The 72,089-nt window shown below is 45.5% G+C and overlaps 1 protein-coding gene across 1 annotated transcript; it reads right to left on the reverse strand.

Moving 5' to 3' along the window:
* Positions 1-6,894: 6,894 nt before the first annotated feature.
* LOC138567766 (embryonic protein UVS.2-like) lies at positions 6,895-44,011 on the reverse strand. The gene is made up of 11 exons (XM_069646256.1): positions 43,951-44,011; positions 41,448-41,585; positions 41,208-41,325; positions 19,005-19,180; positions 18,446-18,527; positions 13,696-13,823; positions 10,296-10,411; positions 9,907-10,132; positions 8,826-8,947; positions 8,463-8,688; positions 6,895-6,905 (listed from the first exon to the last, which is right to left on the reverse strand). Exons 1-11 carry the CDS (start codon positions 44,009-44,011, stop codon positions 6,895-6,897), a joined length of 1,404 nt encoding a protein of 467 aa, XP_069502357.1.
* Positions 44,012-72,089: the final 28,078 nt, after the last annotated feature.

A 72,089-nucleotide genomic window follows, 5' to 3' on the forward strand; every position in this document is an offset into this window, starting at 1 on the left:
TCCATAAATTATACATTTCCACTCATTTATAACAAACAACCACAGACTCACCCACTGAATCAGTTGACCTTTTCCTCTCAGTTTTTCTTTTTTATTATTGTGCATATACCAACAAGTGACTTTTACACATTTTACACAGACTGCCACAACTGCCCCGACAATCTGCATGGCACTCAGCAAAAGCATTCATACAAACGCACAGGTTTGCTGGATTTAAAGCCTCCAGGCAGCACGATCAACTGTAGAATCTTTCAGAGTGTTTCAGCCACCAGCAAATGATTGAAGAAAGCGTGATCCTCTTTCAACACGAAATGTGAACATGCTTTTGCAAAGTTTTTATAGCTCGAACAGACAGCTCCTGCTGCCATGACGGCCCTAACACTCTGCACCGCACTCAGCAAACAAGCTACTTATTATCTTACCTCACTGCGGCATCTAACAACTCAGACAAACTCTTTAAAATCTGCAAGGAGCTGGCCAACCCTGCTGCAGTCTCTACCCTGACCCCCCCTTGCCTCCGAGGCTCTCTGCAATGCCCTTGCCTCTCACTTTATCTAAAAAACCCAGGACATTCTGTCCCCCTGTAAAGGATTCTAATCGGGTGTCACACCGGACCAGAACTCTTGCCCTTAGCCTAAAATGTAGCGCTCAATTAGAATACTAATAGTATGCAGCAAACAGAGTAAAAATCTGACCTTCCCTCACAAAATAGGAGGCAGAAACTCTTTGCAATTGAATAAAATGACACTCGGAATTGGTAATATTGAAATTAAAGTGCGGTTGAATAAATGAGGTAAATATGATTTATCACAGTATCAGGGATGTAATATCACTAGCAGCTACAAGGCAACGATCCACAAAGGGCATACAATTAAAAAAACAACTTGAAAGTAGGAACACAGTGCAGCCAAATCACATGTTGAAAAGGTTAATTTTACACTTTTTTCAGTTTTAAATGTGAAAACGGTTTTTAAAAATAACGGGTGAAATAGACAGAATCAGAATGTGGTTTTTAGGCTAAGTGATAGATACACATGACAGGGACAATATAGAAGTGAAAGAGTGACCCTAGCTGAATACTTGAATGAGATTTTCAATGTGGAAAGAGATTCGGTTTTGGTAAAATAAAGCAGTTAAAAGAGAAAATCGGTTCAAAAAGGAAAGGACAAGTTGTACTTAAACTAGATTATCAAGATTAGATTGTTAAAGAAAGACACGGTACGCTCCAAGGTTAATTTGCAATTTAACCTTTTCAGCCCGTGTTCAGCTCTATGTGGGAATTACTTAAATTATTCAAAATTTGACTAAGGATTTATGCAAGACGGAAACGAATGGAAGAATTGCGCTAACACTAGAACATCAAGGACAGGATGCACAGACAATTCAGACAGTTTTAAACAAGTTACCAGGGTATGATAGGTTACTTAGAGAGTAGGACAAAGACAAAGTATCAAGATGGGGTATGCTATGTGGTGGTGTGGGATGGGGAAATACTCACAATCCGCACTTGAGTTTGGGATTTGTGACAGTCAACTGGGTTCTGGACTCCAAGGCTCTGGTCACAGCAAGGCGGCGGACTCTCCTAGCAGAACAATAGCTGGGCCTGTCTGGTCACTGGATCATAAGGGTACAGCTGGCATGCAGGTAGAGGGCAAACAGCCGGTCTGGTCACAGAATATTCCCAAAAGCATGCCACAGCTTTTCCCCCTAGTTATTGGGATTTTTAGTGGGGTTTCTAGATCAATGGTCCTATCTAGATCGGGTCAGCTCTGCTATGGCCTAGCAGTAGAATCTGAAAGCTTGCAAGATGATTGTGGAATATCTGGATACGCAGGCACTGAAAAATTCAGAACAGAGTGCCTGTTTCTGTCAGCTTCCCCTTTTTATAAGGCGGGTGACTCACAGGATTTTTTGTTGGGCAGGACTAAGATAGACCTACCCCAAAGAGCCGGATAGGTCAGCCTATGTTGGTCGCCTCCTGCAGGAGGGGACTCAGTTCATGGGGTTGTGTTTTTATGAGGTGCAAAGCCATCCCACAGTCCTTTTTGCACAAAATCAATTATGACATAAATCACATTTTACAGCTCTGGAACTTTTGCAAATTATAGAGGCAGATTGCATATTTCATACAGAGCATGCTGTTCTCACGCACAGGTCTGTATGACATTATTTTGCCCTCCTAATACTTTTTCGTGGTTTTTAGTGGGAACTGATTCACCAAAAATCCCACAATTTTAGGTAAATGTACATATCATCATTCAGCATATTTCTATCCATTTTTAATGTTCCACCTTATGTACTTTTCCCATGATTCACATTCTCCTGGGGTTTATACGTCCCATAAATGCTATGGGCAGCCACAACATCTTGTTTGAAAGCCACAAAAATTAACTATAAAACGTTTACATTACTGCATTGTCCGGTTATAGAATTAACAGTCTTTAAAGTTTATTCAGTAAATAGTCTTTGAGCAAAAATGGTCTGGCCTTTGTCCTCCAACTGGGACCATTTTTTTCCAGACTACCACCAAATGTCAGTTTAGCCCAGTGATGCCATGGAGTTTCTCACTTTGAGTGACTGGTAGGTGTCACTTCCAAAAGTAACACGTAGGTGTCTCAGAATCTTTTGTCTCAAGCTGAAGCCCCGATAGAAGTCTGATGGCGGTGTGATATTCTTCCTCTTGGCCATACAAAGTTTTCAAGGGCAGAAAGTAACACGCATGTGTCCCAGAAATCCCTTTTTGGCTCCTTTTGAGGGGAGGCCACTCCTGTTGTCAGCACACAAATGTCCATGTAAACTGAGCAGGAAATGTGTTTGATTGGTTCCCCAGTACAGCCAATGCATTTAATTATTTATTTCATTGTATTTTGTTCTGAATCAGAAGCCAGTCTGTTAAAATAAAACATTATCTAGATTTTATCCAAACCCTCCTTACACTTCTAGGCAAGGACAGAGCCTTAATCACATTGTACTTTTCAAGCAGACGTTTTTCTCTTTTGCAAAAGCACATTTTTACATGTGGTGAATTCGGTTTTCTCTCCCATCTGGATTCCAAACATTGTTTGCAGCCCTAGTCAGTTTCTCTTATCCAGCAGTATGTTCAAGGCAGATGTCCACTGAAATTGACATGTGCACAGAGAGCTAGGGTTTCTTTTGAAGGGTTTATTTTTGATACTTTATAGCAACAAGTCAAGTGTTTTTCCGTATGGCTGAAAGTAAAGTTACTGGTGATTTCCCAGATCTTGTCTGCCACAGCCTGTAATTTAGTGATAATGTTCTCTTCTCCTGGAGCAAAATCTGAATATGGATGGGCATAGCAGGGTCTCACTGATAAAAGCAGTGTAATGTAAATGGGAGGACCTATGTTCCTTAGAATGCAGCCAATGTCAGCGTGACATTGGAACCTGTATCCTTTTCTGTGACACCAATAAATGGGAGGACCTATGTTCCTTAGAATACAGCCAATGACAGCGTGACATTGGAACCTGTATCCTTTTCTGTGACACCTATATTTGTCAAGGTATTTCTAATACCCAACTCCAAGATTTCATCTTTGGAGTTTCACTAGCGGGCACTGGTAACATGGGTGCCAGCTTTAATGTATGTGAAACACCATAGAATACAGTTGTCAGGTAACTTTCAAACAAAAGATAACAAATTAACTCAATGTTATGACAGAATCACGGTGCTTCAGAGTAAATTCTAAGAGCATGGTTCTCTGATGCACTGATTGATTTGAAAATGTCTGCCATCATGTCTTTCTCCTGTGTCTGTTGTGAAGAGCAGCAGAAAATAGCGTACTTCTAAAAATGAGGAGACATTTTGCTTGACACATTTTGTATATATTTAAAGTATATGCCATGATGTCTCTTGAATGTAGTGGGTGTTTGTCGTGTGTCTTATTTTATTTTGGTAGTTTATTTTATGTTTATACCAATATGTTTGTCTGTGTAGTATTCACTGTGCTCTTTGAGCTATGTAGGATTGTATTTTACATTGTTTAAGTCAACTAGATCTTGCCACTTGCTTATTTGTCTTTGTTGGTACGCCATTACCAAATATAATTCTAGATTGACTTCTGGGGAGAACACCAGGGGGTGCAATCAGGGAGCTCCACGTTTGGCCATGAAAATGACATCATGAAGAAGCCCTGACTGGCAGGAGCAGAGGGTCCTGAGCAGCTGGAGAGCTGGGCCCCCTATCTGCGAGTGAGATCGGGGCGGGAGCCTCATAAGGAGGATCATATGGCCCCAAGTTGGAAGCAGCCGGTGGCCGTGGAGAGTCATGGCCGGTTGGAGCTGCTCCGAGTAGCCCCTGGGCTTGAAGAGAAAGATTGGTACAGGTGCTGTGGAAAGAGGAGCATACAGCCTCAGGCAGGAAACTTTCTGCAGGCGAGGAGTGGCAGAGTGCTGACGGAGGTGGAGACAGACCGGCACTTGCTCTGAGCAGCCACCAGGCTGTGAGGGAAGAGCCCTTTTGCTGACATCACTGCCAGAGGAGGGCGGTTGAGCAGGCCCATTGTAGGGCTGTCCTGAGGCTGGTACAGTGGGCCGGTGACTGCCGAGTGACTGGACGTGTTCCCACTCCAGCCGGTGCTGCAGTACTGTTCCCTCTGAGGAGGTGAGGTTGAGAGGGGTGCGAGGAGCAAGCTCTGGGTGATTGCCCCTAGGGGTGTGGACGGTTGTAGGCCTGTGTTGTTTGGAGCACGCACCAGAAGCCCCCAGCTGCACAGGGAAGTTGTGTTCACCCTCTGGGCTGTTAGTACTGAAGTGGGCAGAGCGTCTATTGCACAGTGGAGGACAGTTGGGGCTGAGGTTGGTTTATGCTTTTGCTCTGTGAGCAAGCTCTTCTCCCCCCAGATATGTTGAGGCTCTGTAGGGTCTGCTGACTTAGGCCAGACACTGGGTGTGTTTGTTGAGGACATAATGTTATAGTCCACGCTGCTAAGTAGTACATTAAGAAAGATAATTCATTCTTTGTGCGTGTATCTGTATAGATATCACGTTCCTAGTTATCCCATAATGGAGCTGAATGCAAACAGAGGTGAACATTTCTTTAATCAAGTTGAGTGCGAAAAAAAACATAAACAAGCAAAGTACACAAATGAACATGAATGGGTAAAAATTAGAAACTACAAATTATACATATCAATACCAAAAATAAACAGAAAACATTTAAGATACTGTTCTGCAACCAGTCAAACAGCAGAAGTACTCTTCAATAAAACATGAAAGATGCAGTTGAGTTATTATGTACAATTAACTCATTTGTTAACTGTTGCAGGTCTGCCAAAAAGCCTTCTTCGGGCAAATTGCAACTGGACTCCATGAACTTGATGGGTAATATGAAGTGGGACGTGCCGATGGTGACCCCGTATGTGTGACAACCGCAAAACAGAGGTGCGAAAGGCCCGCTTGATAGTCCACGTTAGTCTGGTGAGCTTGTGTTTGGCACCCGTATCCAATTCATAATCTTAATACGAGTCCATGTGAGTGGTGCATTTTCCTTTTTCAAAGCAACCTGTTTCCCAAAGGGCTGAGGAGTGGACCAGGATTCAGTTGACGAAATATCGAAATTAATTCAGTATTCTCCCGACCACAAAACAGGAATTGTTGTGCACACCAATGCACAGTAACCGCTCAAGAACATGTGTTTGATGATGATGATATTGATATAATTTAATTTACGTGTTGAAAATTAAAGAAACAAATGGACAGAAAAAAATATTTTTTGATGGTGATTCTCAACCTCTTTGGGATGATTCCTCACTTCAGTTGATATCTATTGTTGAACTTTTTCCATTGGATCTGTGACAATTTGATTATTGTATCAGGACTGAGATGTTTAATTATTCAAAGAATAAATCCATTACTAGCTCACTAAGCTGTGAAGCATTCAAATTTGGAACGTGGAATGGCAATATGAACGGGCCAAATTTAATCATTTCTCCTGTTTTTCAAAGGACATACATTGGATCATCAAACTGTTCCACAGTGAGTGATGGGCATGTGTCACAAAAATAAAACCCCACTGGGTCAGGCGGTCAGCTTCCCTGTTTAGACGTGCTTGCTTTTGGCTTGCTTGGTTGTTGGGTAACCTTGGTCATAGCACTGAGTCCGAGGCAGCGTCTTTGCTGAACTGTCATTCACAGGCTGAAGCCTCACTGCCCAGTGAAGCCCTGAACCACTGTGAGGAATATTGGTCTCCCCTCTTCACAGCATTCATAGCAGAAGCTAATGGTTGTGGGAGACAGTAGTCGAGTCTGGAGAATGATGTCTTAAATTGAGCATAATGGAAAAATGTACATCATGTGCTAACACAGTACAACTGAAAATTATATGCTAACTGGGAATAATATAAACAGGCAATTATGTGCTAAATGGATTGAAATATACATGCATACAAACTTTGAGAAAGAATAATATTGATCAAAATATTTTGTGCCTAGTGGTGGCTTTGCCACTTCGATGTACATATGTCCTATTTTCTGAAGATTTCCTGCACAGGCAATGCAGAATATTTTACTGCCATGTGTCTGTAATAAAAGGAGTGCGCATCATCATATTTCATGCTTCAAATAAACTTTATTGGATATGTCTTTGTGACATATTGAATATCACAGCAACATGTCCATCCCACATCCCCACGCAGGTAACAACATAAGAATATAGAGAATGCTTGGACACATGCTCTGTCACCAACTCCATGGCCATCAGGTACCCACAGAAAAATAAGTATGCAACAGTGTACATAACACAGAATACAAGGAGACACCAGTGATACAAGACAGGTAAAGAGGAAGAGGAAACATCATAAAATCATCTTCCAGTCATTGAGAAGATGGCATTTGGTAGACCTGACAATCTTGAATTTGTCGCCGATCAGATGTTGCTCCTAGATGGGAACTGCAAGTAAAAACAGGCAAAGAAATGTGAGATGTAGAAATAGATGGAGAATATTTGGAAGTGTTTTTAGTAGTGAAAGCTTATTTTAGTGTTAGCTAACTCCTCCATTGATATGTTTTCCAGGTGTAGAGTGATACGCAATATCAAATCTCTGATATCTTAGTAGCTCTCTGATATCATAAATGATTGCAGTGAATTGAGAAAACAGATATACATTCCCATCCCTCAGCACAGAATTGCTTTGTATGAAGTGATTTCTGCTGTGTGAATGCACCTGAATATCCTGAACGTTTACAGTTAGAGATGAATATTGTGGCTGTAGGGAACAGTTGGTTAGATGAATATATTTCTTTTATCTTCCTCTATTCGCTAGGTGGATGGTTTCTTGAAATATCTTTGTAAAACAACACTGCAGTCTTCATGAAAATTTTGTTGAACTGAATGTGCAGAATTGTTGGAGATATTGATAGTGTGAAAAAGGGAGTATTCATTTGTGATAGAAGGTTTGCAGTCTCTCTGCCATGCATCAGTTGAGAGAGTACATTAAAGATGTATAGCGTCCCCTCTCTTCAGCATCACCCGCTATGTATTTTGCTCTAGGTCCTCAGGAGAATGCTTGCCTTTTGGGAACCTTCTGAGGAGCAGTTTGTTTGGCTGTGTCCTTATTGATAGATTGAGTGTGTTTCAGTGCTATGTGTGCAGAATTCCTCTGGACCACTCTAATGCTTTTAACATTTGTAGACCTTTTGGTGTATTGCCTGCACTATGGTTAAACTGCAGTACCTTCTTTGTTGGTAATTAGTTGAGAATGACTTATGCAGGCATTCTGCACCCTTGTTCTAAGAGGCTTTATAGATGGTGTAGTGGAAGGAAGTAAATATAGTGTGGGTACTTGCAGGAGGAAGTACCATGCTAGGCTCAAGTTATATAGGTAAGAGTGTTAGTCCATTGTACAGGTAAGTGCTTTAGCAGTCCTTATGTAGCTCCCTATAAGATACAGGCACAGAATCTTTGGACATCCAACACCCCAGCCAGCTAACCTCCAACTGTCATTCTTCAGAACACTCACCCAGCTTGTCCCAAACATTCCACACAAGCATTCCATGCATACATTCCATCCACGCATCCATAAATTCTGACAGTCAAAATACAACAGAATACTTTATAAAGTCAGTTAGAAAGTAGTGGGCTGCTTCTTCTGAGGGATTCTTATGATTGTGTCTTTAAATCCCAAGTCTGACTGCACGTTTTTTTACACTGTGCTACTTCTCAAATTATTCCTTGGAAATCTTATTGTTGACCCTTATTTGTGTAGATTATTCTATGATGGGAGATAATGTTCTGCTGTAGGATTCATTGTGAGGGATGCTTTCAACCCCCCACCCACTCACCAGCTCTTGTGAGTAATTTCAATAATGCATGTTTCACAAATTTCTATTCAGTAATGTTACAAAGCACACCATGATGTAATCTGATGCAAAATAAGGTCACATAACACAACCTAATATTGCTGAAAGTAACGTAACATAACATTTTGTTTAGGATATGTGGTCTTACCAATCGTGTATTTAGCTGAGAATCCTTTCATCTGTACTGTGGGGTCGCTGTGGAACAAGAGCAGCATGGTGTTCCCAGTGGACACCAGTGTGGGGATTGTGATGGAGCCACAATATTTGCCGATAAGTGGGGATTTGTCTGTGGGGCCATTGTGTACTGAAAGGTAATCGATGCGGCAATATGTAGAGTCTGGCTCTAAGTTAAAATCGGTGAATGTCAATGAAATCTGCAGAATGATACAAAGTAGAAGAGAGGTTATTGAGGAGCTGCGTCATGACCTTGTGCTCTGCCACCAGTGTTCACTTGGCCATGTTTTTGTGGCTCTCTCAGTGCAGGAGTAAACAATGCGTAATTGGGGCTCACCTTGTTCCCTTGCGGGGCCCAAATGTAATATTCACAGTCCATGTTGGATGGGTAGTTCTGGGGATAATTTTCAGATGTGACAGTCCCCCCTGATGAGCTGGTGTATGCATGAGCACAATATTCTGAAAAGCAAATAGAGCAAGCACTTTACATGTTATGAAATATTGCCATTACATAACCTCCCATGCAGCATTCGTATGAGCACTTTATCAGCAGTGGCTAAAACCTTCCCCTGCACCCACATGAGAATCATTATAGTATGCAATGTAGGTACAAGCAATCCATCTATTTATCCATCCATCCATCCTTCCTTTCTTAAATCCACCCCTCACTCAATCCCTTAGGACGTAGGTTTCACATGGAGCTTTTTTTAATGATTAGTAGCAATTGTTTTTTGCCTCACAATGCGCATATTCGTGTAAATCCCTGAATTCATAACAATGATACTCCTCAGTGGGCGTCACCGCATCACTGACCCTGCATCTTTCTCTTTTGCCACGTTTGCACCTTGCCCATAACTCCACTGTTCTGAATGTCTGCCTTCAGTGTCAAGTGCCCAGAAGAGAATGTTTGCATGTTTCAGCACTGGACAACTATTTTCTTAATAAAAAATAACAGCCTCATTACAGGTTTGGAGGTGCGGGAAAAAAGTGGAGGAAATTCCGTTTCCTCCATTTTACCCAAACTATTACCACTGGCGGATTTTGGAGGTAAAGTGTATGCGATATCTCCAACTTCATGTTCAAACAATGCTGCCAAAAATCCCCAATGGAGTCCTATGTATTTACACTGCCAAACACCATTTGTAATATGGGGGTATTCTCGCCAGAGGTACTACCACCATTGGTAACACCGTTAGGTCAAGTAGTGGTAACAGTAATACAGTTTGGTGGTATCGATGTAGTGTTACCACTGAGATATCACCAAAGTCGCAATGAGACCAATGTGTAGCAGAAGAAAAGAATAGCTCTCCTATTAGATACAGATATTGCAATTGTTCTGAAAGATTGTTTTATGAAAAGTATTGATGAATATGTCATTCTTCCAGTAACTGTGAGACAATAAAGAGAAAGACTCATACTGTTCTGATAGTAGGCATTGAACCCGCTGGATGTGATGGCGCTATTGCTGACGAACTGAAGCAGCATGGCATTCCCAGAAGACACCACTGTGGGCATGCTTCCTCTCCCACAAGCCTTGTTCAGCAAAATCGGTGCATCACTGGTAATTCCATCATACACCGTCACATAGTCAGACTCGCAATTTGGAGAGGACTCAACATCGAAGGCATTAAATGTCAGTACTATCTGGAATAGAAGGTGAGGGAATTAGGTTTGACAATACTACCCTGTCATTGATTTGCCCTCATCACAGGGCTAATGGCTGTCTGTATTCTTCACTGGAGGAGCACAGTCTCCCCCTGAGATATCGCTTTTAACCAGCCCTGCTCAGCACTTTCTGCAGAATTACCTGGAAGCCAGTGGTTCGCATCAGATAAAAACAGTTGGCATTGTTTGGGTACTGGGATGGGTAGTTAGTAGAATTCACAAATCCATAGCCAACGGTAGAGATAGTGCTGCACATGCCTGCAGGAAGGAAAGAAGAACAAGATCCTTTCATGAGCAGATCGTACCAGGGCTCCTTACCAGTAGATCATGAATTAAATATTCCAAGTATATCCCAAGTCAGTAAACCATGCTCATTGTCCATTGTAGCATTCCAGAATATTTACTTCACACAACCCTACCACCTATAAGAATATGTTAGTTCTACAAATTACTGTGTGAAATGGAACAGAGCAAAATGTGTCAAAAGTCACAAATTAAAGGGGATGGAAAAAACTAGTCAGTACAATGGGGAGGTTGGTATCACATTGGAGGAACGAGATTGTGTGACAGGAGAATGGCCGGAATAAAATGGGTTCAGAATTTGCGGGAATAACAAGGCAGGAGAGGATCCCGGTATATAATTAGAGCAGTGGGTGTAAGGATGCAAATTGAGGAAATGATGCTGGGATCAAATGGAGGAGCTGACGATGGAATAGTGTGGGTGGTATGATGAATCCTTGGATGTCATTCCTTCTTCACTAGGGGGAGACCATTCTCATGGGGCCCGGGCGGTGTGGCCCAATCCAATTGTCCCCCTGGGGGTGGTACATCGTGGGACGATCGCATGGGGAGGAATACACACTATAGGACTAGTAACGACTATCAGAGGAGAACGTGGTATCCCCGCAGATCACCTGACCATAGCCCACCTTCCTACAACCCTAATATCAATCCCTACCCTAACATATCCATGTGCTACTGTCAACCTACCATCTTGGGGAATGCTGGAATGAGGAAGAGTGTAGTCTCTGTAAGGGAAAAAGTACCCATTTCCCTAGAAAGTACTGGGACGAGGAAGAATAGGAACTATCTAAGTGGAGACTCCTTGTGCAGTGCTGAGATGAAGAAGAACTCCATTGACTCACAAAAGGAACAGCAAGATCAGTACTGTGATGAGGAGGAGCAGTGGAGACATGAAGATCACCTCTGTGAACGACATTGAACAGTCTAGTGGTGGTTACCGACCTCCTATTTGTCCAACCTTAGTTGAAAAAGAAGAGGGAATCCAGGAAGTGTTGTTAAACCCTACCTCAAGGAGCAAGGAGCAGGGAAGCTGTGGTCTACTGAGAAGGGGTTGTGGACCGGTTTACCTACTAGAGAGACGGGGAACCTTTGAAAGGCGGTTAGGTTTCTCTTGGAGGAACCAAGAGAAACCTTCCCTCAAGGACCAAGAGGGTAGCAGGCCTGGCGGGACAGAGAAGTCAGATGAACAGAGGCTGGTGGCGAGATTCCGAAGTGTATTGCCACAGTCTGGTGGAGAGCCTTTCCTCCTGCGGGAGCGTGGCTGTGGCCACTGAAGCGAGAAGTGGGATAGCGTGTTCCACGTCGTCGGAACAGACCAGCAAGGCCCAACAGCTGCAGAGAGGCCACAGCTGAGAAAGACTTTGTGGAAGCTGTGAGGATAAGACAAACAGCTTCCTGGACTGACCGAGACCCATGGCAGAGACCCCTGAGGAAAAGGAGTCTCACGGCTGGCTGGAGGAAGCAGAAGAAGGTGCAGACTGCATCTTCATAGTTGCAGTTCCTGGCAAGTTAGTGTACCAGGGGCTGTCACGTGGAACTGGAACTAGGATCTGAGAGAGACTCACACTGCATGCATCAAGGGTGCCGAGGGCATCCTCATAGTAATGGTACCTGGCATGATAGTGTACCAGGTAGACTACAGGAAGAGAACGAATTCTTTAGGGTTTGGACCCATCAAATACGACTGGAGAGAGTCAAGTTGGGACATTGTATAAAATATGATCAAAGCCAGAGGAAGAGTCATACACCTTGGCATTGTGAAAATCCCTGAGAAGCTTGAGAAAGACCAGAGGAAGTGAGACATTCCCACTGTCATTAAGAACTGTGTTTTGTGAATTGGAAAGTAAGAGGAGAACCAGGAGAGGGAACCCATATCCACCTGATGTGGAGAAGTGTGGAAAATGAACCTAACATTGGGACCTGCCAGAGGAGTTTACTACAGACCAGTGGAAGGGCACCGTCTCCTTGTGACTGTATAAGTCTGAGAAAGATAAGGAGAAGGGAGGCATTCCCCCTGGTGTTGGGAAATCTGCTTGTTGACCAAGGTATAAAGTCAAGATGAGATCCAAGGGGAAGTGAGGCATACCCCTTGACTGGGATAGAAGCAACAAACACTGCAACACCAGAGATATTTTGGGAACTTTTGTTTGATATGATATGTGCAACTTTTTGTTGGATACTACATCACCTGCGTCCCAAGGAGAAGATTACATTCTGGGAGAAGGGAGCCATTCTCTCAGGCTCTCCTACCCAAGGAGAACTTTGCTGTGCACCTGCTGCCCAGAAGAAGGGAGTCATTCTTCTGGACCAACAACCACTTTTTGTTAGTTATATCAGAATGGAATGTAAGGCACAGAGTGAGGTTCATGCACACAGGACATTGGACTTTTATGATTTCGGAAATCTAGACATAACCTTTAGTATTTACTTTGAGGCAGGGAATCCCCTCTTAAAGTCAGGGATAGGTTGGTTTACATTTTCTTTTACGAGCTTAAATAAAGCTGAGTGTTTAAACATGCCACCTGTGTTTCAGTCTCCTCCTTCTGCAACCTTACAGTGGACAGAATGGTGAAGTAAAGTGGGAGAGATGGATGGTCATTCAGAACACATTGAAGGAGAGGACCCTGGGATAAATTAGAAAGAACGTATGCTATGGTTACCAGGATGTAGATTATGCAGATCTCACATTGGAGCAGGGAATTCTTAGAAGATACACGAGACAGGAACACTGGAGCAACATGAGAGATGCCGGAAATAATAGTTAGAGGATCGCTGGATAACATGGAGGGAAAGGATTTTTCAATAACATAAAATGATGCATAGATCACTTGGAGAGGAGGGGAGGGGGATGCTGTGATGAAATAGATGGAGAGGATACTTGGATATAATGTGTAGAATGGAATCCAGGCTAACATGGCAGGAGGGAATGCTATTATTACGTGAGATTAGAGAATTCAATTAAAAAAAAGTAATCATATGGCAAAATGAGATGCTGTGGGAGGAGGTAGAAGAGGATTCCATGAGAGATGAGAGTATCCGGATCTCATAGACATATGTCTGTTAGCATGGGAACAGAGGGAGTATGAGAGCATGGAGGTGTAGATGTTGCATGCAAGGAGCAGCTTCTGGTTTCAAGTGTGATGCAGGAATACTTGGGTTACAGGCGGAAATTAAAGGAGAAGAAGAAGAATGTATTATTCCAAAATATTCCAATAAATCTGGTGGAACACACTGCTTACCACAGTTATACAATCGGTTGATTTTCGCTATGTCCAGATTGCTGAGGCCAACTCTCTGACCAATATTCGCAGAGGGATTCCTTGTGGGGATGATGGTTGGCTGTCCGGATGTGTTAGAGAAAGCAAACCTGCAGAAAAGACATAATCAATGCACCCTCATTGTCTCAAATGTTCAATTCACTGAACGGGAGGGTCTTATGCCTTAGTGCTCTGTGTAGTGGGATTTCATTACTGAATCATGAATGCATAATATTTCCACTGTCAACACACACATTTTACAGTGACTCACCATCCCTGTTTGGTCCAGACCATGCTGGGCCTTTTCATATGTGCTCCTCATTTGCTTTTGCTTTTGCATTTGCTTTTAAAAGTCTTTGTTTCTGTGTAGTAACTAAGTAAATAGGGCTTATTTACCCTTACATATAATTAAATACAATTATTGGACACTGAAGCAATCACAGACCTGTCATCCTTTTCCCCTCTAGTTATGGATGTCGGGTTCATTCTCACGGAATTCCACTTTGGGGATTCGGTTTTTCAAACTCAGTGATTGTATTTCATTGAAATCTTCAATGATCTGATGCTCAAAAGATCACAAGAGTTCAAAATGTTGTTGATTCCCTGGATTTAGACATGCTATGTTTACCATTATTGGAGATTTATTTTCGGTCCAACAGATTTACTGTTACAGGCACTTGGTCTGGCATAGTTACCGCCATATTACAAATTGCAGTGGAGATGTAAATCCCCATTTTGTATGAGTACATGGGACTCTCGGGGTCTTGTTTGGCAGAATTACCGCAGCAGTAATTCGGCTGTGGTAATTCTGCCATGGTAATTCTGGGGCGAGCTCCTGCGCCTCCTCACACATACTGATCCACTCGGTGCATCCTGGTTTCTGTTCTTGTGACTGAAAGTGGAGTCGGAGAGAAGCAGGATTGTATGTGTATGTTGTTCTGTATGTTTGTATTTATGTGCATATGAATCAGAGAATATTGTATGTATGGGTGGTTGGGTGCATGTGAATAAGCATGTAAAGGCTGTGTGAATGCTGCATGAATGTGTGAATACTGTTTGAATTTTGTTCGAATGCTTGAGTATGTGTTTGAATGATCAAGTGACTGCCGTTTGAAATTAATATTGTGTGAATGAGTGAGAGAAAGAACATGAATATGTGTGAATAAGCAAGTGAATGCTGTATGAATGCGTTTCGAGATGAATGTTGTGTGAATGCTGCATGAATGTGTGTTTGAATGGGTGAGTAAATGTGGGCGTGCGTATGCTGGATTTGTGCCAGCATGTGAGGCTGATATGAGGTGGGGCAGGAGAGATTCTTTACTGGGCATCTACGATACTGTTTCATAGATGCCTAGTAGACAATATGAGGCCACAGCAGGAAATGGCTGGGATTGCCACACCGAAATGCCAGTCTTGCCACGTAAAAACACTTATCATGTTTAAAACGTGATAAGTGTTATTACGTGGCTAGACTGTCATTTTGATGCCATCAGTCAACCCATTTCTTACTGTGGTATTACATGTTTTACTGTCCACCTGTGTCAATGCAAGCATGATAAGTGTTATTATGTGGCTAGACTAGTATTTTGGTGCAGCCATTATTACCATTTCTAACTGTGTCATGACATGTTTTACTGGGCATCTATGATGAAGCAAACATCATGTTTTATTTTGTGTCTGGACTGGCCTGCACTGGAGCAGCCAGTTTGAACATGTGTTTTATTGGGGCATGGCATTTTTAATGGCAAAGGCAAAATGAGTATGTGCTAATGTGCAGGTACTGGCATATATTGGCAGACCCAATTTAGGCAGGTTTTCTTATAGTATCATTACTGGCATTATGCGCAAAGCAAACATGAGAAAGGCCTCATGAAAATGCATTGGAAAATGCTCCTGTGTACTGTTGGTTACTTGTATATTAGATTATTTCAGGAATAATCCTACAAAACTGATTTCAAACTGTCTGGCTTTAAACCCAATTTTTCACGAAAAGTAATGTGTAATGCACCATAATGCACTTTTCTTCAAACTAATTTCTGCGTGGAGAACCCCTACCTCCCAGATACCCGTTATTGGTTTGGGCTCCCTCCCTACGTTCAGTAACTCTTGCAAATTTGAGGCAAATATTTACACCCACTGATTAAAACATTCACCAGCCGTAACTGCTAAATGCAACCCTTGGGTTGATAACGCTCTGTATAAAGTAGCACTGCCCTGTCAGACAAAGACAAAGACAATTTCCGGCAGCAAAAGGCTTGCATCTAGCAGTGGCTGGTGGCATTTCACAAGGATTCAATGCAGAATAGTCTTGACTGCCTTGTGCTTGGAGCTTTTGGGTACGTTTATAAAACACCAACAACATTATGGTGGGTTTAAAAAGGTTTGCAAAAACCCCTTCACCTAAAAACTGGCGCTTTATTACAATTTTACCATCTGAATTTCATATTATTACTTCCAATATATATAATACCTTAAAGGTATCTTACTGAGCAAAGTATATTTATAAAACCTAGATAAAAACAATACTGTTATTTCTAAAAGAAGCGTACCATTGTTTGAGTGCCCCGATCATAAAGGAGAAGGGGACACATAGATTCAGTTAGAGTTCCTGGATGTTTTGCATCCAATCAAAGAGCATTTTGGGAACTTACGAATGTCCACATATCTTTGGATCTCACAAATATGCCTGTGATAAACTTCTTGCATGTTTAAATGAGTGCATAATGCACTCTGGTGCATTGGTGCTAATTTGATATTTCTCAACACTCACACTAACGGTGAAGTGTTTGTAAACACGAACCATACACTACTAATTTGTAGAGGTTCAGAATTTGGATGTGAGGTAAAATAGCTGTGATATCTGTCAATTTGTAAATATTTGGGGGCCCAACTGACAAGCCTTTTAGAAGAGGAAAGGCTGAGAGGGGAATCGACATCCTTAGAGAAATATACACATGGGGCCTCATTACACGGTAGGCGGTGGACCAAGGTGCTGTTAGCACCTTGGTCCATGCCAGTAAATTACCGGCACCGCCTTGGCGGAAAGGGGAATTACCGCCCTACTCCAAGGTTGGTGGGGCGGTAATTCCCCCTTCCACCATTGCCCTTCCCCATTCCCATTTTTGCCCCATAGGGCATAATGGGAATGGGGAAGGTGCTAATTATGGTACCGCAAATTTGCGGTGCCGTAATTAGCACCAAGGTCCCTTTGCGGGTTGGGTTTTAACGCCTGCAAAAAGCAGGTGTTAAATTCCCCAACCCACAAAGGGACCTCATAGTACGGCGGTAAGGGTTAACAGTCACCGTTACAGGGCCAAAGTGAAGAAAGAAAGCGATTTTCAGGGTGTTAATATTTTATGTGGAATATGGATCCTAAGGCAACAGCTCCATCTAGCGGTAACAACAGGCTTAGCTATGTGCGTTCGGGTAGTCTGTACTGGACATGACTGCATCGGACAAACATACACCTGGCCTTTTACTATAGGTAGAGAGGATCCTGCGCTGCAATGTTTGATGACGAAGTACTAAATTCTTCTTTCACAGATAATTATTTCCTGCACCCCAGTGTTTGATCTTGATGATGATGCCTTTAATTCTTCTTTCATATAACCTTCTCGGTGCCGCACTGCAGTTCTTGATTACGATGCTTTATATCAATCTTTCACAAATATTTAAATATTCTGCACTGCAGTGATTGATGTTGAAGCAGTAAATGTGTCCTTCTTAAAGCCTTCTTTGCCCTGCACTGCATTGCTTGCTGAGAATGCATTCAATTGTTCCTTCACCAATCATATTTCTTTCACTTAATGTGCTTATTGATAACACATTCAATTCTTGCTTCACAAATCTTTCTATGGCTATCATTGCTGTTTGTGAAAATATCCTAACTAACCCGCCCCTTCTATCAGGTGGATTACTGCACACTGACAGCACCTTTGTCCTAAACCTGGATTTAGAAATGCTTTTTTATACCTGCCCCCTACCTCACCAAAAGATGTTACATTCTGCTTTAGGAAGTGATGCCTTCTCGCTCATGGTGTTTGAGTGCTTTAGATCTCACCAAATCTCATGTTGTTTGTTGAAAGTTGTCTTGTAACTTTTTGGTTTGGTCTTGAATTTAATTAAATGTGCAATGTTTGGTCACATTTGCTTGATTTTGCAAGTTGTGCTGGTGATACTTGGGTGGAGGTTCCCTTGCTTACAGATTTTCAATAATACAATGAAAATGCATGTACCATGTTATCGAGTGATCTATGTTTAAGTGAAAATTAAGGTTGAAACTAGAATAGTGCTGGCTTTGCTCATTCGAATATGAGTGCAGCTTGTTTCCCCAGGTATAGTTGCTTCTGTTCTGGCATTCTGGCATTCTCTTGTTTTAGTGCATGTCTTTTAGGATGTAAACAAACATTAAGTGTATAGTGAAAAATCAGATGTGTACAATGCAAAGGTACAAGAAAAGACCGGCTATGGTGTCCCTGTGAGTTAAGAGGACTGAACACAAGATTATTGCATACATTAGGCCTCGACTACTAGAAGCCTTATAACATGGCAGTTTCCTGAGTGTTCCATTAAGTGATAACAACCATCACATTTACAAATGTTCAGTATAAATGTAAACTGGACACAACTCAAATTCTCCATGATATTACTTTGTACCATTCAATTTTAAAGGAGTTGACAACCCCATACAAAGGTATGGACTTCATGCATCTCGTCAGTATCTCAAACTTACTTTCCATAGTGCATCACTGAAGAGTAGTCATACTCCAAGCCCAGGTTATTGGTGTTGGCTTTCTTAAAGTTGGGCTGATCTCCTAGATAGGCAATGAAGCAGAATGGGTCAAGGCTGCCAAACACTCAGACAACACACAGCACTTGCTGACTGAAGTTCATACTGATGTAACATCAGAATGAATTTGTCATGATAAAATATTGCACTATCAATACTAAACCTGGGGCCTGCCATGTGTCTATAAGGGTCGACAGAGATACATAGATAAATGGATCTCTAAATATCTATAAATACAGAAGCACACATACAAACAGGCACAAACACACACGCACATGCACACACACTACACTGTGGTTGGGCATCCGATGACCAGATGTTGTGAGAACGATGCCCCGTGAATATAGCAGCTGTCCCACTTCTGTTCAATTTACAACTCTATATAACAATCACTGTATTCACAGCATGGAAAATGTTATTTATAACCTAATTCAACAAAACAAAAAAAGATTTAACATTCATATCAGCGGCAGTAAATATACAGAATACATTTTGACTGTACCTGGTGAAATAAAATCTGTCGCAATCCTCACATAATCATCACGGTCACTTCGGCTCTGCTCATGTTCAAAGCCAAGGTTATGGTTTAGCTCATGTTGTATTATTCCTTTTACCAAACAGCCACTGCCCAAAGATGCCGCCTGTGGACCCCCATTTCTTCCAAGGTAAGACCAACAGCTGGAGTAAATAGGAGAGGTAGAGGTGAGAAATCCAAGCCACTGAAAGCAGAAAGATGCTTAATATAGAAGCCATTGTTTAATCATTTGGAAGTGGCCCCCTTGTTCCATAATTAATTGGGTCTGCATGGAGTTCTCTCCAAAGTGCACCAAGGTACAAACTGCAGTCATGGAATCACTGTAGTGCATGTGCTGACATGCCAAAAGCCCATTCTGTCCAGGAATAACCCAAATTAACCAGGTCTGTTCCACGATTACACTATATCCTATACCATGGACAGATATATACCAAGTGTCTTGAAGCAGGGTTTACAATATACATAACGTGTGCCAATCCTAAACCTTATTGCAAATCATGGGTTGGCATATCACAAGAGAGTTCAAGGGAATTTCCTCTTATGGAAGATGTGCTGTGACCTTTCACTTCTCCTTTGTCTAGTCACGGCCATAAGCCCCTTAATATAGTTGAATGTTTGTCTGCCCCTGTCTGACTTTAAAATTCCAGCTCTCGATCAGCAGAGCTTACAAATAATGTGGGCGCTTTCCTCTGGGACACATTTTCTATGATAACAATTAACAATGAGATCAATTCTAAACTGGTGTTTTTTCACATAAATTGGCATTACTGAACCCTTCTTTATGGATGTGTTCCACCTTTTCTTTTAACCCAATTTTGGCCAATGACTTTGTGCGCAGAATTTAAGTCATCACATCTTCTGGATTTCTGATAGACCAGATTCCAGCCTCCCTAGATCCCATCACCCATTTTGTGGCTGATATTATCAATGATTACTTTATGGAGGCATATCATTTACAGTCACTTCTATAGAGAAACAAATGAAACAATCCAGTGACCAAAATACACAGGCATCACATTTTTATGATGCATTTTCCCACAATATATTCTCCCATGTCAATGCAAAACACACTTCATGATACCTGTCTAAACAGTATATGCAAATATTCTGCCAATGTAAGGTGACATTTTCCTGCTGGCTGTCCCAATATATGACTGCATTACAACTGTAAAAATACTCTAAGTTTGCCAGTGCCAAATAATGCCACCATTGGCACTGTAAAAACACACTTAAGTTGATTGTCGCCAATGATGACAGCATTGCCACTGTAACAGAATGTTCAATAATGCTGGTATTGACTCTGTAAGAATACACACATTTTGGCTTTCCAAAAAATGCCAATATTGCCACTGTAACACTGTATTGCCCAAAAATGCTGATATTGTATTTTCAGAACACAGTGATGTCACTGTGCCCAGTAATGCTTGCATTGCTACATTGAGAATACTGTCATGAATCAAATGGAGTCATCACTGATCTCACGCCGGTGACCTCCCATGTGGCCAGGGGATGTCAGCTGTTGCCTGATCCGGACCCTGGGGTCTAGATAATGGACAATTAGAACTGAAGAAGCCAGTCTTGTAATTTTCACAAAGTGGATCTGAGTTGTATGTTTGATCTATTGTAACGCTCACCTGATTCTCGCAGAGGCGCCGGTCTTGACTGGGCGACTACCGTATCTTCAAAGGTGATGTGTAGCACCCGGTTGGCTCTTTGGGCTGGACCTCTGTGCACTGTATGCCTGACTTCAAGAGTAAGATGTCTGCAGACAGAAAATATGGGATTAATGAACTGGCCTTATTGGGGGGGTCCCTATCTCTTCCCTTTTTGCTCTCCTGTAGACCCCCAAAGGTTAACGCTCTCACCTTAGGTAAGTGAATGCCGAGCTCTCCATCTGCCTCGGGGCAGGGTGCTGTAACCAGTTTCTTCACTGGATCGGTAGCGCAGGCCTCTTGACTTCAGAGGACTGCTGTCCGTCGTTTACTGCACGAACGGTAAGTTTCGAGTAATTCTATTGTCTTTAAAGTCTTTAGCAATGATGTCTCTTGTTTTGCAGGTTCCGGCGATGGCGGATGACGGGCTGAAGTGAGTTGAAGATGGAGTCCGTATGATGAATAGAAGCGCCTGGAAGCACGTAAGTAAGCGCTTGTTGCCTGCTTCACGATGCGCTCTAACTGTCTTTTATTTTGCAGGTACGAGTTTGGAGCGGCTGCAGGGTGCCGGAATACCCACTGGGGTTGATGTGGAAAGGAGTAATGGCACGTGAGTATTAAAGTTCCCCAATGTCTTTAAACGCACCTTGTTTTGTCTTTCAGATGCAGGATGCAGCACCGAAGGCCTCCGGAGCGTGCGAAGAGTCGGTAAGCTTTTGTCTTTCAGATGCCGGAATGCAGTGTGAAGACCTCCGGAGCGCACGAAGAGTAGGTAAGCCTTTGTCTTTCAGATGCCGGAATGCTAACCTGTTCTTTCTTGTCTTTATAGGTGTTGCTGAAGACTGGATTCAGGATGGTAAGCCTTTTTCCTTAGGCCCAGGATCCGATGCAGAAAACACGATGAGCGTTCTGCTGCAGAGGATGCAGAATAACGCAAAGCAAGATTCATCCACCGGGTGTGGTTTAAATAGCCTCCTGTAGTGCTTAGGTGTCTCCTTCCACAGCCACGCCTAGGTAAGAAAAGAGTTCCTGCTTTCCAGAAGAGTTCCAGTGTTCTGAATCTAGGGAGTGGCTCCTGCCCCACCCAACAGGAAAAGTAGTTCCAAACAGAAGAGGATCAGAGGCTCAGCTGGCAGGCAAGTAAGCAACATGGTCTGCTGCAGGTAGGTCCACCCAAGCATTATGAGCCCGGCACTTCCAGCGCTGGGACTGGGCACATTTATGAGCCTGGTGCCACTGGCGCCAGGACTGGGTCCAAAAGGTCCCAATTGGGACTGGTTGGCCCTCGGAACCTGGGTTATGGATCTGCTTCCAAGGGAGTTGGGAAAACCCTGACCTTTTGGAAGCAGAGATCATGACAGTACCCCCCCTCAAGGCCCCTCCCAAACCGGGCTTCTCCGGGGGTTTTGGCTTGTCAGGAAATGTTCGGTGAAATCTTTTGATTAGGCGAGGAGCGTGGACATATTCAGCAGGTTCCCAGGATCTCTCTTGGGGGCCGTAGCCTTTCCAGTCAATTAGGTAAAATAGTTTAGATTTGGAGATCTTGGAGTCCAGAATGCTTTTGACTTCAAACTCGAGTTCTCCATCAACTAGGATGGGTTTTGGAGATTTAGTTAGTCGGGTTTGAGGTTGCACAGGTTTTAATAGAGAGACGTGGAAGACCGGATGTATCTTCATGTGAGGGGGCAAGTCCAACTTGACCGCTACTGGGTTTACTATGGTAGTGATGGAATAGGGACCAAGGTATCTTGGGTTGAATGTGCGTGGCCGTTTTAGAGGTAGATATTTGGTGGATAACCAGACTTGGTCCCCTACTTGATATTGAGGGGCTTCCTTCCGATGTTGATCTGCTCCTTTCTTGTATTGTTCTTTAGCCCTTTGAAGGTGAGAAACAGCTTCCTTAAAGGCTTGGGTGATTGTAGAATGCAGGTAGTCTACTGCATGTGTTTCAAGATCTTGGAGGGGATCCAACTCCGAGGTTCGAGGGTGACTGCCGTACAAAAGAAAAAACGGTGTTTTCCCAGTTCCTGAATGGACAGAGTTATTGTAGGCATATTCGGCTATCCAAAGGATGTCTTTCCAAGTTTTTTCAGTTTGTTGCAGCATGCAGCGTAAATACTGTTCCAGAGTTTGATTGGTCCTCTCGGTTTGTCCGTCGGTCTGAGGGTGGTGACTGGTCGATAGTCTCACATCAATTTGAGCCGACCGACAGCAACTTCGCCAAAAATGAGAAATAAATTGACTACCTCGATCCGAAATTAGAACCGAAGGAAAACCGTGTAGTCGGACGATGTTTTCGAGGAATTCTCGGGCCAGAGTTGCTGCTGTTGGCAAGCCTTTGAGCGGAATGAAATGCGCCATCTTGGAGAATAAGTCCACGATTACTAGAATCGTATTGTATCCGGAGCATGGAGGTAGATCGGTGATGAAGTCCATAGAAAGCGTATGCCAAGGGCGAGGTGGGATGTCAATAGGGCGTAAGAGGCCTGCTGGTCTTTCCTTTTGACTCTTGTTTTGGGCGCATACTCCACAAGACATTATAAAGTCTCTGATATCTTTTTTCCAAGACGGCCACCAGAAGTAGCGCTTGATCTTTTCTGAGGTCTTGGCCATCCCGGGATGACCTTCCATTAAAGAATCGTGATAACAGGAGATTACTTTTTTCTGTAAATTTGTGCTGGGTAGGTATAATCGTTCTTGGAAATACAATAAGTTGTCCTTTACTGCAAAGTCCTTTCCCTGCAGATGCCAATTCTGTATGTCTGCTGGAGTTACAAGTTGCCTGGCTTTATCCTTAACTTCCTCTATGGATTCTGTGGCGATTACACCCAGAATTCTTTGTTCGGGAATGATTGGTACAGGTTTAGGGTTGATCAAGTGTTCTTCCACTCCCATCCGAGAAAGGGCATCAGCTTTACCGTTCTTTGTACCAGGTCGATAGGTAATTATGAAGTCAAACTCGGCAAAGAATAATGCCCAACGGAGTTGTCTAGAGGATTGGGCTTTTGCGGTTTTCAAATATTGCAGGTTTCGGTGATCCGTAATCACAGTAACGGTGTGTCGGGCCCCCAGCAGATAATGCCGCCAAGCCTTAAAGGCAGACTTGATAGCCAGAAGTTCCTTGTCAGTAATCGTGTAATTGATTTCCGGAGGCGAGAATTTGCGGGACCAAAATGCCACGGGATGCAACTGATTGGTTACCGGGTCCTTTTGTGATAGAACTGCCCCCATGGCAAGGCTTGAAGCATCAGTTTCCACGATGTAGGGGAGTTCGGGGCGAGGGTGTTTTAAGATTGGTGCAGAGATAAATTTAGTCTTCAAATCCTGGAAAGCTTGTTCCGCCTCGGTAGACCATTCAAAACGTTTGTTTTTCTTTAACAAGGCAGTGATGGGCTGGACTATTTGAGAGAATTCGGGGATAAACCTGCGGTAAAAGTTAGCGAAGCCTAACATGCTTTGCACACCTTTCACGGAGGATGGTGATGGCCATTTGAGAACTGCATCGACCTTCTTTGAATCCATACGTACTCCGCCAGGTGATAATATGAATCCCAAGAATTCAACTTCAGTCACGTTGAAAACACATTTTTCCAACTTAGCGAAAAGCTTGTGTTGACGCAATCTTTCGAGGACCATTTTCACGTGTTTCCGTTGTTCAGATTCCGATGAAGAATAAACGAGGATGTCGTCAATGTAAACAACAACACACACATTTATGAGCTCTCTGAGGACATCGTTCATAAAATATTGAAAGGCGGCCGGGGCATTGCAAAGTCCGAAGGGCATGACCTGATATTCAAATAGCCCATACTTGGTGCGGAAGGCAGTCTTCCATTCATCGCCCTCTTTTACTCGTACCAAGTGGTAAGCTCCTCTAAGATCCAGCTTTGTATATATGCATGCTTTTCTGACTTGGTCCAGGAGTTCAGGGATCAAAGGTAGCGGATATCTATTCTTAACGGTGATCTGGTTCAGGGAGCGATAATCGATACAAGTTCTAAGGTCTCCTTCCTTTTTTGGAACGAAGAACAAAGCTGAAGAAGCAGGGGACTTGGAAGGACGAATAAACCCATTCGCCAGGTATTGATCCAGGTATTGTCGAAGGTGAAGGTTCTCAGGCTCGGTGAGAGCATAAATTCTACTACAAGGAGGAGTAGATCCAGGTATCAGGTCTATCTGGCAGTCATAAGACCTATGAGGAGGTAGAGTGTTAGCCTGATCCTTCCGGAAAACATCTTGGTATTCAAGGTATTCGGGAGGTAACTGGGGAGTCTCTGAAGAAATTGCTGCCAGTGCAACACCAGGTGGAAGGTGACAAGTAGAGACACATTCTGGAAACTGGACCGTTCTTGCTCGCCAATCGATCAGAGGATTGTGTTTCTCTAACCAAGGTATTCCTAGAATAATCTGAAACTGAGGGGCCTTGATCACATCGAACACGATCTTCTCATGGTGTCCATCTTGACTTACTAGCGTCACCTCTTGAGTGGTATGCGTTACTGGCCCGGAGGCTATCTCCGTACCATCCACTGTAGTAATGACGTCCTTTACAGCCTTGGGACAAAGAGTTAGATTCATCCTTGTTAGGAAAGATTTCGTAATTGTAGGGAATTTTCCTTCCATGTGGCAACCCCTAAACTTTTTGCTATTGTTTTTAACCTTGTTCTTGACTTTGCCAGAGAAGTACAGCATTCTGCCGCACTTCTCTGGGCTTTCGCTCCTTTTCTTACGGGGAAACTGACATGCCCTTAAGACAGTCAGTACCGGGGAACGCTGTTTCCCGTAGTTTCTTTTATCATGTTGCGGCTTTAGTGCAACATGACACAAGAGGGCACTGTAAGCTAAGTTACAGCTCTCTTGGGTCTCTAGCCTTCTACAGGCCCTAGATACTCTTTTAGGATGGTATTTGATCGGTGCAAGTCATTCAGGGACTGGAATGGTGGCAGCGATCGTTTTGTTTATTTTGAGCTCCTTTTGGCGTTCTGAGCACGTTTTTCGCACTGAACCCAAAATGGTGGCCTGGCTCCCAAAATGGCCAGACCACGAGGCTCCTTTGTCCTGTCCACTGACCGTCTTGCTCCCTTCACCTTCCCCAGGTCGGGCGACCCGGGGCCTTCCTTATTTGGGCATGTACTTTCCCGCGAAACGTGGTTGCTTTCGCGGGCTTCTACATGTCGTTTGTGTGCCTCCAGGGTGTGGGCTGGGATGTCTGGTCCCAATACACATCCTGGGTGCCAGAGAGTCTGGGGTGGTGTGAATGCCTGGGACCACCGTGGTCCGTGATTGGTCCACGTATGGTATGTGTGTTGATGAGCGGATCTCCCATTGGCTCCCCTCCGTTTTGGCGCGAAGGGAACCGTGGATAAGAGGGAGCTGGAAACACCACTACCAGGTCGATCTCCTGAGTTCTCACGAACAAAGGAATACAGGAGCCAAGTATCCTGCAACCAAGAGGCTGGACCGAGGAATCGCTGGTGACCCGCTGAAGGAATCCTCCTTTGCACTGCTGTCGTCCTGTGAAACCCTTTCCTCCTTGGATCGAACTAGAAGGCCTGTACTGGTGCTTCGACCTTTGGAATAGCAGGAACAGCTATTCCCGGCGACTTCATCATCTCCTGCCAAGTAAGCCTTCGGAAGTGTCTCTGGGCCATCCAGTTGAATGACCAGCTTACAAGGGAGTCCTGCTCTGTAACCGCCGCCAGGTTGTGTTGTATTTCGAGTCCTTGTCACTCTCCCACGCTTCGTACGCTTGGCGTTCCCAAGTCTGAAGGGAGGAGTGTACATTTGGCGTGAATACACACGGCCGCTCCGTTGTCCTGCTGCGGCAACAAACTGTGCTGGTTTCGTCGATTGGGACGTCTTTTTGCTCTACACGACTACGAGGCGTTCCCTGCTCTTCTGAACCTGCCAGCTGCTGAATCTACGTGGAGAAGCCTGGGTCTGCTTGCTTCGGGGACCGGTGAGTAGTTTAGCTAGGATCTGGTCGCCCTCCTGCAGTATCCCATTGCTTTTCCCTGCTGTGTAAAAACAGCACCCATTTGGCCGTACTCGCGCTCTGCTTCTGCCCGCTGTGGAGGCTGCGCTTGAGTTGCGGAACCTGTTCTCCTTCTGCTGTGCACTAACCCGAACTGCTTGACTTCCTCTGAAGAGCTTCCCCTTTTGCCCGTTGGCACCGGCGTGGCAGGTACTTTGAGCACAAGGCTCCACTCTTCGCAGGGCTCGGACTTCCATCTAGTTAGGTGCCTCTGAAGGCGAACTGAGTCTAAAGCGTTATCGCACTGCCTGTTTTCCTTTCCTTTCAGGTGGACTACATATTTCGTGCTTTAAACGCTTGCGACTGTGTATTTGTATATATGTTGAGTTGATATGGTATGTGTTGGTTTAATATTGTGATATTGTGATTTTCTCGCTACGGTCATTATTTTAAAGGCCTTAAAATAAATGTGTATCTATTTTTGATATAACAACTGTTTGGAGTAGTTTGTAAGCGCTCTTGCTTTGTGTGCTCATTGCGGGCTTTCAGTCACCCTCACCCCTCTTGAGACCTAGTCTTGACCGCCGCGATCGCTACCTTGATTGGTCTGGCTTGTCCAGAGGTTACCCTGTTCCAAGTAATTAGGTTGGCCTTCTGAACTTCTGCGCCACCAGGACAGAGTTCAGAAATCCGTCTTAACAATCCTCAAAACCATTTCATGATCCACATAATTGCCGATGGCACCGCTGTCGACGTAAGCTTCAATTGCATGTAATCGATCCGGATTATCAGGGCTAATGAGGACCATAGGTATCACGAAATGCGAGGTCACGGAACTGGTTTTCACGCTCGGCAAGAGGACCTCTATTCTTGTCGGGCGAGGTCGTTTCCCTGCTCAGAGTTTGTAACTTTGGTAACTGCAGCTCCTACTGCCTTCTTGGCAGGTTTCACCGGACAGTCTCGAAGAAAGTGCCCTGAGTTTCCGCAATATAGGCATAATTGCAACTGTTTTCTCCTTTCCCGCTCCTTTTGTGTTAGAGGACCTTTCAGACCCCCAATTTGCATGGGTTCCCCGGAGTCTACTCCCTTGGAAGGAGTTGGCGGTTTGGAAAATACTCGAGCATCAAACTTGGAACGGTCGGCCTTCCTGTTCTGCAGTCTATGATCTATTTGAACGACCAAGTCTATATAATCCGAACAGTCTTGTGGGGGATTCACTACTTGGGCTAAAACGTCTTTGAGCTCTCCACGTAGACCTCTGTAAAACAGCGTAATCCTTTTGTCCTCAGGCCATTGAGTTTCCACTATTAGTCTATTGAAAGATGCAATATAAGCCAAAAGGTCTTGATTACCCTGTCGCAACGAAAGAAGCTCATTGTCCAAGGCCTGCCCCTGTGAATGTCTTGCGAACAGTTTTTCCATACTAAGCTGAAAGGCTTGAAAATCATGGAGAACCGGATCATCTTGATTAACTAGAGGGATCGACCAGTCTGCCGCATTGCCACTAAGGTACGAAAGTACAAAAGCTACTTTAGCTTGATCAGTTGGAAAGGCTGCTGGCCGGCATAAGAAGTGCAACCGGCACTGATTGATAAATACTGCAAACCTCTTTGGGTCACCAGAAAATCGTTCGGGCGGAGCCAGAGGTACATTCCTAGGTAGGTTGATCTGCACTGGATTTATAGAGGATGTTGAAGGAAGATTTGCCCCTGATGCGGGTAACGGGGTTTGTCCGGCTTGTGACTGTAGCAATTGTCTAGCAAGACCGTCTGTTCTCTCCTTGGAAATAATTAGTTCCCTTCTTAGAGCATTCATTTCCTGACGAGCTGCATGCACTTCTGCCCTTAGTTCCCCAAGTAACCGGGCTAGGTGGTCAGTATCCGAGGTTTCCATAGCGCCTGGGCGAGAGTTTTGCGGTAGGCTTTGCGTTCTGTAACGCTCACCTGATTCTCGCAGAGGCGCCGGTCTTGACTGGGCGACTACCGTATCTTCAAAGGTGATGTGTAGCACCCGGTTGGCTCTTTGGGCTGGACCTCTGTGCACTGTATGCCTGACTTCAAGAGTAAGATGTCTGCAGACAGAAAATATGGGATTAATGAACTGGGGTTATTGGGGGTGTCCCTATCTCTTCCCTTTTTGCTCTCCTGTAGACCCCCAAAGGTTAACGCTCTCACCTTAGGTAAGTGAATGCCGAGCTCGCCATCTGCCTCGGGGCAGGGTGCTGTAACCAGTTTCTTCACTGCATCGGTAGCGCAGGCCTCTTGACTTCAGAGGACTGCTGTCCGTCGTTTACTGCACGAACGGTAAGTTTCGAGTAATTCTATTGTCTTTAAAGTCTTTAGCAATGATGTCTCTTGTTTTGCAGGTTCCGGCGATGGCGGATGACGGGCTGAAGTGAGTTGAAGATGGAGTCCGTATGATGAATAGAAGCGCCTGGAAGCACGTAAGTAAGCGCTTGTTGCCTGCTTCACGATGCGCTCTAACTGTCTTTTATTTTGCAGGTACGAGTTCGGAGCGGCTGCAGGGTGCCGGAATACCCACTGGGGTTGATGTGGAAAGGAGTAATGGCACGTGAGTATTAAAGTTCCCCAATGTCTTTAAACGCACCTTGTTTTGTCTTTCAGATGCAGGATGCAGCGCCGAAGGCCTCCGGAGCGTGCGTAGAGTCGGTAAGCTTTTGTCTTTCAGATGCCGGAATGCAGTGTGAAGACCTCCGGAGCGCACGAAGAGTAGGTAAGCCTTTGTCTTTCAGATGCCGGAATGCTAACCTGTTCTTTCTTGTCTTTATAGGTGTTGCTGAAGACTGGATTCAGGATGGTAAGCCTTTTTCCTTAGGCCCAGGATCCGATGCAGAAAACACGATGAGCGTTCTGCTGCAGAGGATGCAGAATAACGCAAAGCAAGATTCATCCACCGGGTGTGGTTTAAATAGCCTCCTGTAGTGCTTAGGTGTCTCCTTCCACAGCCACGCCTAGGTAAGAAAAGAGTTCCTGCTTTCCAGAAGAGTTCCAGTGTTCTGAATCTAGGGAGTGGCTCCTGCCCCACCCAACAGGAAAAGTAGTTCCAAACAGAAGAGGATCAGAGGCTCAGCTGGCAGGCAAGTAAGCAGCATGGTCTGCTGCAGGTAAGTCCACCCAAGCATTATGAGCCCGGCGCTTCCAGCGCTGGGACTGGGCACATTTATGAGCCTGGTGCCACTGGCGCCAGGACTGGGTCCAAAAGGTCCCAATTGGGACTGGTTGGCCCTCGGAACCTGGGTTATGGATCTGCTTCCAAGGGAGTTGGGAAAACCCTGACCTTTTGGAAGCAGAGATCATGACATCTATATAAGCCCTTTTAACCGACCCTCAAGAATGGGCTTCTTTTCCCAGAATCAACTGAATACTGAGGAAGAGGCAAAGGGCAGTGCCGAGTGGAAGAAACCAGAGGTCCAGGGAACGCTCTACTTGTTTCCTGAAAAACACATGTGCGCAGGAAATTTAAAGGACAGAGGTAAATTGACTGAGGCTGCTGCTGTTGACGAGAAGATATTTTGCCTCTTTGCTGGGAGATTGGGAGAAGCACAGACCGGTGTATTGGAGCTGCACGGCTCACTATCGAGGAAGAAGAGAGACGCTGCAAGGTCGGAACACGCAACAGAAATTCCAGGAGCTGGGGGAAGACTCCTGGGCATTGGCCGACCACAGAAAGCAGTACATTAGTACAAAACGGGCATGCTAAAGCAAAGCCAGGAGAGACAATGAAATGAAGAGAAAGCAGCCAGGAGAGGAAAGCAGGTGGTGCACCTTTGCCAATTGACCATGAACGAGCCTGAAAGCACCAGCGAGAGTCGGTGAGTCAATCCAAGGATAGAGGGGACTCAGGGGCGTATCAGCGAGCATGCTAAACAACAATAATAGTAAACAGAATGGAAGAAAGAGAGAAAGCAAAGAGACTAATTGTAAAGCGAGAAAGTGAATTCCAAACATGTCTCCTATCAGTATGTGAATGTATGGAATGCAAATACATGGGGAACGTGCAACTGTGGAAGTGGAGAGAAACATCCTGTGAAGATAGGAAGCCCTGGAAGGGGAGTGAACCAGGCAATTACAAGTAGGTGAATACAAGAAGCCCTGGCAAGAGAATACACCTGGCAATTTTAAGTGTGTGAATATAAGAAGCCCTTACAGGAGAGTATATTAGGCAATCACAAGTGTGTGAATACAAGCAGTCCTGGCAGGAGAGCATACCAGGCAATTACAAGTACATTAATACAATAGTTGTATTAATGGTAGAAGAGTATACCAGGCAGTTAGTTGCAAGTGTATGAACACAAGAAGGCCTGGTAGGAGAATATACCAGGTAATTACCAGTGCATGAAAACAAAATGTTCTGGCCGGAAAGTATACCAGGCAATTACAAATTAATGAGTATAATAAATCCTGGCAGGCGAGTATACCAGGCAAATTGTTATATTGTGGATATCAGAAGTCCTGAGAAGAAAAATCAGAACTGTGTTTATAGGAAAACAAGGAGTAAAATCCTGGTAGGAAGAGATACCAGGAATACTGAAAGAAAGTGACTTATAAAACCAAACAGCTGTGTGTATTCTAGTGAACATGTGGACCGTTTATTCCTGAGGAGCCTTTGTGTAGAAGAAGAAATCCAGGGGAAGGGAATCATCCTCTGGAACAAGGATTGTTTTTCCTTAGGGAACTTTGTGTTAAACAAGAATCCAGGGGAAAGAAATCATGCTCTGGGACAAGGACCTTTTGATTGTTTGAGAACCTTATTTCTTTTTCAAAAAAGGTAGAAGGCACACCTCTCCAGAAAGAAAATGGCATGACAACCTGTTCTGTGTTTTTTCCCACTTTGAGAGTCCGCAGCCATCGTTTTTTGCTCACTGTACCTTTCACAGATAGGAAATAACCATTTGCATATCAGTCTTTGTCCCGCCCATATGGGCAGTCCAGCACCGAAATGCTATGGCAATTCCCTTCTGAACAAGAGTACCAACAGCAATCCCATACGCGTATTTCAGCCTTGTTGGGCCTCATCAGTGAGGTGGAGCTGTGCCTCTCTGAACACAGTGAGCAGGAGGTGTCATGATGCATGCTCCTGGGCATCCAGACCACGTCCATCAGCCCCGGGAGCAGGCATCATGTTGCCTTGAGAAAACCCAGCAACCCCTGCTAGGGGCTGTCTGGGTTCAGTCCTGGCACCTATGGTGCCAGGCTCATATGGGACATCAGTCCTGGCGCCTATCATAGGTGCACACTTACCTGATGCAGACCATGCTGCAAGAAGATCCAAGCCCATGTGAGGCCTGGAAGGGACTACTTTACCTTAGGGACTATTTTGTTACTCGGGTGTCGTCGGGGAGGAATACCTACCTGGGACTACTTTGGAGGCTATTTAAACCACGCCCGAAGAGCAGCACACGCCTCGCGTTATTCTGCATCCAGCAGTGTAACGTTCACCGTGCCAGCAGCAGCATCCAGCCTTCTGCCACGCCCACCTCGAACCTGGAGCACCTAGAAAGAAGGAAAGAAGCAAAGGTAAGAACAAGAGTATTACCTCATTTCTTACCTGAACCCGGATTCTTCGCATCTTCAAACCAGAGGAAAGACTTTATTTTAAAAGCGTCGCATCGCCAGCAGCAGTGCCGCGCCATACTCACCATTACACGCAGCATCTATTCGATCCGGTGCTTTCTTCATCTTTACATCGCCGAATCCCGGCACCTAAGGGGGACAAGAAACAACAAGTTGAGCACAGAGAACAGACAGAGACAATCTCTTTAGCTGCCATATGCTTACCTGATTTTACCGCCGGAGGTATTATTCATCAGCACGCCACATCGTCTTATGCCGCACCGTAACAAAAGGAGAAAGCAGCAAGTTAAACCCTTGGCATAATTTACCGGACAGTGTTGGGTAACACAGACTTTTACCGGAGCACTTTCAGCTGTCAAACTTCTTATTGGGTCAAAGCTGCAAGATAAAAAGAGGAATTGGACAGGAGTGAATTCCAGACATTTTGAACTCTTATGAACTATATACTTACGGCTCTTCGCCAGGACCTTTTGGAGTCAGGATTCGTCTTCAACTCTTCCAATATCTTCAGGCCAGTGAAGTAACTGGTCATCAACGCGCCCCTGCGCACTTCGCAGGATGGAGAGCTCATCCTTCAAGAATATAAGGAGAATATTTCTACGAGTCAAGCAGACAAGATTAGGAGGGTAGATCCAGTCAGTCATTGCTGCACTTCGCATCACGTGGGTGGAGGCCGCAGCAGTCCGGGTCCGACCGACACCCCTGTGGGAGCCAGGTGAAAGTAGCAGGAGGTCCACGTCTGGGTTCCCCCAGGTAACTCAGGGTGACCAAGTTCATGAAAAAAAATCAAAAAAGGTAGCAGGTGCACCTCAGCAGAAAGAACTTTTTTCTTCGCTGAATAAAAATACAGAGGAAGGGAGTTACTCTCTGGAACACTGACTCTTTATACCTGGATAACCTTTGAGTTTGAACCATGTATTCTTTATTTACAAACTCTTTTCCAAGCACCTAAGGTTAAAGACATTTCCCATTTCACCTAATATTTTAGTTTATAGTGTGAGGGTCAGAATAGACCTTTTGGACACAAGGTCGTTTTTGATTTTGACATCCTGACACAGACAGATCCGTAGTTTTAGTTTTAGTTAGTGAAATTACTCTTAGAGCCGGGTCAGAGTGGCCTTTTCCCAACCCTTTTATTTTCAATAAAAATCTTTAACCAAAAACATGGCTAACTTGTGTCCGAGTTTCATTCCTGACTCTTCACAATGCACTAATGGTTGCTGTGCCCAGCATTGCCAGTATATTACTATAATAACACACTCATGTTCACTGTGTACAGGGATGCCAGTGTTGTACTGTAAGAACACACCAATGTTGTGTGCCCATTAAAGCAGCATTGCAGTTGTAAGAAGGCATTTTCATTCTAGCTGCATCAATATATGACAGCATTTCCCTGTGCTACATTGTCTTGTTGCCACGGTTCGAAGAATGCCAGGATTGTGATCAAACATCTCTCCCAGTACATCCCAAAACCTTTGTTTCCCTTACGCCTGCAACCCACAGACAATTCCACCTATCCCCTGCCCTCACAAATGTACACACATATACACACTACACTTGCACAGTGCATATACCCCCCACAAACACACACACAACTTGCAAACTCATACACACACCCATGCACACAGGTGTTATTTTTCACTTATCTCCCCAGCTGGCCATTTTAGGACTCTATGCCACAGTCTCATGCTCTCTAAGATGGCCCGCTCTGCAGGAAGGAAGCATTAACCTGGGGGGTGTGACAATGAACACCTTTCCCTGAAATCTGCTTCCTTTGCATGCTCTGCATTCAGGATTTTGGCACTCCTGGAATCCCTTAACTGTTGTGAAATAGAGGTGCACCCCTTCACAGTAGTAACTCAGCCAGCATTCCCCATACATAGAATGGTTGGGAAGCAAAACAACCCCAGCTTGCACAGGGGCATGTTCCTCCATGTCAAAGGGAAACCAGCTTTTCCAAATATAAAGGCTGGCCAATGAGTGTTTTCTGGGCTGCATGCTGCACTCAGGTTTTGGACTGGCCCATTTCTGGGTCCTCCATAATGTGCAACCGGGCACAGCCTTTTTGCGCATTAAGACACCACTTTGACTTGTCATTTATATAGCGCTCCTATCCCAAGCGTTTTACATAGAACATTTTTATTTACAATTATTATGCCATTTCTAATCAGTAGGGCTACAACTGTCAGTTTTGGGCAACTTATGGTTTAATTGGAAGTCAATGATAGAACGTGGTGTTCCCAATGAACCTCCAGTCCTGTCTATTTTGTTTAATTTTGACATAAGCCCTCTCATCCATATGATATCATCCTCTTGGCCTGGAAAGCCATTGTTATACTGGTGGCTGCCATATTTATCTGAGCTTTCTGGAAGCTCAGAACAATTTGAGACTCTCAGCAACTGTCTTGGAGCATTTATAGACTGGATGTGGCACATGTAGCTTCAACTTAAAACTGGTCAAACTGAGCTGATTTACATGGCGGGCCCAGCAGCTCCTACGTCTAACCATAGCTAAGCTATTTTATCAGACTTTCCCACCATCACAAAAGCAAAGTAATAAATGTGGGTGTCTGTCTTGATGCTGATTTCTCCATTTCACCTTAGATAGCTGTTACTAAGTCAATCATTTTCTATCTGCATAGACTTGATCATTTAATTTGCTGCATCCCCAGGAGTGACAGAACCAGTACAGTCACTGACATAACTTTCTTTTCCCACCCCACTCAGTCTCCTGGAGATTTCAACCTCCACCTCCCTATTTTCAACCACACCTCATGCCCTTTGATCTTTTCAACTAGTTCCTATAACCTTAATCTTCTCCCCTTTTGGCTACCCATACCAAAGGCGGGACTCTTGATCCAATTTTCATTGCTGCTGCTTTTTTATTGAAGCCATTAAACTACACATTCTTTCTGCACCAGATCATTTCTCACTTACTGTCTCCTTCGGTCCACCTCCCCCCTCTCCAACCCCTGGTCTCCCATCAACATCTTCGTTCATTTGTCACGATATACCCGGACCTTAGACCATTCTGCACGAACTGCTTCCATTTCTTCACATCTTTCTAACCTTAGTGAATTATCTGCTTCGAATATTGATGCTGCTTTCAATATTTTCCAATCTGCTATTTCCTCATCTCTTGATTCTTTTTGTCCTTGTATAACATTCACACCTAGGGGTATGCCCCTTACCCCAGCCTTTCTGACTCTCTGAAACAGCTAGGGATTCAGCTTCGGATAGAAGAATGGAAATGGCTCAAAACCCATGCCACGGTTGATTATCAACTATTCTCTATCTTACTTCAATCTTTTTCCTCTCTCCTTAAACATTCTAAGGCTGATCATTTCCAGAATCTCATTCAATCACAGAGTTCTTCTCCCAAACATCTTAATTCTACCTTTGAACAAACTCCTTACTCCTCCTTCTCCTGATCCCTCTGCCTGTTCTACCCTTACGCCTAATGACTTTGGCAACTTCATTTTCCCAAAAATTCAGAATATTAGGCATTTCCTTACTTCAAAAGTTCGTTCTTCACCTGCCTCCTCTACAAGCCCTTCTTTCCCTACCTCTGATCAACCTCACTTTTCTTTTAAACTCATCTCTGAGACTGACATTATTAACTCTATTCTATGAGTCCACTCTACTGCTGCCCCGTCTGACCCACTTCCTGCTTCCTTCATCAAATGTATCCTTTCCTTTCTAGCCCCATCCCTCCTGAATCTTTCTTTATCCTTACGCTATTTTCCATCTGCCTTCAAAACTGCCACGATTATCCCACTCCTTAAAAAACCCTCCCTGAACTTTACCAAGCTTTCACATTTTTGCCCTATGTCCCTTCTCCCCTAGCTAGCTAAGCTGCTTGAACGACGCGTGTATTCTCAGCTTAGGTCCATCTTAAGGTTTTTCATTTACTCCCCAGCCATCAGTCCTGGTTTTGCCCTGGCTTTTACATGGAAACTGCCTTTCTTTTTGTTCTAAACTCAATTCTTTGAGCTTGTCATTCTAAACAATCATCTATTCTTGTTTTACTTAATATCAGTACTGCCTCTGACACTATGGACCACCCTACTCTGCTTTCTACACTTTCTTCTTTAACATTTTCTGACACTGGAGGGGGGCGCCGTTGCGCATCTGGCTGATGGAGGCCACTGCTTAGTGCTCCACAGGTGAGAAGGCTGCCGACGATATTTCGGCATGAAAATGAGCAGGGCTGAACACAGATTTAATCCTGGGAAGCTATGTTGGTGGCTAACGTGTCTTGGCAAAGTTTCAGCCTGCATGGCCAAGAGGAATCCGAGATAATCGTCCGAAACTAGCGAGCCCCTGCCGGCCTGAAACGCGAGGTGCTGGGCCGAAGGAGGCTGGTCCTGTGACTGCCCATGCATGGAGGAATGGGCTACAGAGCGAATCCTCCATGTAAAGCAAGCAAGGAGGTTGGGTGTTGCTTGTGGCAATCTCCCCCGGCCCTCATTTCACCTATTTGGCATTGAGTGTGGGAGGCACCCGGGCAGTCGACCCTATTGAGCGCTGCGCCACATAACAGCGTGAAGACAGTGGTTAACCCCGGTCGTTGGTTGCGGCTCTGATGAGTCTACCGAGACGGAGGGCACATCGATACATTGGATTAGCCCTTGACGTGTGGCCAGGGCGCTGTCCGTGCTTTGAGTTTGCGGGTGCTGGAACCTCCCCTCCACTGCCACCTGGGGGTACCAGGAGAGGGAGCTGTACTTCATCGGGCATTACGCTGTGCCCCCAACTGACTCCAACACCCTGGGACAACGCGGAGGACGAACAGCAGCCCGAGCGGAGCCCAGTGGGAATAGCTCCTGCGGTGACTGTGGTGCAGAGCCGATCCGCCATGACCCACCATGCACAAAATCCACTGCTACGCAGCCCGCCCCCACCTGAGAAGAAGAAAGGAGCTGCTGAGGCACCTGAATGAAGCAAGCCCACGATTGCCAGGAAACTTCGTTGGACACTGTGGCTGCGGCCTGCGCCGACCTGAGACACGGGCTGATCGATACAGTACATCGGCTGTCGGAGAAGGAAGTACTGATAGTCCTGCTGGAACGAATAACCCAGGAGCTAGAGGTTGGCAGGATCAGGACATGCAGGTGAGCTTGCAGACTGGGGGATAGGCGAGGGGCTCTCCTCACACACTACCCCCCACCGCACAGACTATCCTGCCAGAAATTCGGCTCGGACAAACAACAGGAGATTTTCTACACACCCCCCCACACACCTCCCCAACTGGGATAAGCACGCAAAAGGCCACCGGCATTGGGAACAGGTAAGATAAGAGGCCCACACCTGGCTCATGGTAGCACCTTTTAGCTACACTGTTAGAGCAGGTCTGGGTGAAGATTCTAAAGGTCTATACAATGAAGTACATACCGCCTGTAAAGACTGTCGCTGGTAGGTGAGGCCGCTTGCCTGTCCCTCCCACTCGCACTGTGGGCGATCTCCGTAGTTTGGTGACCAGGCCAAAACCAGAAGTTGGGATGAACACCTGACATACCCAGGCACACCGCGTCAATCCCACTGCGGGGGGCGGAGGATGTAGGGGCTCATCTGCCTTATTTGCCATATACTGTGAACACACGTGGAGATCTCAAATGGAGACCCAGGAAGGGCTGGATCTCAAGAAGTGGAGGCGACACGGTGAAGACTGCCAATAACCATATCGCTAAACCTACCTCAAGAATCAAGGGAAGGCTGGTAAACGGTGCACTGAGCGGCAATCAAGTACCGGACACCCTCCATGGGTCCGTGCTCATCCTAAAGCAACAGCTGAATCCCTCAGTGCCCCAGTATAATGCTATATATTTATATATAATGCTATATAATTTGAGCCCCTTCCAAAAAAAGCAGTACAATGAATATGTTTTAAAAAACCTGCCGCAAAACAATCAGAAGTTAGACCTGAAGGGTTGGGGGACTCAGAACCACGTGCGGTATCCTCGCCGTTGTCTCCCACCGATCTACAAGAGATAATGACCATGATGCAACAAGTATTTGCGTCATTAAATGATGAACTGGATGGAAATAACATTAACATCTCCACGATTAGGGCTCAACTCGAAAATGCCACAAAGCGCATCACTGAGACAGAAACACGAATCGGTACTGCCGAAGATGCCATCAAAGCCCTACAAAGCACTGTGACAGCCATGGCAAAGGACCATGCTGTGATGGCTGATTTGTCACCTGTGATGATATTAAGGTCCATGTGGGTGACACCCCAATACAAAAATGACAATACTTAAGACTCTACTCCGGGATAGCAGCATTGTGGGATGGTTTCCCATAGGAACCGTCCTCACACCGAAGCCTGAACTACATGGTCACGCCTGGCACAGTGAAGAAGTCCACTTCCGCATTATATAAACTGTCATTGTCTACTAGGAAAGTGCTAACACCGGACATTTAAAAGGAATGGGAAACAGACCGAGGTATCTTCATCACTGAGGCACATTGGACACAACTCTGCAAGCTCACAAAGCAAATATCGTTTAACTCCAGATATAGGCTAATCCATTTCAAAACACTCAAAAGGGTATACCTTACGCCAGCCCGCCTCAAGAAAATGTATGTAACTGTGGATGGGAGGTGCACAAGGTGCACAAATGAGGATGCCGATTTGATACACATGTTGTGGTTGTGTAGAATCTTTTCTGAATACTGGGCTAAGGTTTGTGAAGCACTAGAAGAAATGGTAGACCAGCCTGCCACATGGGAACAGGAGGCATGTATACTGGGCTTCATGCTTAAAATGAACCTGATGAAACGAAAACTGCTTAATGTAGGACTCTTGCTAGCCAAACGAGTCCTACTGATGAGGTGGAAGAGCAAGGTATCTCCCACGGTAGACTAATGGGTGAGTGACATGGCCTGGGCTAATGACAAAGAAGAATTGTACTCTAGCCTGCTGCCCTTAACGAATCGTCCGAAAAAATATATGAGGAGGATTCTGTCAATATTTGATCAATAAAAGCGTGGGGAAAGCTGCTAATGTAGAAGTATTATAATGTAAATCTTGCTGCTCACTTATACTGCTGAATTACTTTCTATGTATGCACCAATTGACTGTGTGGAAATGTGAAGTTGTAACTCTGTGTAAAAGTTAAATAAAATTAAAAAAGGAAATAATTCTGACACTGCCCTTCAATGGTTCTCCTCTTGCATATCTAACCATTTCTTTTCCGTCTCGTGGAAAGGGGCAATTTCTCAACACATCCCCTACCCATCAGAGTACACCATGGTTCTGTCCTCCGTCCTCTCTTATTCCTCCGTTTACGCATCCGCTTTGGCTATGCTAGTCCCCGACCATGGTTACCAGGTTTACCTCTATGCAGACGACATTGAGATTTTCGTTTCCTGTTCTTCCTTGACAGATTCCCTTGAACAGCAGCTCTCTTCTTGTCTTTCTGCCATAGAATCATGGATGGCTACTCGGTTTCTTTGCCTTAACCCAAACAAAACAGAAATATTGTTTTTTCCCGCTTCTGCCTCTATTACTCCCCCATCCATATCTTTCCCTCCTCTCCACCTCCCCATTAGTCATCAAGCGTGTAATCTTGGATTTGTTTTCAACTCCTCTCTTTTGCTTTAGCCTTAAATTTCTACTATCGTCCGATCCTGCCATTCTCACCTCTTTATCATCAGGAAAATTCACCACCTTTTGCCCTTCACCCCTTCAAGTACACTTTTACAAACCATAATTCTTTCACGACTCAACTGTTGTTGTTTCCTTTATGTGGACCTCCCTATTTATGCTTTTCTACAATTACCTCAATTATTCGCACTGCCATGTTTTGCCTTACCCTAGCCTGAAACATTTCTCCTTTTTTGTCACATCTTCATTGGCTCCCTATGAAAGAACACTCTGAATTTCAGTTTTTATGTCTTATCTTCAAGGTAAATTCACCTCCCTTTGCCCTTCACCTCTTTGAGTGCACTTTTACAAACCATAATTCTTTCACGACTCAGCTGTTGTTGTTTAGTTTATGTGGACCTCCCTACTTATGCTTTTCTACAATTACGCTCAATTATTCGCACTGCTATGTTTTGTTTTACCCCAGCCTCAAACATTTCTCCTTTTTTGTCACATCTTCATTGGCTCCCTATGAAAGAACACTGTGAATTTCAGTTTTTATGTCTTACCTTCAAGGGCATTCCTTCTCGGGTTCTTCCATATCTCTGCTCCTTTATCTCCCTAAATCACACCTCTCGGGACCTTCGCTCATCCTCTCAAGTTCTTCTGTCTGTCCCTCATCCTCTAAGTTTCACTCGTTTCAACTCTTAGCTCCCAAACTTTGGAATGCTCTTCCTCTGGACATTCGTTCTTTTCCTACACTCCACCTTTTTTTAAAAAAAAACAATTAAAGTCTTGTCTGCTGCAGTCTTTATCTATTTAAAATACTCCCTTTATCGTTGTGAGCCTACCTCTATGGCTACCTGTCAACCATTCAAATTTTGTTTGTACCGTTACCTATTTGCACATCGCTTTGTCGTTGTGCTTATAGTATAGTTTTTGTTTTCCTGTTTGAGTTGTTAGTTTCGAGAGACAACACCTTATAAAATTAATTCAAACCATTCTTCTTTATGGTAGCAGAGGGATAGCATACAGTTAGAAAAATGCTTAGGGGATGTAGTGTATGTTCCAGTATTTGGGTTGCTAACGTCGCTTTGGTATTTGCAAAGAATTAATACTTACTGTCTATCATTATCTTTTTATAGAGAGGGGTTGATGTCAGATCTTTGAGATCATGGGCAGACAGCTTAATTGGCCAGAGGAATCTTGGGCCCAGCCACCTTATATTCAGAACATCCTAATATTGAAGAAACGTTTGACATAGCATTTGTTGACTACTGCTCTCATTCCTGCCATTTTGGCTGGACAATGTCACGTTATTGATAGCTTATAACCAAGAGCTGGCCTTGTATTTACCCATTGCCACTTGAAATCTGAAGATAGTCATTTTCAGTTGTGCGATTCACAAATCGAATGCAGGTCATCGATTTATATTCCATCATCGCCTCAGTAAGTAAGGCAACATCACTTGAACCTACAGAACAAAAGAGTGCAATAAATAGCTTGTCTAATGGGAAGTTTGAAACCAAAGAGAAAAAACATCAGATAGACATATAATAGGCATGGTAAATACCCCTGGGGTAGAATGACACTCACCATAACCACTGAGAGTAAATGGCACTACGACTGTTCCAGCGCTGGATTTGGGCCAATAACAGCTGCTGTCTGCACATATTATAGCACTGCGGCCAGGTTTCACAGCAATGTCTCCATGGTGCAATAGCTGCGAACTATCTATATAATGAGAGCAGAGCATTGACTGATATACAGATTTAGCAAAAACAAAAAAGATCCCTTGAAAGGGTTTGAAATACGTGATCTGATGCCTCTGCAGAGCTAAGAATCTGCCCATTTATACATTTTCAGCATCACAATAGACTTTGCAATTTTCTGACTCTAGTACTTTTTGAATTACTTTAAAGTTGCTCTCAATGAGCTACAAATGTAGATTGTACTTAACATGTCCCTTTTCCCAGCCAGTAATGCATCACGTGTGCCCTCAATCTATTGTGAGGTGTTCCAGACATGCTCGTTCCATGTCCTATCCCCTTTTGTCGTTGCCCCTTGGGTTGGAATGCAACCCATCTCCCTCTTATTGAACATGAGGATGTGGGCCATTAATACATGCACACACAACATGTGCAGGATGCATCAGACAGGTGGACTTCTATCTGTCTTAAATTGTACCACGTCCCAGATTTGCACTAACAGCTTCCTCCATCCCCTGTGTTATGTAGTAGACGGTGTGCATCGAACATGCGCATGCAATATTTTGACATCTCGGACTCAACGTGAAGTTGACGCAGTTGTGTGTTCCAAGTTGAAGTGTCTGATCCCCATTCGCCGAACCCTCTAGAAATTAGGGGGTGTGAGTTGGTTTGGAGGGCTTTATGCATCTGCAGGAGCCAGCAAGCAAGGACTCATGTTATGCTCCTATGTTAAAATGATTTGTAAAGTGCACATTTACAACAAGAAGCATTTTGGCTCTGAAAACTACAACATAACCTGAGAGGGAAGCAGCCAACTGAACTAACTTGCTGGAGATAAAAAACGACCTGCCCTCTGGCTGCTGGGAAGTGGGCAGGTCGCCCAATGATGTGCTTCATCTTTTAATTGGAAATTGGTAGCTCCGAGGAGTAGGGCAATTTCATGCTCAGAGTCTCGCTTGTGCAGGAGTTTAGCTCTGGTCTTGTGGATACACTGATCTGTAAGCATGCCACTTATTTCTGCCCATTCTACTCCCCTGCCCCCAATGGAAAAGCAAGCCCAACTAACCCAACACGCCTACTTTGTACGTGAGACATATTTTAATACCCTTCTAAGAGAGTATCTTTTTATTTTCAGGCCTTGTCACAGTTACACACATATATTATTGACAGAGGAGATGCCTGAATATGTTGTTTAAACTATTCTAAAAGACATGTTCTTTTGCTGTCTTAGTTGGGTAACCTTTGCCAATGTATGCATTTGTCTCACCGTAGCCTGGGTGGGGAATTATGCAGGAAATCACAGTGGCACGTTGTTGCTTAGTGTTGACCATCTGAGTAAGACATCTATGGGAATCTGAGAGCTAAGGCCATCATCATGACCTATTACTTTCAGTTAGTGCAAAAAAATTAAATTGGATTTTTGTGATTTTGTTACTAGTCTTTGCTGCAGCATTTCTCTTCCTCAAAAGTGAAGTTTGGACAGCTGATTTTTAAAAGGCGCTGTTTGCAACCATAGCGAGAGCCTGTTGCCCACCCCTGTTAAATCTCTTGGGTCCAGAGTGAACTACATCTCTGATTGAACCCTTTGGGGAATCAATTACTTTCCCACAAATTCTACAAATACTTCTTTCTCACTGCTTTTTAGGAATGAAGGCTGCGCATCTGTCTCATCAATCTTAAAGTATTCAGCATTTCAGGCAAGGAGCTGCGAGAACTATCACATTTCTCAATGGGCCAATTCTGAAGGGGACCTTCAGAAGAAGAGAGAGAGAGAGAGAGAGAGAGAGAGAGAGAAGAGAGAGAAGAGAGAGAGAGAGAAGAGAGAGAAGAGAGAGAGAGAGAGAGAGAGTACCCCAAGCTTTGACTCTCAAGCATTATTGTGGAATGGCCACACCACAACAATTACCTTGCATTGAGTACTGCCTGGCAGGAGTACAGGAATGAGTAGTGACTTAAGTGCCTATTCAGACCCACTCTACTGCAAAACCAGCAGTGATTGCAAACATAAAGGTGAAACAGGCACAGATTCTATGGCAAGACTGGAGGCGAGCATTATGCTTCAACTTCTTTAATTTACTACTCTCCACAGCAGTTTCAACAAACTCAAAACTATACCAAAACGCTGAAAAACAGTCTGAACAGACTTTTTCTTCCTTGAACTACAATCCCCATAGTCTCTGTAGTCCATCCTACTCCAGCTCAGCTATGACCATATCCTGTCCCTGAGCTCCTCCTCTTCTTTTACTGCTCTTCAAGCAGATAAATGACTTTCTGTTTACCTCTTAGCATAATGTGGGTTTGTGTACATTAGCGTAGGTTTTAGGTTATCTGGAAGGCTTCAGGTGCCTCCACGGCAAGTTTACACTGAGAGGCAGTGTTTAGGACAGTACTATAAAGTTTTGTTTGATGCGTGGTAGGACGGAACTGCGTTGCGAGTCGGAAACGCCGCATTTCCGCATCTTCGCGGAGCGATCTAATTAGCTGCTTCACAGCAGCATCGGGAGCTCCGGCGGCCTCCAGCCCCGTGCCACACTTCTGGCACTCGAGGGGTGTCCCGCCGGGCCTTGGAGCTCCCCGAGCCTCCCCTCACTCAGCGGGAGCGGGCACGCTGCAGCAGGCCCCAGCCCTTGGGGGGGAGGAGCCGTGCGCCGAACGCGGCGAGCCCTCGCGGAGGGCCAGCAAGAGTCCCCCCACCCTTGGGGGGGCGGAGCTAGAGAAGCGCTGAGCCGCGTCGCTTCCATTACGCGACGCGGCTGCAGCAGAAAGGGATTACACATTCGGAGCGATCCGAAGCTCCAGGACGAGAGTCCTGACTTCCCCGCGCGCGCGCGAAGCGCCCAGCGAGCGTGGGCCTGCATTACCTCATAAGAGGCAGCAGGAGCGGGGCCTTGGAGAATAATAAAAAAAAAAAAAAAAAAAAGGAAAGAGACCTACAGCTGACTTACAAAGCTAGCAAGCCACCACAGGCATAATATACCAAGAAGAGTCCGGTGCAGCCACATACTATATAAAATAAAAAAAAAAAAAAAAGAAATATCTAAGATATTTGGAGACTCGGAGAGGTCTCAGGGGAGCATCTATCAGGAAGTGGGCAGCAGAAGACACCTGCACGCAGGTACCGAGGCACGCAGCACCCCTTATCATGTCTGAATATGAGTGGAGTGAGGAGGAGCAGTCCCTAGACTTGGCTGCAAGTTTCAAGGAGGTGCTGGGGAATTCCCTGATAGATGCGGTGGCTCAAGGGGTGAGGCCCTTACAAGAAAGGCTAGAGACACTAGAAGCTATGCTTCATCAGCCTAAGGAAAGCACCAAGACGACTCGCAGCCTGCCCATGGAACCCTCTGGAGCAGGGTCTAAGGGGAGTATTCAGGCCCGCAAGAGGAAAGCCTCTGCAGACCCCCAGGGCCCATCGGATGGGGCAGGAGATAAGGCCCCGGAGGTCGCCGACGCTTTCGCGAAGCTCAAAAGAGCATATTTGCAGCGTCAAGCCGTGCCGGACCTCATGACCCCCTCTCCCGGGGAAGATAATGTGGGAGATGATGACCCAGGCTCGGAAGAAGAGCCAGAGGAGGAGGACTTGTCCCCTCAAGAGCCGGAGGAACCAGTCGAGGAGGAGTGGGCTACGCCCAGCGGGGGTAAGAAAGCCCGCAAAGAGAAGCACCTCGACGAGGAGCAAGATGATATGTTCGATCCGGACGCCATCAGAAATCCGAGATCTTCCGACTGGCAGCCTTCTCCAAGAGTGGCTCAGTACATGACAGCAAGGCTCAGAAAAGCCTTGGATAAGGAAGTCCGCCAGCGGCTTCGTGCAGAATGTCCCAGGCCGGACTTACCGGGGAAGGTGGCGGAAGCCCCCGAATTGGACCCAAAGATGCTCACCTTTGTTTCAAAGACCAGTAAGGACCCCCGTAAAGGAATTGATAGATCATGGAAGAGTTGCCAGGAGAAGGTCCTGGACTTAGCCGGTCCGCTCGCCAAGATCATGGACTTAGCTGAAAGAGCGAAAGACACAGGCGAGGAGGTGGATCCAGAGGCCCTAGCTGGATGGGCGCAAAGGGCGGTTTGCCTCCTAGGTAACGCGAATTGCGCAATAGCCTCCGAGAGGAGAAGAGGATTGCTTCTGAAGATAGATTCGAAGCTCAGCGACCTGGCATCCTACGAGGCCGGGGAGACAGCGCAAGGCCTCTTGTTTGGAGAGACTTTCGGGAAGGAGATGGGCCGATTTGTAGGCACATACACATCTCTGGAGAAGGCGCAAGCTTCCATCCGTAAGATCTTCCCGCAGAGAGTTTTTGCCGGGACCGGTCGTTACAGGGGTCGCTCGATCGGTCGCCAACAGGGAGGCAGAAGACCCCCGAATCACAGGGCCCAGTACTGGGAGAACAGGCAACAGGACACGTTCTTCCCGGCCAGAGGTCGTAATAACAGAGGACGGCGAGGAAGAGGCTTTGGACGAGGCCAAGGGTTTACACCAGGTAAGAGCGATAACATACCCTCCTGTGGGAGGGAGAACAAAGAGGTTCTGGGGAAGCTGGCGCGCGCTTTCCAGCGATGCCTGGATTTTGCAAACCGTCAGAGGTCTGCAGCTAGAGTTCATCCAAGACCCAGTGCAGACAAGAGCCCCCCAGCGCCAGCAGCTAGCAAGAGGGGAGCAAGCAGCCCTCAATACCGAATTAGAGCTCTTAGTGAGGAAGAGAGCCATAGAAAGATGCCCCGGGGTCCCAAGTTTTCTCAGCAACATGTTTCTCGTTCACAGGAAGGAGAAAGTACGCCCGGTGATAAATTTGAAGGAGCTGAACGGATGGATAGTTTACCATCATTTCAAGATGGAGGGAATCCATCAGCTCAGAGACTCCCTGAGGGAGGGAGACTGGCTAACCAGGTTAGACCTGAAAGATGCCTACCTTACAGTCCCAGTACAGGAGCGGTTCAGAGGATTTCTGGCTTTTCGCTGGAAGGGACAATTCTGGCAATTCAGGACTATGCCATTCGGACTTGCGTCAGCGCCTTGGTCGTTCACGAAGTTGATGAAACCAGTAGCCGCAGCCATCCGAGAAAAACGAATTCGGCTGATCATATACTTAGACGATCTATTGCTTCTAGCGGAAGATCAGAAGGCACTGGAATATCAGACACAGTGGGTTCTAGACCTCCTGCAGTCACTGGGGTTTCTAGTGAACACAGAGAAGTCGGATACGAAGCCGGCACAGAGGTTGGATTTTCTCGGATTCATCCTGGACACGAGGAAAGCCACCCTGGAACTTCCAGCGAGGAAGATCCGAGATATCAAGAGAGAGATCCAAGCATGTCTAGGGAAGAGAGTCATATCTCTGAGGATCCTAGCGAGGATTGTGGGCCTACTGGCAGCCTCAATACAAGCTATTTTTCCAGGTCCCTTACACTATCGAGCTTTACAAAGATTGAAAATCAGACACCTGCAACAAGGGCTGAGGTATCATCAATCGATACCACTAGATCAGGAATCGATCACGGAACTGGAATGGTGGTTGCAGAATATGGACGCCTGGAATGGGCGTGCCATATTCGGGGACCGGCCAGACCTCGTGATAGAGTCAGACGCCAGCCGTATAGGATGGGGAGCGCGATGCGGAGAGTTGCAAACTGGAGGGAGATGGAGCGCAGAGGAGCTGAACCTGCACATAAACTGCTTAGAGCTCCTAGCAGGCTCCTTCGCGATAAAGACATTCACGAGAGACAGAGTGAAGTCTTGCGTCCTACTGAAGATGGACAACATATCGGCAGTGCGTTACATAAACCACTTAGGAGGGACGAAGTCCAGGCTGCTAGCCGAGCTAGCGAAAGATTTCTGGCACTATTGCCTGAGGACGGGGACATCAGTGACAGCGGAGTACTTACCCGGCTCACTGAATGTGATAGCAGATTGGAACTCCCGGTACCTCACAGACTCCAGCGACTGGAAGCTAGACCCATCAGTGTTTCAGATGATAGATCAGAAATGGGGTCCGTTACACACGGATCTATTTGCGTCTCGTCTCAACGCCCAGATATCCAGCTATTTCAGCTGGAGACTAGACCCAGACGCGAGGGGTACGGACGCATTCCTGCAAGACTGGACAGGCGGCACGCATTACGCCTTTCCTCCGTTCATGATGCTGAGCAGAGTGCTGGCGAAGTGTCGGAGGGAGAGAGCAGAGCTAGTGCTGATAGCACCGTTGTGGAAAGCCCAAGTGTGGTTTCCGACGCTGATAGAGCGGTTGATAGACCTGCCGAGGATCCTCCCGGAAGGGGAACGATTGCTCACGGACCCAGCTGGGCAGTGTCATCCTCTGAGAATGAAGAAGACACTCCCGCTCATCGCGTGCAGGATATCAGGAGACGATGGGAACTGCCAGGCATTTCGATGCAGGCAGCAGAGCTTATTGCCGAATCCTGGGCTCCATCGACTCGGAGGAGCTACGACGCGGCTTGGGCCAGGTGGACGAGTTGGTGCAGAGGGAGAGGTTTTCATCCCATTTCTGCTCCTATAGTGGCCATACTGAATTTTTTGGCGCACCTGCTACAAGATGGGAAAGCTTTCCGCACTATTGGAGTGTACAGATCAGCGATTTCCGCGGGTCAGATGCCGATTGAAGGGGCACCAGCGGGTGAACACCCAGCAGTCTGTAGGCTCATTCGAGGAGCTAAATTTAAAGCGCCACCGGTTCCCAGATATACGGTGTTATGGGACGTCACGAGAGTTTTGGAATTATTAGAGAGTAGGCCGGTGAATAGATTTTTGTCTCTCAAGCAGTTATCAGGCAAATTGGCTATGCTGTTATGTCTCATATCCTGCAAGAGAGTGTCAGATGTTAGGGCCTTAGAAATCAATAGGAGGAGGTTCGGACCAGAGGGAGTGACCTTCGTAGTAGTGCAAAGGACGAAATCAAGTACATCCGCAGTGCACTATCCCTATTTTCCCAATAATGTCAAATGGTGCGTAGCTAGTTGCATCAAGGAATACGAGGCCAGGACGGCAGAAGATAGAGCGAGTAGTACAAGTCAGTTGCTGATAGCGCGTAGGAAGCCCTTTCAGGCGGTAAAGACAGCTACCATAGCGAGATGGGTCAGAGAAGTAATGCTAGCAGCAGGGATCGATTTGCAACAATTCGGTGCACATTCAGTGAGGGGGGCCATGGCGTCCAAAGCATATAGGACAGGGGTTCCCTTGCAAGATATTATGGCAGCAGCAGACTGGGCGAATGATCGCACATTTAGGGAATTTTATTTTAAACCAACAGAGAGTATGGCGAGTGCAGTATTGGGACAGCTTTGAACAAGCATAATGCTCGCCTCCAGTCTTGCCATAGAATAAAGATTACCCCTGCTAACTGCGCAGGGAGTATTAATTCTATTAAAGACTAGGAGGCGAGCATTAAATTCCCACCCGAGAAATGTATTGTGCATATTATTGAATGTATGTATGTGATAATAATATGTGGATGACGGCAATACATGGACACCTCCCTGATTTTTCTGCTTTTGTATTATTTCTAGGAGAGGAGCAGAAGAATAATTGAAGGGAAAGACGAGTAGAAGTCGTTGCCTGAGTTGAAGGAGTGCGACATTCGTTTGGAAGGGTTCAAGTCATTGCCAGTTGCAGGACTAAGTGTCGAGTTTTCTCTGGGACTGTCAGAGCGAGTAAAAGAGAGGAGGAGCTCAGGGACAGGATATGGTCATAGCTGAGCTGGAGTAGGATGGACTACAGAGACTATGGGGATTGTAGTTCAAGGAAGAAAAAGTCTGTTCAGACTGTTTTTCAGCGTTTTGGTATAGTTTTGAGTTTGTTGAAACTGCTGTGGAGAGTAGTAAATTAAAGAAGTTGAAGCATAATGCTCACCTCCTAGTCTTTAATAGAATTAATACTCCCTGCGCAGTTAACAGGGGTAATCTTTACTGTCAGGCATTCCCGCGTCATCTCCTTTGGTAACTTGGGCCGAGGGTAGGCTAAACTCGTCAGGAGAGATCTGAGCTGGTACGGATCAAACAAAAAGAACAACAGTACAGTGGTACCAAAAAAACATAATGTTCAACCAAGATTCTTTAAAAATGTGAACATGAATGAAACTAACCATGCACACAACTGATTATAAACACTAAAGACCCAACCCTGTAAAGGAAACACAGAGAATGCAGACTTGAGAGGAAAGGAGGCTCCCTGGGTGAAGGTGAGAGGGCAGGCAATTGATCCGAGCAGCAAATGTCAAAGGTACTTAAAAGTGTCCTGAAAAGGCAAAGAGTGGGGTCTGTAAGAAAGGCATGGCATCAAAGTAAGACACACACAAATGATCACAGTTCAAGGGTGTTCATTAAACTCTAAAATGGGTGAAATGAACGCCTAATCTAAACCTAAATATAAGATGGGAGCACGCTACAACCATCAAAACATAATAATACAGTCCTAGTGGAGTCTAGTCAAATAAAAGGGCCTATACCAAGAAACCTATCACCAATCCTTACTGCTATGTTACAAAATAGTGTGGGATAATGTTCATAAGAAAAGAAAGAAGGGTTCAAAAAAGGGTAAGTCAGGATGTTATGGCCAGGGTCTCCATTCCCTACGTTTTTAGCACGGGACAAAGCAGGAATATCGAGCACAGCACACTCCTGGGATTCTCAGCACAAGCTTACATTTCCTTTTCTCGGTATCTGGGCCTATTGTGCCCATGTCTCTTCTCATGCAAAGTCGCTTGCTTCAGAGAGCCTGATACGCCAAAACAACAAAACAAAAGTTCCTTCTATTATCTTTTGCGTTGAGTGATTACCTCTCATCCTTGGATCTCCCTCAGCCGGGCTCCGATCCTTCTCTCCTTTGTCAGCCTCCCTTAGTCGGGTTCCGACCAACCACTCACTGTGGACATCCCTCGATCGGGTTCACACTTGCCATTCCAATGTTCACGGGTGTATTCATGCTCACCCTAATTTGCATGCATCCATCAGCCGGGTTCACATTTGCCAAAGTAGCAGTTCATTTTCAACAAAAGGTCCTTCTAGACCCTTTAGGTTCTTCCCTTTACCTAAATCCTGGTCTCAGCACCCAGTCAGGCTTTTTCTCAAGCCCCCAGACAGGCTTTTTCTCAAGCCCCCAGTCAGGCTTTCTCTAAAGGCCCCAGTCAGGCTTTGCACAGTTGTGATTTTCAAAGAGTCTTATTGTCTTTTTAAACAACCCCTATTGTTAAGTGAGGTCCCCTCATCCGGGTTCAGATCTTCCAGAGCACTTCCCCATCCAAACAGAGACTTCTGAAGGGCGATCTTGACTCGCTGTTTGCTTATAGTAAGCACGGCTTTCACGCCTAAACAGTTCGCACTGCTTTTCCCTCAGCCGAGCGCAAACACCTATTTCACAATGTCAAAACTTCATCAATGAGTTAAGGACTTTTGATTGTACAAGGGATTTGGTTCAACCCTTGTATGACCACCTTAACTCTCTGTACCGGCCTTCCCTATGGCCTCTTGGTACTTGTATTTCTCTTTCCTCCCAATATTCAACACAGTATCTTTGCTTGTAAAAGGGGTACCAGCCAGAGATCTTCAACTGGGCGCCCACGTGGTGCGAGGCCACTCTATTTCTGGTACCAATGTGTTCACAAAAGACCTCTTGTCTAATTATCTTCTCACTGTTGCCACTGCAACCTTGAGCTCAACACAGTTTGGGTGACTATCAGCTTCTCTGACTCACCGACTGTGCTGAAAGCATTGGCGGATCATTTGCAGAGGGAGTCAAGGATTGTACCACCATGGCAACCTTGTCTCCCTGCCCTGCCTATCAGTGCGGGCAGGTGCCTCGTACCACTGGCATCCATTTGCGGGCTTGTGTTGAAAAGGACAAGGGCAACTCCCTCCTTGATGGCCTTTCAGGTCTCGCCGCATTTCTTCCCCGTTTGAACTGCCGCACTGGAATGGCTGCCTCCTTGTGCCTTCGGCCTTGCCCGGAGTGTGCTCTTGTGCTCCGCCTTTTATCCCGATGGGGTAGGGAAAGGGTAGTCAGTTGTGTGTAATTGTCAGCAATTGCATGACTCTGCCTTACCCTTCTGTTGGTACATGTCAGGTAAACGGCTCAGATATTAGTCCATTGTCATTCACGCCGTGAGAAAGTGTTTGTGTTGGAAAGAGGGTGGGGGTAGAGTTTCTATGCATCCTACCAGGAAGGATGGGGAAAAGGTGTCACTGTCACAAAGTAGGGGCTACAGCGTCTCAAACTTCGGTGTCCCACTTCTACTCCCCGAGGACCCCCCATCCAGGAGATCCTCCTGCACTGGGCCACCCCCAGAAACTGGATCCAATAGCGATGGATGTGTCCTGGCCACCTTGATGACAGCTCCCCAGGGACTAGTAAGTAAGACACCGTTGGGTTTCTCACAGGTTTTATAGATCATCAGGAACCTTTAAGGTGGATGAGGGTGACAGGACCACTATGAATAACTTATGTTCTTGTCTGCGGTCTTGGTGTGTTGAAGAAGAGACAGGCCTTTGGCAGCCAGTGGGATTAGTTGGCGCAGTACAGTGTCACGATATTACAGCAGTTATGGCTTGCAGGTCTAAGAAGGTGGTTATCAGGCAGGTGGTGATGGGAACAAAAAAAGACTCAGCAGGTCTCAAAGGTAGAGATGGCAGATCTTCGGCATCGTTAAGTGGAATTCAGAGATGTGGAGCTAGTGGAGCGTTGAGGTCAAAGATGACTCTGGCAATTCCTTTGTAACTGCTTGTACATCATTGAAGGTGCTCAAACTGGCATCAAGGTGGTTCAGAGATGTCAGAGGAGACGGGGATAACTTAGGTGGTTCTGTGGTTGCTGGTAGACCCAGTCCATGGTCTCAGGGGAAAGGTGAGTTCTTTTTTCTGGCTTTCCCAATAAGGGATGTTTGTTGAGGGCACTTACAGGTGTCTCTCACCCCAAGTGGTAGAGTCCTGGATGCCTCCATTGCACTAGGCCTTGTCCACACAACGTGTCACCAAATGCATCCTTTGAATGGGTAGGAGAAGATCTTTCTTCTTCCTTGGAGCCTTCTGTCTTCACCTCTATAGAAGAGGAATTTGTAATTGACTGTATCACCAAAAGAGTTCCAGGTGCATCCTTCCTGTCTTGAAGTTGAATGATGAATCAACTAAGGGGAGAATGTCCCCATTATCAAATATATGCTACAGTTGACTGGTACAAAGCAATCCTGTTGTCAGGGGTCTAATACAGACTGCTGTAACAAGTTTCCTTAGCGTTCTGATGTCATAACAGATGCTTTGTCTGCAAGAAGTAGGGAGGGTGCAGGAAATTTCAGGTTCCCTAAGAGAATCAAGATGGTCTAACCCTTCTATTAAGCTAAACCCCTCAGCTGGGCTACTTTGACTCCATCCTCTTTGCATGGATGCCTACTTCAAAAGGACTCCAGTAATCTGCACCCTACTGTGAGAATGTCTTTGTCATATGTGACTAGTCACTTACTCTCTTCACTTCGCTCAAGATGGCAGTCCCTTTCTATGAGGGCTGGGAGGTGGCGTTGCTACTCAATAGTCCTCTTGGGGGTGGTACAATGTGGGAGGATCTCAAGGGGAGAGACTGCTGCCCTGAGTAGAAGGATGGATACCTGGGTAGAATTAGGCACAATATCCCTAACCTAACCTTACCAAACCCTTTGCCATCTTTTAGCCAACCTTCACTTACTAAAACTTCCATCTGCTATTGTAGCATTATATAATTTGCTGACTCTAGTACTGAGATGAAGAAGAATACCTGCGAGGCAGGTACCGACAAGAAGCGGATGCATGGATGCAGGAAGAACACAATGTCAAGCCATACCGGAGTAACAGCGTTTGTGGAAGTTGTTCGGCTTGGGAGATTCAAAGGGCTGGAAACCGGAACCCCATTAGAGGAGTTGACGCATCTCTAGGAGGTCTAACACAAGACCCTGTGAGAAGCTGGCAAGGCAGTAGTGCGGCCTCCAGGAGGAGATGCACCATGCAGTCCATAACAAGTGCAGACACTGAAAAAAGCCCAAGGCTGCGGAGCCACCACAGAGACCCAGAACCCGTTGGAAGATGCCGAAGAGCGAAAAAGGACCATGCAGACCCCAGGAGAGACCGGATCCTAGCGGAAAAAAAGACCCCAGAAGGTACGGGAGAGAGCAGGCTGACCGGTGGGGGCACGAGAGGGTCCTGGCAACCGAATAACATCACATGGGGAAACAAGGGCATGCACCAGCCCCCTATTTTAAAAGCAAGTTCAAGTGAACTGTTCATAAGAGGAAATAATCCTGGGGTCAGGGATAGTGCCAAAATCACTGACCACCAGAGAAGGGTCAAGGACTCCAATGTGAGAGAGTGTGCATTTTGCATCTGAGGATGTCTTCCTCTTGTTGGTGGTAGCCCCTGGGCCACTAACCATCAAAAAGGTTGAGAAACAAGATGAAGATACGAGTCATCTTCCTAACGGCAGTACTTGGTAGGGAGGTGAACAAAGTGGGCCAAGTCAAAGAAGAGGTGAAACCAGAATTGGGTGTTATAGGAGTGAAGCCTGATGGAAAGAAGGCCAAGGAAAGGGAGTAATTTCCCCAGGTTGTGATGAACTGAGAGCCTGATACCAGGAGAAAGGAGTCATTCACCTGGTAGCCAAAAACGGCATTAAAGTTGATAAAGTCCAAGAAGGTCTGGGGAAGGGAGTTATTCCCCAAGGCTGTTTGAAGCAACAGAAAACTCAGATCAGCAGTTAGGTCAAAAAGAGAGCTGGGCAAGGGAGTCATTCCCCCAGGCTCTGAAAACATACGTCAGGAAAAGAGAGTTATTTTCCTGACCCACCCAAAAGGACTACCAGAGTGTTTGGGACCCTACCATCAGGCGAAGGGAGTCATACCCCCTTATAAAACGTCAGAAGTATTGTTTGGAACATTACGAGCAGGGGATAAGAGCTACACTCCCTGACAATGTGTGAGACACAAGACTGTTTTCAACTGAATAGAACTGTTACAACAACCCAGCACAAGGGAGTAATTTCCTTGGGATTGGCACGAACGACACTACTTTATTTATAGTTTCTAGTGTCAGAAGCAAGGTTTTCGTGACACAGGACGGTGGACACTTTGAGTTGACAGACATGATGACTTAGATCTTTTAGGTGCGGCAGGGAACCCCACCACCCCCTCCTAGAGATTACCATCTTACCAATTGGACTGTTAAATATGTCAGGTAACTCCACGCAAGGCATTTACAAACGTTTTGAAGTTCTGGTACCATTAATGTGTGCATTTAAACATTTAAACTCTGCTGCGGTCAATTGCATGCTAATGCAATATGCACATGGCATCACATCTTCACTGCTTTAGTCAGTATCACTAAATACGATCCAAAATAATAATATGATAATATTGTGCGCAATAATGAGATGACACATGCTATGTTCACAATTTTCGCAAATAGTACACATGCCTCATTTGTCCAATAAACAAACAACAACAATGTTGTTACCTCTTCCGTGTGTGTAATAATAATATTACTTACATAATTTACCATGGCGGATCAGATTGTCAGCTTTCTGGGAATGGTTCCATGTGTTTGTTGTGGGCACACACAGACCAGGCATCTAATGCTCGCCAGCCCTTCCAAAACTGAGTCACTTTGGCAAGCTGAGACCAATTTGACATGCAAATGCTTGTGGATTTATAATTGTGTGATTCGAGTAGCCATTGTGTTTGAACTAGATGTCTGGCTTATATTTAAAGTGTAACCTACCTCCAGGCTTACTATGGCACAACATTATTGGATTAGGAAAAGAATCGCAGATGATTAAAAACTATCTCTATCATTTGGAATTTGGTGTACCAGCAGCTGTTTGGGAATGCACATGTGACCTTTGAACCTTTCCTGCTGCTATGGCAGGGCAACTGCTGGCTATGTCAGTAGTCTCTCTCAACAAGGCACATGGTTGTACTATGCTTTTTTTTTATAGCATGGAGTACTATGAAAGTGGGATCTGATTAGCAGATCTCAGTTTTAGAAACAGCTTACCCCATGCAGTTTAGTATTAACAATCAAAAAGGCCTGGGATTTTAGCCTTCAAAGATGGTATTCTCTTGGATACGATTTTACACATTTTCCCTCTGGGTTGTTCTTGTTTTTCTTTGCCTCTTGATGGTATGCTAGTTGTTATGATTTCCAGTTGCTACTAGTGATTGGCTCTTTCCTTTATTCTCTTTGCTTTGCTCTTACCTTTGTGTAGTTTTCTTTGCACTTATAGATATGCTCTTTGGCGTTCTCTTATACTTACTCACTGTGATTTTCTCTCACTTTTATACTCACTGTCCATGGTTTGCTGTTTTTCACCTACCTTATTCTCTATGGATTGCTCTTACCTCAATTTTATTAGTGATGTCCTCTTATATTATTCTCATATAGGCACACTTGCAATACTTCCTTGCAGATGTCTCTTACTTGTTTCTCTCTGATGTTTCCTCTACCCTTTACTGTCCATGTTGAGACCTTATATGTTATTTCTGTGCTTTGCTGACACCTCTATTCTCCGACTCTGTGGATTGCGCCCACCTTTACTCGCTGTGGTTTGAGCTTACCTTCATTTTCTCTAGTGATGATTTCGAAGATATCTAAGTTCTTGTGTTCAAGGGGTTGTTCAGCATCTGAAAGAAAATATAAAGTTTCATTCCCGGCTCTGTACACAACTCGCTGATTAAGCAACTGATGATTTAACCCCAATAACTTACCATGGCGTGCCTGGGGTTTCTCAAAAAATACCTGCACAAGAAAAGAGATATCAATGATAAGTATGCACATGTATTCCCTTGATTTCTGAAAATTCATAAAGTATTTTAAAGTTCATTACATATAATTATGCAGTGTCTGTTTACTGGCATCATAGTCTCTGCATGTCTGAATACTGTAAAGGTATCAGCATCTCTGCTATCTGAGTACTGCATACAAAACAGGCACCCACAACCATGCTATCTGTGTACTGCAATCAAAAGGTTGGGCTCCTGGTATGGAACCTATTGTACCCAGGAGGGTTAACTAGAAAACAAAGCATACAAATGAATAGGTCCAAGGACACTATGCTCATAACAGAAACTCCCAAGGGATTGTCGACCTCTGCATTTATAAAGAAGGAATCACTCTTCAGTATTGTATTTTAGAGATAAATCTCATTTTATTATACATTAACGTTGTGAGAATCAGGATATAAATGAACAATTCAAGAAAAAAAGACATCAAAATGGTTTGCTAAAACAGAACAAACAGACAAAACAATCTTTACCACACACAGTACCAAAACATTTTTGGGACAATCTCCAAATAGTGTGTGTACAACAAACCCAACCTCTATTAGGATTTGTCAAGAAATTCAAATAATGCAGTGTACATATTCAAATCAGCCAGAGGAGACCCTACACGCACACCACAGCAGACAGGCTGCTTACTGGTTTAAATGTAGTTGACAACTAATCAATTTCTTGTGCATCCTTCACTAAGTCATGAGTTTTTTTAGGCTGGCAGGTGTAAGAGAAATCAGAGCAGCATCATTCGCAAATAATAGGATTGGTCTGTGGTATTCCCTGAAAGGCTAGATCAGGCCATATCTTTATTGTCACAATATAGGCTCAAAATGGCCTTAAGTATCTGGGGTGGAGTTTTTACTTCTGTCAGTCCTTCCTAATGTTTGCCTCGCAGAACCCTGTTGAAGGCTGTTTTAAAGTCAACAAACGGTATGTATAGGTCAGTTTTCCTTAGCTCCACATATGTACGAATTAAAAGATACAATCTGAGGCATTGGTTGATTGTACTCAGGACTGTTGGAAAGCCAGCCTGTAGATGATCTATTATGTGGTTTTATGTTGACCAAATTCAACAGATGAGTTAGGCCTGCCGTGGCACATATTTTTCCTACAGTAACTAATAATGATATAGGTCGGTAATTCAAGGGGTCTTCCCTTCCCCCTTTTATCGAAGGAGACTATTTCTTCCATTGTCCGTGAACGCGGTACCAAGCCTAACGCAAATGCCACCTTAAACACCAGTAATAATCTAGGGGCCCAGATGTCCGGTTGTGACTTCATTGTCTGGCGAGCATTTCCTGAGATGGATATATTGAAATTAAAGTCAGGGGCTACCGATTGGTCGGTCACCATTATACCACTCCAGACAAATTCCATGCCAATCGATCGATGATCGCTTTCCAAGCGCTAATGTACGCTAAAGCTCTTAAATAAGTGGCATCCTTTCATTGTGATTAAGATGTAGTCTATATGGGATCACTTCTCCCCAAAAACAGAGGTATGCTTCACTGGTTGGTCCCCTGTTAATCTGCCATTACGGGCTCTTAGATCCTTGCCCATTATACTGTAAGCACTCCATAGGGTTGATGTAATCCCATCTAAGATCTCAAAGGGTTCAAACTGAATGTTCAAATCTCCTGCCACTATGAAGCATGGTGTCAATGCTTCTTTTCCTTACAGGGGCAGATTAGAGTTGTTATTTTGTTGATTATATGCATTGTACCACAACGTTTGGGGCCATAAGTGAGACTGTAAATATTAAACGGTACCAAATAACGTGCAGTACTTTTACCAATATGTAAGACCTGTATATCTTTTCTATTTGTATCTTGTAATTTACCTCCTTATTTGTTAACCCAAATCAGTAAACCTCCACTTGGACATACCCTGGTTCCTTTTGAAGCAGGTATATGGTACGTTGTAAAACTGAGTAGGTGATGCTCTGAAAAACCCAGGTCTCTTGGAAACATATTATGTTGTGCTATATAATATAAACAAGCCAATCTTGGATCACCAAGTTTTTTCTGAGTTAGCTATGTTCCAGGAAATAAGCCTTATCACTTTGCAAGTGCTACCCGGCTTGATACTGCTGGATATTAATATTTTCAGGTATTGTCAGTCTACTGACTCAAGCCCTTCTTCATTCTCTTTCTGTACATTCATCAAATTTAATTGATTTCTTATCCTTGCCCCTAGTGTTGAGAGATTATAAATTTCCGTATTTGGTTGTGCAATAAGCCTAATACTTGTGTTTATTCTGGACATTTCCCATTCCACAGGCATCGAAATGGGGGGTGTAACTCAATTCTAGATCAATATGAAGGTGATGTGCTATGCCATGGGGCTACAAGGGTCTGGGCCATATCAGTGTTGTAGAATTACACACAGATGTATTCCCATTTATTAGTCCCTAGTATGGGTGTGATGAATTGGATTGTGCTCTGCAGAAGAACAAGGAGGAGTAGGAGTACATTATCCCACTCAACACCCAGTTAAGAGATATACCTCCATCGCCTTTTTGGTAACATGGGCCGTTGGAAGGCTATGGTTTTAAGAAAGGTGTAAAGTGAACCAGTAATGACCCAAAATAACACAGGTAAAGGGAATGTCCAATAAAGTTTCAACGAAAATATATATACATTAATTAGACACACCATCTGCAATCGAACAAATAGAAAACACTGTACAAAAGCCCTCCCTGAAGGAAAAACAGCTAAGATGAGACAGACTGGAGAAAGTAGCACTTTGAGCGTAGTTCCAGGAGTGGTAGGTAAATTACTAGCCACAAAAAGGATACTGTAGTTGAAAACAGGAGCTATCATTAACTAACCAGTCTTTAGGGCCCAGTTGGGAGTCAACAGTACCTGAATTCAAGCTGAATTCAGCTTGAGCTATCCTCCCGGGACTATGGTGGGCTGAGAGAGCCAGACCCAGTATTGAACGTTGATGCAAGCAGATCCTGCTCTGTTTGGCATGATGGATCGTGTAAGCGCAGGAAGCAAGCAAGAGTCAAGTAGGGGCAAATACACTTCTGCTGTGCTGTCGAAAAGCGTCTGTCAAGGATGCAGTTTGGGGCTGACCCAGGAACGCATGACAGTTGTCTAGGCCGAGTCAGGCTTTAGACACCAGGAGGTATTGATGAGCGATGCTCCAGCGGTTCGAGTCGGCAGGTGATGGTCGCCGAAGTGGTGATATTTAGTCTCTACCCCTCAGGCTAAGCCAACACCAGCACTGCCACCTACCTTCCCGGTTATCCGACCCATGGAACGTGTGTCAGTTGAGGCTTTCGTCACTATTTTCTCACTGCCACCTCCCCCAGTTGGCTGACTCACACCCTGCCACAGCCCTTTTCATGCTCCACTCTGCTATATCTGATACTCGTGATGTTCTTGCCCCTGTCATGAGGATCCGCTTGAAGCCAAAGCCAAGTGCAACTCTTGGTACAACTCAGACCTCGTCACCCTTAAACGGTGGCTGAGAGGAAATGGCATGCTTCTGGTACATCCTCTGACAAACTAACCTGCCGCCTGCTCCAAAGGCAATACCGGCTCTCTGTCCGCACCAAGAAGAGAGCCCACATCCAAGCCCGCGTCTCTGCGGCATCAAACAACTCGGCCAAACTCTTTAAAATATGCAAGGAGCTGGCCAATCCTGCTGCAGTCTCTACCTCTGCTGTCCCCTCCCAGTCCCTCTGCACAGCCCTGGCTTCTCATTTCATCTCTAAAACCCAGGACATCCTGTCCTTTCTCTCTTCCTCTCTTCCCCCACCACCGACTCCCTGCTTTTCCTCTGGTCCGTCTTTGGCCACCCACTCCCCCCTTTTCTGTCTTTCCCCTGTTCTCCTCATACAATGTCAATAGATAAGTCCAATCTATGAAAGTCTCGTCAAAACAGGTTCACCCCTGTTCCTCCAAAACCATCAAGACCACATTGACACCCTGGCTCCCGCTCTGGCTGATTTCTGCAACCACTCCTTCGCCACTGGAGTCTTCCACTCACCCCTGAAGCACTCCCCTGTGCACCTTCTTCTTAAGAAAACCTCTGCCGACCCTTTCTGCCCGGCTAACAATTGCCCAATCTCCATCAATCCTTTCCTGGGCAAACTCCTGGAATAGCTGGCCATATCCCAGCTCTGTCTTCACTCTGAATCTGTTGGTTGTCTCCATGACCATCAGTCTGGTTTCAGAGCTGCCAGAAGCACAGAAACTGCTCTCCTGAACATCCGTGAAGACCAGCTCTCCAACTTCTATTCCAACACCCCTGTGCCCTCATCTTACTTGATCTCTCTTCTGCCTTTGACACGGTCAACCATGCCATCCTGCTCAACCCTCTCCGTGATAACCTGGGTATCACTGATCAGGCCCTGGCTTGGCTGACCTCCTTCCTCTCTGATCGACCCTCCCATGTCCAACTTGGGTCCTTCCTCTCCACTATCTCTACCTCTACCTGTGGTGTTCCCCAGGGGTCTAACCTCTCTCTCTGGCTGTTCAACCAATACCTGGCACTTCGTGCCCACCGCATTGCCACTCTCTGCCCCAACTTCCAGTGCTATGCGGATGACACTCAGCTCATTTTCAGGCTCCCTTCAGCCACCTCCTCTCCTTCTCTCATCTCTGACTGTCTGTCCACCATCCTGGAGTGGTGTGCCGCCAATGATCTCTTCCTGAATGCCAGTAAGACCGAGATTCTCCTCGTCGGCACACCTGCTCCCTCCTTTCCTGTCATGGCCTCTCTTGGCCATCTTCCTAAAAACCTCGGGGTCATCTTCTACTCCACACTTTCCTTCTCTCCTCACATCTCTGACATCTCTAAGAAGTCACACTACCAGCTGCACCTCCTCAGAGGTATTCTTCCTTTCTTCTCCTTCCCCCAGAAGCTCACTGTCTCCAGAGCTCCGGTTCTCTCTAGGCTGGACTATTGCAACAGCCTCTTTCTAAATCTGCCTACCTCTACTCTCCGCTCTCTGCAACTCATCCAAAACAGGACTGCAAGACTTGTCCTAGGCCTCAAGCCCAGGGATCATATCTCTCCAGGACTGATATCTCTGCACTGGCTCCCAGTGGCGGCAAGGATTAACTTCAAAACCCTCTGTATTGTCCACAAGGTCTTCTGGGTGGTGGGACCTCAACACCTTGAACTCTCTCTTCCTAAATATCTTCCTTCAACTATCTGCCTCCAACTCCCTCAGGGTTAGTCGCTTCTCCAAGCAGCGAGTTGGTGGCAGATCTATTTCTTCTGCTGGGACCTCCCTCTGGAACATCCTCCCTGCATCTCTGAAACTTAAGAAGAACCATATTATGCTTTCTCTCTTCCTCTCCCCTGCGGATCACCTGGCTGAATCTGAAACCGCACTGGTTACCTGGCTACCCTCTGATCTCAGGCCCAGGATGCCCCCCCACCAGTTGCACACCTGCACTGCCCCCCTCGCAACCCATGCACTCAGGGACTGTTCTGTATCCCTACAGCCCCTACTAGCACTTGATACCTGATGTCTGCACTTACCCTGACACTTGCCACCAGTTGGCTGCACTTTTATTTATTGTCTTTATTTATTTTACTGCTATGTATTGCCCTGCTCCCTCCCCTTTCCCCCTGCACTTTTCTTCTTCCCTCCTCCTGTGCACTTGCGTAATCTCAATGTCACCTGCCATAGTAGGATTGTTGTCTCTGTCTTCCCTGTTTCCCCTCCCTTGCCTCATTGCACCTTGAAAAACTTGTGTATAGGCGCGTTATAAATGCCATATCATATTATATCATATCATATTGATGTGCAGGTCAATGAGGTGTCTGTTCATGAGTTAGCTCAGTTGAGCTGTGGTTGCAACCACCAGTCAGAGTCAGCGTGTGACTCACCAGTGATTCGGTTCGGGTCCCAGCATCAAGAAGTCACTTCGGGCCTAGCAGGTGATGAGCTTTGGCTAGGGCACGATGTATCATAGCGCTGCTTTGAACGCAAGCAAGAGTTCGGAATGGTGGAGGAGAGCAAAAGCTAGCGCTGGCACCTTCCCTCTCATTCTAGGTGCAGTGAACCCAGAGCATTGGTTTGGTGTGGTAGAACAAGGAGCTTCGGCTAGTGTGGTCCTCCGGTTGCTGTGAGGTCCTCTCAGGTGAACTCCTGGACAAGATGGTTCCATTCAAGGTCTGCTCACCCAGATTCCGTGCAGAATGGAAGGTCCTGGTCCACTGTATAAGTCCCTCCAGATGGGCCTTTGGAGTGGGTAGGGGACAACTCTTCCTTCTGCCTTGGACGGCTCCTATATTAACCTCCGCTAATGGTTTTGGAAAGTAAAACTTTTCCAAAATAAATCTATTGAGTTCTTCAGATCGAATCTACGGCCTTAAAGGATCCGAGAGGGTCTGAGACAATCTGTAGAAGCAGCGGATGACCCCTTTTTTAAGGCACAAATCCCCAGGTGATTGGACTAAAGCTAACTTACCTTAGTGGTCGCGAATGGAGTAGACTTTTCCCTTCTGATGTCACACCCAAAGCATTTTGGTCCAGAGGAAGTGGAGGGGACATGAAAAAAATATAGAGAGAAACAAAATGGTGGAAGTCACCTTCCATTGAGCAGAGTTCTCCTGCCTATCATAATACCACCCTTCCCTTCTGACTAAGAACGAAGGCCTTTAGAAATGCATCACCCCAATGTGTGCTCATTTGATGACCAGGCCATGGACAGCTGTATGCTGTGTGGCTGTCTCAGGGGAAGGGTGTTGCCTGCTCACACAAAGAGATCAAAGAGGAGGCCCAACCCTCCAGCTTCCAGTGCTGCCATTTGGCAGGCTTCACCCAGCTGACCAGAATACACTTCACTTTCCACAGCAGAGCTGACTCACTGGAGCTGACACATGTGCCATAAAAATTGGGATGTGGTGGTAATTATCATAAAGTAGGCATACTCTTATTTTGAGAGATTATCCTGCTAGCATCATGGGTTATTTATGATCATCGTAGTTTTGGTACAGGGGTGAATATCTTAAATGCAGCCCCTGTGCGGTAGAGACGTGGCTGTCACTGCAGCTGTCCCTGCAATTGTCAAATGGGAAGCTGTGACCTCCGAACCTGCTCTGTGCCACTGGTAGAGCAGGTGCTGGAAATCAGGCTACTGATGCAGCAGGACACAGATACATATTATGCTTTTTTCATGCAGCTAATGAAAGGGGAATCTGATCAGCATATTACCCTTTCAGAGATGGAATTACCTGCATCATTTTATTATTTAATTAAAATCAGAAATAGACAGGTCTTTTCACCCTTGCCAAATGGAAATGCATCCCAATGGGCATCCATGTGCAGCAAGCTATTTTCCTACAAATTACTGACAAACATCCACTAGTTGAGCATAGCCAATGAATACATTCATTTGTAAGTGCCAAATTGTCCTCTTTGGTAGTAAAACCTAATTTGGGGACGTTGTGCATAACCACTGATGTATTTTTTGCTTCAAAGCTCGCTAGTGATATGATATGATAGTTTATTTATATAGCACCTATACACAATGTGTTTCGAAGCGCTTAAGTGGACCACTATAAAAGTTATTCACAGCTCTGTGAATTACTTGCTCCCTGGGAGCTCCATGATTAGAAGGGTAAGGATGATGTTCTCACCCTGTATACTCTCTGGGTAAGATCAAAGGGTTATGAGATCGACCTATGAGGGGATCAGTAGCGGTTTGCTTAGCAACTGATACACCCTCATTAACTCCCTGGACTGATCGGCAACTCTGAACAATTCTATGCATTTGCCGCTGTAATGGTCTACAATGATGTGCTAGCACATTACCTGTTTTAACTGCAACATTTTTTTCGCATAGGCCTAACCGATCTTTACCAGCTTCTGGATAGTTGTATCAACTGTCCCACTAGGCAAATTATTTAGTAGGTGTTTTTTTAGTCCCTGGATTTCATCCATGAGTGTAGCTAGTGTGCTTTCATGCTATCTAAGTCAGATCTCATTACGTCACAGGTACAGGCCCGTGTGTTGGTAGCTAAATTATTTTGGGATTCTGCTACCTGGGACCTCCTCCCTGTAGGTTTTCCTTTTTTCACAGCCCCCCCCCCCTGCAATTGTTATGGTTAGCTTCCTTTTATAGCTATTCTCCCAATGTCTATTTGAGGGCCATCAGGGGGAAAAGGTTAGATGATTGTGTGACTAACTTGTCCTCCAAATTGCTGAAGGCAGAAAACTGATTTGTAATTGGTACATTATAATAATAATAATAATAATAATAATAATAATAATAATAATAATAATAATAATAATAATAATACTTTAGCATTTATATAGCGCTACAAACCCTGAGGTATCTGAGTGCTTCTTATTATTAACCACGGTGTGTGGTGCTCATTTATCAACCTCGGAAGGATGAAAGGCTGAGTTTGGCCTAGCCGGGAATCGAACCTGCTTAAGCAGGTTCAGCACAGATGACAAAGCGAGCTCTCTAATCGCTGTGGTATCGGACCGGCTGTATACTTTGTATAATAGTACTTGTACTTCCTGGGTTATGACAAGCTATACAAACCTATATGCAAAAGGTCTGGGAGCCCCTCTACCGAGAACGAACACGGCCAAATAACCTGTCCTCTGGTTAGTTTCCCACTCGGAGCGTCTACAGCCACATTTTAGCTCACTGTGCCTTTCACAGAGGAGAAATAGCCATATGCATATCGGGCTGGTCCCACCCACTTGGGCAGTTCAACATCGAAATGTTAGGTAATTCTCATCTGAGCAAGAACACCAACAGCAACCCTAGACATGTGTTTTGGCCTAGTCGGGCCTCATCACTGAGGTGACATTTTGCCTCTCTAAGCACAGTGAGCAAGGGGCCCATGCCTGGATTACCCTGGGTCACTTAGGGTGAAACCCCAAGTATCTAAACATATATGCAAAAGGTCTGGAGCCCCTCTACTGAGAACGAACATGGCCAAGAACACTGTTCTCTGGGTAGGTTCACACACGGAAGGGTCTACAACCACAATTTAGCTCACTGTACCTTTCACAATGGAGAAATACCAATTTGCATATCAGGCTGGTTCCACTCACTTGGGCAGTCCAACACTGAAATGTTAGGCAATTCTCCTCTGAACAAGAGTACCAACAGCAACCCCAGACATGTGTTTCGACCTAGTCGGCCTCATCAGTGAGCTGAAGCTGTGCTTGTCTAAGCACAGTGAGCAAGGAATCCACGTCTGGATTACCCTGGGTAGAGGGGATCCCACACTCCTTTTCAACTTTGTAAAACTTGGGGTTTCACCCTAAGTAACCAAGGGTAATGCAGATGTCGACCCGTTGCTCACTGTGCCTTATATAGGCTCAGCTTCACCTCACTGAGGAGGCCAAAGAAGGTCGAAACACATGTCTGGGGTTGCTGATGGTACTCTTGTTCAGAGAATTGCCTAGCATTTCGGTGCCGGTCTGCTCTTGTGGGTGGGACAAAGACTGATTATGCAAATGGATATTTCTGCTCCTCTGAAGTGTGCAGTGAGATAAAATGTGGTTGTAAACCCTCCTGAGTGGATGAAATCCCATAGAACAGGGTATTTGACCCACATTCATTCTCAGTAGAAGGGCTCCCACACTCGGTTTCAAAGCTATTAAAACCACCTCTTCTCTGTTTTTAATTTTACACCCCTCTTCAATTGTGGGAAGCTGAGATGGATTAGTATCGCAATGGACTATTACAGGGATAGAACAGTTTTTACCTCCAACATGGGTGTCTGACCTGGTTATTTCAATTTTATCGAATGGATTCACAGGTTTATATTATTATTTACAAAACCTTGTGTTATCTGTTATAATGTTATCGCTATTTCTTTCTGCTTGGCCTGTGGCTTTGATTGTTCCCTGATCTTTTTCTACTTCGATCGCCATACTGTCTATCCTAATTAATTAACTTGCAGGACTAGTGGCTTTTGATACATTGAGAGTGGGATTGGAGTGTTCCAGGTTGGGATCTTGAAATTAATGTGTCTCTGTTATAAAGGTATTAACTTCTAGTACTGGTTGCAGAGTAGGCCTCATCTTCATCTTCTTAACCATAGTATGTGGTGAGAAGCTAACTCTTGCCTTCCTTCTAGCCATTGCTATGAGTTTTAAAGAATCCTCTAGCAGGAAGAACTAAACGACACAATATAAAGTATATTATCTATGGAGTATAGGCACATCTTAAATACCATAATACTATATTAATATATGATGTGCATAATCAACATATTGCACAAGAATATTTAAAACTTTAAGCACAAAACAGTTATTAAAATTAGCCACATTAAAAACAACTCATCTTTAAGCGTTTCTAGCAGCAATTAAAATTCACTGTGTAAATAGAAAACAAGTTGATTTACAAGCAAAATATTATTTAAGAAGGTGATGTGGGGCAGGGAACGCCTCAACAGCTTAAGGAGCTGCCAAAGTCCCTTCTCCCCACCCACCCCCTAACAATGCCGTAATTACAAGAATATCAAAAGAAGCCTTCCGATATTAATGATTTGTTCTGTTTGCCAATAGGACTGAGAGCACAGTAGTTTGTATAAAAAGGCCTATATATTTTAGGCTTGTCTATACAAAGTACTATTGGATGCAATTTTGATGCATTTCGTGGCCTTTCCAAATTCATCTCCGGGAGAGCTTGGGCTTTCAGAAGTGCTTGTGGGACGACTGGACAGCTTGAAGAGCTCCACGAGTCTGACTCTCCCGCATGCACTCACAGCCACCAAGAATCTCAAGCAGTGTTTTACAATGTTTTACCAAGTGTGCCCAGTCATACTACTAGAACTTGATGACTTCCAGTAAGAAGGTTGGCAGTAGTAATTTGTAAAGTGGTTAAGGTGAAAGCGGCATGGCAAAACAAGGATAAACAAGGAAGACACGTCCTCAACCGGTATAGGCGACCTCCTGGAAGCCGGTCATATGCGTTACTCCAGCAACAGTTCCTGCCGGACAAATGTTCCTAGGCTCCAGCAAATACTGAAATTACTCTTGGTCCCACAACCAGCTGCCAAACAGTCCTGCAAACAGCAGTGCCCTTTGTTCTCATCTGGCTTTGCCGGCAAGTGCTCCACCAACTGTTTTTCCCGGCTCTTTACTCTAGGGGTGTGGCCTCAGATGGAGCAGTGTGGAGCTCCCAGCCCTGCAAGCAGCAGCACCTTTTGCCAGAAATAGGCTTTGCTGGCAGGGGATCCACCAGATGCTTTTACTGGTGCCTTAATCTGGGGGAGTGGCCTCAGGACGAGTGGCGTAGAGCTTTCAGACCTGCAAACAATGGCTCCATTTGGCGGCAACAGGCTTCCCGTCTCGAACAATGCCGTTGACAGTCGAAACCAGTTCGAACTGCTGGAACAGCAACAACAAATCTGAACCTTAAGAAGGTACTTTTGAGTCTTAACTTCCTCATGGACAAGATTTGGGCCTTAGAGACTGGTTAGGTCATTAATCCTTTTTTGCATCCAAGAAACATATCCTTTTTAAATAACATTGTGGTTTTTACTTGCCTTACATCCCTGATTCATAACTCACAGTGATGCATTGTGGTTGCTTTGCTTATTCTTTGTTCTTTCCTCCTGAGTGGGTTGTGTGTGGTGCTTTTCTATTTAGTTATTTTGAAGATGGCGTGTTTCATTAAGGTGTATTTATTTTGATAGACCCTTGATTGGGCATTACCTTTATTTTGGACTCTCATGCTTTGGTGTTTGGGTCGCTACTGAATAACATTCACACCCCTCTTAAGAGCACAGCATTCCCTTGTCCCACGTTACCACAAAGGACGAGGCAGTTATCTCTTAACTGTGCCTGTTTTACCTTTATGATTGTGTAGACTTTTGATTTGTAGCAGTGTACGAGTTTTCGTGGGTGTTTTAGCCCCTAGTCATCCTTGTACTTCTGCAGGGCAAAATCCAATTCATCACAATGGTGGCAGCGTTTGGGATTTGAGACAGACTGCGCCTCCGGTTGAACATGTTTTTAACATGGTCACATTCCCTGTTTGTATATTACTAGTGCATTATTTCCTGTGGTCGTTTTCATCTTTGGATTTTTTTAAAATGGGGGGTACCCGACAATCCTCCATGTAACTCACCCCTACCACCTCACCCTGCCACCCACCACCCCCTATCACTGACCTCAAACAAACAGCATACAGTTTGTGATGGAGATACATCAGTGTTTTGGGGACACGAGTGACACCAAGCCTGTGCAGCCTGAGAAGGCTGAAGGCAGGAGCATGAACACTAAAGTCCACAGAAATGCTAAGGCGCATGCATCCAAATCAAAGGCAACAGATCATGGTAATTGCATAAAGGAAAGGACACTTGTTCTGACCCTTCTTCCAAGAAAGGCCCCTAAGAATCTAAAGGGAAATCTGAGACCCATGGTAGGAAAACTCCCTCCAAAAAGCAGAGCCTGGGCACCTCGATTCCGAGGACCCCACACACTCCACAACCAAGTGTTGTTTCCAATGTGGAGATTCGACACATAGGAAGGAAATTCCTGGCTGCAAGAGGAAGCCCAAGCGGGCCTTGTGATTGATAGCCCTCTCAAGGAGGAGGCCTCAGTAAGCGTGGGCATGTAGTAAATAAATATTAAATGCAACAAATAGTGGCAGTGCAGCCAGCAATTGGCAAGTGCTAGGTTTAAGGCAGCAGACAGGGTAGGTTCTCCTCATGTTTTAGAGTGGCAGGGAAGCCGTTCCAGAGGGAGGCCCCAGCTGAAGACAGAGATCTACCCCAGCTCGTTTCTTTGATAAACGACTGACCCTGAGGGAGTTAGAGGTAGAGGAGCGAAGAGCTCGCAAGGGGAGGTATTTGGGGAGGTATAGCTGAAGGTATTTTGGACCCAGGCCCCAGAAAGCCATGTTGACAATGCAGAGGGTTTTGAATTTAATCCTTGCAACCAATAGGAGCGAATGAAGGGATTTCAGAGCTGGAGAGATATGATCTCAGGGCTCGAGGCCAAGGAAAAGTCTTGCAGTCCTGTTCTGGATTAGTTGCAGAGGGCAGAGAGTAGAGGCAGGTAGATTTAGAAAGAGGCTGTTACAATAGTCCAACCTAGAGAGAACCAGAGCTTGGGAGCCCATGAGCTTCTGGGGGAAGGAGAGGTAAGGCAGAGTACCTCTGAGGAGGTGCAGTAGGAAGTTTGACTTTTTAGAGACATCAGAGATGTGGGCGGAGAAGGAAAGTGTGAAGTCAAAGATGACCCTGAGATTCTTAGCCTCTAAGGTGGGGGTAGGAGGAGGGCCAAGGGAGGCCGGCCAGAGAGGGAGGGGAAAGGATGGTGAAGGTGTGCCGATGAGGAGGATCTCTGTCTTGCTGTCATTCAGACAAAGATCATTGGTAGCACACCAATCTTGAATGGCAGTTAGGCAATCAGAGATGTGAGAGAGAGAGGAGATGGCCAAGGGCAGCCTGAAAATGAGTTGAGTGTCGTCAGCAGAGCACTGGAAATGTGAGCAGAAAATGGCAATGCAGTGGGCGAGAGTTGCCGGGTATTGGTTGAAAAGCCAGGGTGAGAGGTTAGACCTCTGGGGAACACCACAGGTAGAGATGAAGATAGATGATAGGAAGAACCCAAGTTGGACCTGGAGGGGTCGATCAGAGAGGAAAGAGGTCAGCCAGGCCAGAGCTTGATCAGTGATACCCAGGTTATCACAGAGAGGGTTGAACAGGATGCTATAGTTGACTGGGTCAAAGGGAGAAGAGAGATAGAGGAGGTTGAGGACAGAGGGAATGTTAAAGTCAAGGTTGGAGAGCAGGTATTCAAGGATGTTCAGGAGAGCAGTTTCCATGCTTCTGGCAGCTCTGAAGCCAGACTGGTGGTCATGGAGACAGCCAACAGAATCGGAATGAAGGTTAAGCTGAGAGATGGGCAACCTTTCCAGGAGTTTGCCCAGAAAGGGAGAAATGGGAATTGGGCTATAGTTAGCTGGACAAGAAGGATCAACTGTGGGTTTTTTGAGAAGAGGATGCACAAGGGAGTGCTTCAGAGGGGAGGGGAAAGATCCTGAGGCAAAGGAGGGTTACAAAAATCAGCAAGGGCCAGAGTGAGGGTGTCAACGTGGTCCTTGATGGTTTTAAAGGAACAGGGATGAACCTGTTTTGATGAGGCTTTCAGAGATCGGACTTGTCTAGCGACCTCGTCAGGGGAGAAAAGAGGAAAGTACGAGAAGGATGGTTGGGGTGGCTAAAAGAGGGTCAGCAAGCACAGATGGAGATGGGAGAGGAGAGGTGGGGGTGGAGAGGCTGGACAGGATGTCCTGGGTGTTTGAGATAAAGTGAGAGGCAAGGGCATTGTAAAGAGCCTGGAAGGCAACAAGAGGGGTAGAGACTGCAGAAGGGTTGGCCAGCTCCTTGCAGATTTTAAAGAGTTCGGGCAAGTTTTTAGATGCTGCAGTGTCATGTTCCGAGTTGGTAGACGTCTCTGTAACCGCTGGCGTTTGAACAACCATGGCAGTACTGGCTAATTCCCAGAATCACGTTGAGCGGTCTAGTTTTTTCCGGCGCTGTCCGCCGGCAGGGTTATCTTCCCTCCCTTTCTGGCAGACAGTGCGTTGCAACCCTTGGCTTGGTGTTCCGTCATTTCCTCTGTGGGAGGCTTCGCTAAGTTTTCTCCGCTTCAATACATTCAGTACTCTGCTTTGTATCCCTTCTCCTCCCCGCTCCGGTGGCCTTTCTCTTTCTGTCCGTTGCCCTTGTTTGCTTTCTTTTCCTTCTGCCTTTCTGCTCCTTTTTCCCAGCATAACTTGCGCCCAGCCTTCGCTGATCCTCTGGTCATCCCTCTCCACATTCGCTTCTACTTACCTTCTTTACCTACCTCCTTCCAGTTTTGCTCTTTTTTCTGTTCGTTCCTTGCTCCTTGCTCCGCCTTTGGCTCTTCATTCACGGCGGCTTCCAGTGAACCTGTTTCTCCGGTTGTTCATTTGATATTGATCAACATACTACTAAGGGTTTTTTTTGTGCCTAAGGGCTTTTTCCCCTGTTCCGGCTGTTCCGGAAGGGGGCCCCTGGGTTATTGTCCTCAACTGCCACGGTGGCTTCATTCCGTGACAAGCCACACCTGCAAATAAAAAAAAGGAGCATATGGGAAGGAAGATTACAGAAGTTACAGCAGGAAAACTCGGGTTGAGGTGAGGAGGAGGTTGATTCTGCTCTAACCACCAATAAGGGCGGCAACGCTGACACGCAGAGACACAAGCTTGAATGTGCACTCTCTTCTTGGTGAGGAGAGAGAGTCGGTATTGCCTTTGTAGCAGGCGACAGGCCAGTTTGTCAGAGCATGAAGAAGAAGCCCTCTATTTCCTCTCAGCCGCCCCCTACACTTACATTTAAGTAACCAGGAATTGCACTTGGCTTTGGACTTCAAACGGATCCTCATGACAGGGGCAAGAGCATGAAGAGTATCAGAAATTGAAGAGTAGAGCAGAGACAGGGCTGTGTCAGGATGTGAGACAACCAGAGGTGTAGGGGGGTGGTGAAAGTGGCGTCAAAAGCCTCAACTGACACACGCTTCATGGGCCAGATGTCCGAGAAGGTACGTGGCAGTGATGGAGTAGGCTTAGCTTGGGGGGAAGAGAGGGAGAGATGAGAGGAGAGGAGGGAGTGATCGCTCCAGGAGAGAGGAGTGGTCAGAGGGATGGAGAGGGGGAGGTCAGAGGAGATCAAGATATCGAGTATGTGCCCTGCAGCGTGAGTCGGGCCAGAGGGGAGAATGGACAGGGAGAGGGAGTCGCAGAGGCCACGGAAGAGTACAGAGG

The sequence above is a fragment of the Ambystoma mexicanum genome, chromosome 2p (assembly GCF_040938575.1).
Source record: "Ambystoma mexicanum isolate Mex_15411 chromosome 2p, UKY_AmexF1_1, whole genome shotgun sequence".
NCBI classification, from domain to species: Eukaryota; Metazoa; Chordata; class Amphibia; order Caudata; family Ambystomatidae; genus Ambystoma; species Ambystoma mexicanum.

Bases quoted from the DNA above. Each gene is read 5' to 3' on its own strand.
- LOC138567766 (XM_069646256.1), bottom strand. From the start codon at position 44,011: ATGCGGCGTTTCCGACTCGCAACGCAGTTCCGTCCTACCACGCATCAA. The intron at 41,586-43,950 runs GTACTGTCCTAA...CTCATTATATAG, and splicing joins GCATCAAACAAAACTTTATA to ATAGTTCGCAGCTATTGCAC. The intron at 10,412-13,695 runs GTAAGCAGTGTG...TCCTTCCTGCAG, and splicing joins CAACCGATTGTATAACTGTG to GCATGTGCAGCACTATCTCT.